Source organism: the organism of the source record quoted next, unplaced genomic scaffold (genome assembly GCF_019419815.1).
Source record: "Pyrus x bretschneideri cultivar Hongxiangsu unplaced genomic scaffold, Pyrus_bretschneideri_v1 Contig9, whole genome shotgun sequence".
Classification (NCBI taxonomy): Eukaryota; Viridiplantae; Streptophyta; class Magnoliopsida; order Rosales; family Rosaceae; genus Pyrus; species Pyrus x bretschneideri.
The window spans coordinates 7,136,430-7,208,518 of NW_025999831.1; the positions used below are offsets into that span (position 1 = coordinate 7,136,430).

The window sequence follows — 72,089 nt, forward strand, 5'->3', positions numbered from 1 at the left end:
CAAGACTTTACCTTGCCTTGGCATTCCAACTCCCGACTCTCTCAAAATAGTCGAGACCGATGCTTCTGAAATCGGTTATGGAGGTATCCTCAAACAAAAAACTTCTTCCGAATCTCCTGAACAAATTGTTCGTTTCCATTCAGGAATTTGGAATCCGGCTCAAAGTAACTATAGTACTATTAAAAAAGAGATTTTATCAATTGTATTATGCATTAGCAAATTCCAAGATGATTTATTAAATCAAAAATTTTTAGTTCGTGTTGATTGCAAATCTGCAAAACATGTTTTACAAAAGGATGTTCAAAATATTGCATCAAAACAAATTTTTGCACGCTGGCAAGCCATATTAAGTATTTTTGATTTTGAAATTGAATACATTAAAGGCAGCCAGAATTGCATACCAGATTTTCTAACCAGAGAATTTTTGCAGGGGAAGAATGGGTTCCAATCCTAATCAAAGAAGGCTTCCAGCCACTCTCATCCAAACCCCAGCACCAGTAAAACAAGAGTCTATTCCCAACTCTTTATCGGCCTTCGCCATTACAAACAGATTTACTCCCTTAGGATCAACACTAGGAAATATCCGACCAAATTACCAAACAGCTTTAGCTACTCCTTTTGATCCTTACTCTTCAGTACGTTCTCCAACACCTTCACAACCCAAAACACCTAGCTATGCTAAAACCTCTCCATATATCCAAAACCCCACTACTGAAAAGCTTTTTTGCATACCTCTTGACATTGATAAAAATCAACCTCCAGAACGCATTGCTAAATTGCTTCTGCCCCCAAATTCTCATTATCTCCCAGCAGCACCATACAAAAGCCTCAAATACTACCAGGCCATTCTCTTTGAGACCGAAAGCATTGCTATTAAGCCAATCTATAGCACCACTAACCAAAATAAAATTTTATACCATTCACTTCATATTGGAAAATTTCTCATTGAGCAAGATTGGGGTCTCCCACTTTATCATACCAAACCCCTTCACACCCAGCATGTTCTCATACCAAACAACAATTATAATTATTATGATTACATTCAAGCTTGGACTAATATTTTTCTTCATCAGACGGAAGATTTTAGTCACTCATGGTTCGTGACTTTTGATAAAAGTTTCAGAATGAGATTCCTAGCATGGTTTCCAGACTGGTGGGCTACTCATGGCCCAAATATTTCCCTTGTTCCTGATGATCTTCGTTAAGCACTAAACAATAGTTTCAAGACTGGTTTTGACCGTAGCCGTTTTGACAGCAGGGTTTCCCTATTTTCTCTATTCATGGCCAAATACAGAGTTCCATGGATCTTAAAATGGAATTTCCAGTTAGACAATGGAGGAATCTTCAGGGCCCGGTGGGTAAAATGGTGGGACAAATTCAATCACCAGAAGATTCTTGATCTAGTTCGTGCAGATTTTCCCCAAAGTTCAACCCCAGCAATTGCTGCATCTCCCTCGCAGGCTTTGCCAGACACTCAGCAATTTCCTGAGCTCCCGAGAACTCAAGAACCAGTTCAGTCTCTATCAGACATTAGTCCATCCTCCTCCCTCAAAGGAAAGTCTAAGTCAGCCAAATCCTCTAGCTCAAAGAAAGAAAAATCTGCAAAGACTACCCAGCTTCTGGATATGGCCCATCAGCTCATGGCTGAAGCAGCAATGCTCCAGAAAAAGAAAGGTTCCGATTCGGACTCTGACGCTTCTGATGCAGGATCTCAACCTCCCGCCAATTGGGCTGATCAAGTGGACCTTCAAGACGCACAAGATCCGTTTGATTATTGAACTGCATTTTTTGCCCATGTGATTGTGTCAGCCCAACAACATCATCAGCAGTAGCTGTTATCATCCCTTTCACAAAAGACAAGGCATTATTCTTCAATAGTGAAAAACAAAAAGGTCACTATTCACAATAGTGAAAAACAAAAAGGTCACTATTCATTTAACTTTTGTAAAAGAATCAAAGCATCTTCACTATTCATTCAGCTTTTGTAAAAGTAACAACGTGACTCCACAGTAGAGGTTCTTCAGTCAGCCAGCAGGATTCCCGGATCAAAATGGCATCCCACAATCATTCTCCTCCTTCTATAAAAGAGGAACTCATCTTCAGAAGATAGATATAGTTTTTTAAACACTCTCAACGCATTCAAAAGAACAGAGAATATTTCCAAACACTTGTAATACATATTATTCAGGATGCCTGCGAGCTCCACCTTGTTTACTTGTTTCATCTGCCATTAGGCAATACCTGTTTGTAATCTGCATTGCAGTAAGTTTTCAATAAAACTTATTTTCAAAAATATATTTGCATCATTACATTTAATTCATTATTTTCTTTATATGCTTTACTTCCGCACTCTGAATTATATGGAAGGCTATGCCTCCTGCTGCTATTTTATATTTTACTTCCGCACTTTACATTCTATGGAAGGCTTTGCCTCCTACCAGTAGTTCCGCTCCATTTATATATATATATATATATATATATATATGCGCTACAGTAAGCAGTTTTGTAGGGATAAGCACCTGGTAGCTCAACTGTTATCCTCCACTCACCCTGATAAATATTTGTCGCAATCCATGATATGGACGAAATGGGGGGATTACAAGATGAAAACAAATTACGGCCAATTCAAGTAGTTATTTTGAAAACCAAAATCATCAAAGTGAATTAGAGCAACGACCAAACAACAAATTCCATTAAAAAAAACTAATGATTGGATATGGAGAGACATAATTACTGTTTCCAATGAATCGCAATGAGTGTAAATATAATCGTTTCACATATGATAAGGTAGGCAAAAGACGACAGTCATTAATACAAAATTGTAACTGCTAGTGGTTAAGTTTGAGACAGAGAGATAAAACATATTGATACTAAATTTGGTTTTAAAGGTTGGTAACAATCACGAAACGATGCTGGATATGATTGTAGCCCATGGTGAAGTTACTTTTGTAATTATTTATTGACTAACATTGGATACATGGTGTAGTTCAAGGTTTTATATGTTTTAACTACCAATTGAGTTTGGCTCCAATGTGCAGAAAACGAAAATAATATGTTGGGGTTAACACAAAAGACTTTAAGATCAAACCCGTTAAAATAGTTTAAAACGAAAGATATCGCTTGAGAATATATCGGGTCATCAAATTTATCCAATGAAAGATTACAAACTAAGAACAATGGGTTGATCAAAAGCGAAAGAGAAGTGGATAAAAAGGGGGAAAAATGGGAAAAAAAGGGAGGCAGCAACGAAAGTAACAGAAAATTAACAAGGCAAAATATTTAATACATTGAAAACAAAATGGCTGAACGGATTATATACCTTGAATAAATAGTGGTGGCTCTTGAAAGTGAAGAAGAACAAAACCAAACAACAATATGAAGCATCTGATTACGAAGACAAAATTTGCCGCATTGCAAAATGAGAATTTAAACGTAAAATTTATCTGTAAATTAAAAATTGAAAAAAGAACAATAAATGAAAAAAGAGACACATCAAGAAAAGAGGCCTTACCACAGACTGGTTGAACGCCACTTCAAAATGATTGCAGCTGGGAAACTATACCTAACACCATGTTGAGAAGATGTAGAAAGGGCGTGATTTAATACTAACAACATCGAAAATAGAGAGCTCACAAAAGGGTTATAAACAAAATGTTTAAGTTGTAGAATGTAGATACAAAAGGCTAAAAGTTGTTTATTTACATACAGACAAAAAATATTACAGACATGTGTTGGATTTTAGCACTTGAAAGTACCCTTCAAGTGCATCCATCATTCGGATACAAAAAATTGGTAAGTGCTGGTCGATGTATAGGCAAAAAATATTACAAAGTTCAAATTAGAGAGATATTTACATGGCAAACAAATAGGATAAATATTGTTAATATCAGATTTTTTTGGGGGGGGGAGGGGGGAGATTAGAATTAGAGATTGATAGAAAAGCAAGGATATGAGCTCATGTGAGTAGGAAACAAAAAATATCTATTCTAGTTCTATTATCAGCTATGGGTTCAAATCTAAGAGAAATTCTAGAGAATGTTTGTTACCCTAAAATTTTCTTGTCTTTCCTGAATGATAAGGAGAAAAAAAAAATTGGCTCAAAAGAAAATGCCATTTTGGAGTTTTACCAACAATTTGCTTGTGTAGGCGGAGATCCGGTAGTTTCTGAATCCTTATGTAAGGAATTACAAAAGAAATTCTTTCAACAAAGATGTGAATTAGGAAGGATTGGTCGACGAAATATGAACCGAAGGTTGAATCTTGATATACCTCAGAACAATACATTTTTGTTACCGCGAGATATATTGGCAGCTGCGGATCATTTGATTGGAATGAAATTTGGAATGGGTACCCTTGACGATATGAATCATTTGAAAAATAAAAGTATTTGTTCTATAGCGGATCTCTTACAAGATCAATTCGGATTGGCTCTGGTTCATTTAGAAAATATGGTTAGAGGGACTATATGCGGAGCAATTAAGCATAAATTGATACCGACTCCTCAGAATTTGGTAACTTCAACTCCATTAACAACCACTTATGAATCTTTTTTCGGATTACACCCATTATCTCAAGTTTTGGATCGAACTAATCCATTGACACAAATAGTTCATGGAAGAAAATTGAGTTATCTGGGCCCTGGAGGATTGACAGGGCGAACTGCTAGCTTTCGTATACGAGATATCCACCCTAGTCACTATGGACGCATTTGCCCCATTGACACGTCTGAAGGAATCAACGTTGCACTTATTGGATCCTTAGCAATTCATGCGAAGATTGGTTATTGGGGGTCTCTAGAAAGTCCGTTTCATGAAATTTCTTATAGTGACCTAGGTTCTTTTTGGAGAAGTGGCATCCAACTTTCCAGTTGGGGATGACTTCTTCTTAAGCAATTTGATCGGTACTTCATCCAATTCTCTTGGATCTGTGTCTGAAATTTCCTCGACTCCACTATTTTAAATAGGTATTCAACGTTAAATGGTATGAATATATGGAAATTTGAAATTGATAGTTGTGAAAACAATTACGGCATAAACCTTTGTTCACCGACGGTGAAAAGAGCTCTCCTAATCGATTCCCTCTTCCGTTTATATGATTGCTCGGTGGTTTTAGTTGTTGAAGTAGAAGATGAAACAACGGTGGAGGACACTGTGATTTCTCTTAACAAAGGTTGCGAAGTCATTGGTTGCATAGTCATATCCTTAGTCACATTGTGAATGAGCACATCGTTTGAATTAAAAGTATTCCTCATGTTGCCAAATCACAGGTGAAAAATCTTCTTTTGTCAAATAAGCCTGAGAAACTCGTTTGGTAGTTGTCATTGCTCCACCAACTGCTGATTCATTACCAGGTATTTGCAGGACATGCCAAAAAGTTTCTTGTCACATTTACTGAATTATTAAAGCATTCATTTCATTTGTTTCATCTTCGAGAATGAGATTGATTCAATAGGTAAAAAAGTAGAATGAAAATAAATTACACACATGTAGTAATATAACAATCATATGTAACCAAATAGGCTAAATAGCCAAAATGGTTCCTAAGATTTGCATAACACATTACTTTGGTCCCTAAGATTTCAAATCAATAGAAGTGGTCATTGAGATTGTCCACCATCCATCATTTTGGTTCTTCCGTTAAGTGTCCCGGAGCTCTTGACCGGAAGTTTGGGCAATTTTCAAAGCTTTGTAACTCAATCGTTTCTTAACCAAATTCGACCTATAATATATCAAAATGAAGATAGGAAAGTGTAGAACAAGATTATCCCATTTGGAAGCTCAATGGTTGTTGGAGATGGCCAGAAAATAGCATGAAATGTGACTGGTTCGTGAGAAAATTGGAAAACTCGCTGGAAAGTGGGTAAATTTTAAACGTTTATAACTTCTTCAATATTCAACGAAATCAAGTGATTCAAAAATAAAAATCATACTTCTCAACGAGAAGAAGAGAATGGTATCTTTTTTGACACTAAATTGCCATGGTTTGGCTGGAAAACGGCTCGAAAGTGGCCATCTTGTTCTCGAGTTAGCCACTTTCGATCCGTTTTCCGGCCAAACCAGGGTGAATTAGCAGTAAAAAAAAAATGTGACATTCTCCTTGTCTCGTCGAGAAGTATGATTTTCATTTTTGAATCACTTAATTTCGTTGAGTATTGAAGAAGTTCTGAACGTTTAAAGTTTGCCTAGTTTCCGACGAGTTTTCCAGTTTTCCTCAGACCAGTCAAATTTGAGGCTATTTTTCGGCCATCTTCAGCAACCAATGGGCTTCCAAATAGGTATAATCTTATTCTACACTTTCCTATCTTCATTTTGATATATTATGGGTTGAATTTGGTTAAGAAACGATTGAGTTACGAAACTTTGAAAATTATCCAAACTTCCGGCCAAGAGCTCCGGGACACTTAACGGAGTTTTTAATGGAAGGACCAAAACGATGGATGGTGGACAATCTCAGGGATCACTTTTATTGATTTGAAATCTCAAGGACCAAAGTGATGTGTTATGCAAATCTCAGGGACCATTTTGGCTATTTAGCCAACCAAATATAAGAAAAAAGAGAAAGAAAAAGGAAACAAATAGGGAAAAAAAAGGCTTTGCCATGGTATAAAAAAAAAACTATAAGATTTAAGTTTATATGACTTAAGTGGGATTAGAAAAAAAAAAAAAAAAAAAGAGAGAAGAGAATGATAACAAAAATAATTTTTCAAACAACATGTTTATGAACCATTACGTACACCCATTGTTCAAATGGTTGGCAATCCAGAATTATAAATTTTGTAAAGTGTGATTATGTAAAGCATCAAACTAAATTTGTATATTCCGTACTGGATGTCAATAATCTTCTCTGTATTTATTTGTTCCAATTGGTTAACGACAACAAACTACATAACAGTAAGAAAAAGCAAATTTTTTGTTAGCCTCAGTTTAAATATTTAGTGTAACATTACCAAAGTGTTGGAATCTGGTTGGAATGCTTTTGGCAAATGAGTTGGCCAGTGGTTAAATCATTGTGCATATGTTTTACATAGTTTGGGCAAGCACTGTACCACCAATCAAAGCGCATGTCGAAACGCTTAATAGATGCTTTGCACAAAAATGCGTCATCCTGTAATATGTTTTTTTTTTAACACATTTGTAACAGTCAGAACAACAACATAATTAGTTCTGCTGAAAATGTTAAACTTGAATCGTTAAATTTTGATACCTTGTGCAACTCCGGATCCAAAAACGCCAATTCATCAATCGTAACCCTTCTAGCAGTTTGCAAAATTGCAGCTTCATTTGCTTCTTTTGAAAGGGGGAGCACTTTCAAAGGTTCTTTGCAATCAAAAAGCTTGTAGGCATCAAAACATTTAATGAGTTTAACAATTTAAAAAAAAAAAAAAGCCACTCTTTACAAAAATAACCAACATAGCGCTTTTTTGTTTTAACAATGAGAAATACACTCACATTGACTTACACGCATTCACTTCGGGGATGTTTGGATCAATAAAAAAAGGGACGAACCAGTACTGTTCAAAACGATCTTATCTGCACATTGGAATGATAGTGTAGAAAACAAAGAGAAAATATTAATAAAGGTCGCTGATTACATTTTGTGACAAAAACTATACAATAGAGATAATCGATAATACACAAATACTCAATTGTTTAAAAAGTTTTCACAAAATGGTGGCACAATGAACTTTAAGATGTGGTGCATTTCAAACCAACTAACTCATTCCTAACACAATATTCATTGTTTTCTAATCGTTAATGAAAAACCAATCCTGATATCTACTTAACAGACATGGTTGAATAAAAAAGAAAAGAAAGTAAGAAAGCGATTAGCACCAATCAGTAATGACTGATATGTTAAGATACTTGTAAATTAATTGACAAAGAAGAAGGAAAACATATAATGACAAATCAGAGCAAAGACAGATAATAAAATTGCAGAACGATATCACATTCAAAGAATTTAAACGAAACAACATTTGCACAGATGAAAATAAACAATGAAAAATAAGTTTTAAGAAAACAAAATACCCAAGTAGAGCTTCATTTTCAGACTTGTGAAAACAACAATTGGCAAAGAAAACGCGTTTGTTGACAAAGAAGAAAACTCTTCTCCAATGTCTGCCCACAACGTGACCATCAGTTGTTCTTTCCTGGTTGACAAGGGGAACAACAAATAAATTCATCACTTTTTTTATAGCAGCAAATTAACAAATATTGAAAACAACTGCAGACAACATCCATTCAAAACAAAAAATAACCTTATATTTTCAATACGGACATCACACTTGTATGCAATCCTCTGATTAATCTGTTTGGGTTCGAGAGATTGTATAGCGCTTATACGACCAATGACATCTAATTATTTAAAACATAAATAGAGGCAGATCGTTAAAAGACCATTTTGGAAAACAAATATAAACCCTTGTTCATCGGTGGTGAATAGAGCTCTCCTAATCGATTCCCTCTTCTGTTTATATGATTGCTCAGTGGTTTTAGCTGTTGAAGTAGAAGATGAAACAACGGTGGAGGACACTGTGATTTCTCTTGACAAAGGCTGTGGAGTCATTGGTTGCATAGCCATATCCTCAGTCACATTGTGAATGAGCACATCGTTTGAATTAAACGTATTCCTCATGTTGCCAAATCGCAGGTGAAAAATCTTCTTTTGTCCAATAAGCCTGAGAAACTCGTTTGGTAGTTGTCATTGCTCACCAGTATTCATTACCAGGTATTTGCAGGGCTTGCCAAAAAGTTTCTTGCCACATTTACCGAATTATTAAAGCATTCATTTGTTTCATCTTTGAGAATGAGATTGACTCAATACGTAAAAGAGTAGAATGAAAATAAATTACACACATGTAGTAATATAACAATCGTAAGTAACCAAATAGGCCAAATAGCCAAAATAGTCCCTAAGATTTGCATAACACATCACTTTGGTCTTTGAGATTTCAAATCAATAGAAGTGGTCCCTGAGATTGTTCACCATCATCGTTTTGGTCATTCCATTAAAAACTCCGTTAAGTGTCCAGGAGCTCTTGGTTGGAAGTGTGGGCAATTTCAAAGCTTTCGTAACTCAATCGTTTCTTAACCAAATTCAATCCATAATACATCAAAATGGAGATAGCAAAGTGTATAATAAGATTATACCTATTTGGAAGCTCAATGGTTGCCAAAGATGGCCGAAAAATAGTATGAAATGTGACTAGTCCGTGGGAAAACTGGAAAACTCGCCGAGAACTGGGTAAACTTTAAACGTTCATAACTTCTTCAATACTTAACGAAATCAAGTGATTCAAAACAAAAATCATACTTCTCAACGAGACAAAGAGATTGGTACCTTTTTAGACGGCCAAACCACGATGAATTAGCAATAAAAAAAGGTACCATTCTTTTCATCTGGTTGGGATGCTTTTGGCAAATAAGTTGGCTAGTGGTTAAATAATTGTGCATCTGTTTTACATAGTTTGGGCAAGCACTGTACCACCAATCAAAGTGCATGTCAAAACGTTTAATAGATGCTTTGCATAGAAATGTATCTCCTGTAATATGTTTTTTTAATACATTTGTAACAGTCAGAATAACAACATAATTAGTTTTGTTGAAAATGGTAAACTTGAATCGTGAGATTTTGATACCTTGTGCAACTATGGATCCAAAATCGCCAATTCATCAATCGTAACCCTTCTAGCAGTTTGCAAAATTGCAGCTTCATTTGCTTCTTTTGAAAGGGGGGAGCACTTTCAAAGGTTCTTTGCAATCAAAAAACCTGTAGGCATCAAAACATTTAATGAGTTTAACAATTAAAAAAAAAAATACCATTCTTTACAAAAATAACCAACAGCGTTTTTTTGTTTTAACAATGAGAAATAAACTCACATTGACTTCTACGCATTCACTTCGGGGATGTCTGGATCAATAAAAAAAAGGGACGACTAGTACTGTTCAAAACAATCTTATCTGCACATTGGAATGATAGTGTAGAAAACAAAGAGAAATTATTAATAAAGGTGGCTGATTACATTTTGTGACAAAAAATACACAATAGAGATAATCGATAATATGCAAATACTCAATTGTTTAAAAAGTTTTCACAAAATGGTGGCACAATGAACTTTATGATGTGGTACATTTCAGACCAACTAACTCATTCCTAACACAATATTCATTGTTTTCTAACTGTTAATGAAAAACCAATCCTGATATCTACTTAACAGACATGGTTGAATAAAATAGAAAAAAAAGTAAGAAAGTGATTAGCACAAGTCAGTAATGACTGATATATTAAGATACTTGTAAATTAATTAACAAAGAAGAAGGAAAATATATAATGACAAATCAGATCAAAGACAGATAATAAAATTGCAGAATGATATTACATTCAAAGAATTTAAACAAAACAACATTTGCACATATGAAAATAAACAGTGAAAAATAAGTTTTTAAGAAAACAAAATACCCAAGTAGAGCTTCATTTTCAGACTTCTGAAAACAACAACAACTAGCAAAGAAAACGCATCTGTTGACAAAGAAGAAAACTCTTCTTCAACGTCTGCCCACAATGTGACCATCAGTTGTTCTTTCATGTTGACAAAGGGAACGACAAATAAATTCATCACTTTTTGCAGCAAATTGACCGATATTGAAAACAACTGCACACAACATCCATACGAAACAGAAAATAACCTTATATTTTCAATACGGACATCACACTTGTGTGCAATCCTCTGATTAATCTGTTTGGGTTCGAGAGGTTGTATAACGCTTATAGGACCAATGACATCTTATTATTTAAAACATAAATTGAGGCAGATCGTTAAAAGACCATTTTGGAAAACAAATATAAACACACTTTAACCCATGCATACATACATATTAACAGTACCTGTGAAAATGTCAGCCCTGTTCAAGCGAGGATACAATGTGTTATACTCTTGAAGAAAAAATCGTTGGTGAAGGATATGCGGGAATACAGTCACTAATTTTTGAAATACTATTTTCGAGCTGAACAAAACCTGGGTTTCATGTAGCACTACCCTGTATTGTCCCCTAATTCTTATAGTCCGAAAATCAATTATTTCATAGCATCCACCTGCTTCAATTTTGGAAGCCACAAATGTATATCCCTCCACTGCATGTTGCTTCACATTGTATCAATTAAATTGTTACCACAACGAAACCAAACAGTTAAATTATTTCAAGCAAGATGGAAAGAAAAATCCAAGGCTGTACAAAAATTTGAGAGAAAAAACACCACTTGTTAAACATAGTGAAGAAGTCGAAAAACTGAGAAAAAAAAACAAAGAGAGAAAACAGACGGTCAATGCACACATTTCGCTAACCATAAGACAACTAATTTAATCATGAGACATGTAAAAAACTATCCCAACACGAACATTATTTGCTAAGTTAATTGTCATTGTTTGTACTTTTTATTAAACTAATCAAACAATTATTTCTCACTGCTTCATCAACCAATATACAATGCGGGGCAGTGTACTTCTAAACAGTTCTTAGAATCGTCGATTTCCAAATTCTGTATATCCGAACTTTGATTTTGTCTGCCTTTGTGTATGGTCTTAATTAATCAATAGGAGTTGGACGGATGTTCTCCATTTATCCTATGAATAAAAAATTGTAACGACACACTAGAAATTCCCATAAAACCACAGAAAAAAAAAACAATAAAAGTTATAAACGACTCCAGAAGCTACAAATAGAAAATAACAACCCAAACACATAACCAAAACAGCTAACATGATGGCCAAAAAAGGGAAAAATTTAAAGCAAACGATGTAAAAAAGTGGAAAAAAATTCAAACAAAAGATGCAGATGACACCTATTCAATAGCTACATAAGAATTGAATAAATTGAACACCTTCAAATGTAATATACAACACAAAACACATAGGTGGATTGCAGATCCCTCCAATCACACCGACAAATAACAAACAATTTTCATGAAAACAATGGGATACCTTGGTTTTAACATCAACATCAATACTTACATGCAAAAGATTACGAAATGTTGGGCTATTTACATGCAAAATATGTTAATAAATATTGTCATTTACATTGATAAAATATGACAAAAATTGTTCAACGGAACAAAAAAAGTTCCCCACAGTACTCTTGATTGTCAAGAAAGTAGTTTAAACCAATCGAAAGACCTAAATTCTTTCAAAGTTCCATGTGTATGTAGTTTCTCTAAATCAACTAGCTTCTCCATTCCAAACTATCCAACAAATATTTGACAACAATACAACCAATCACCAACAAACATTTTAAACCCATCCAAGAACAAAACCCCTTCAGATTTCCATGTGTATTAATGATTTTTAGCTAAATTATTTGGATATGGGAGAGACACATAGCATAGGAACCAAAGAAGACCTGCAAAAGCAAGTTAAGAGATCATTGTATCACAAAAGCAAATTACATAATAAAATTAAGAGAGCATAACAGAATAACCAAAGTCTCTCTGTCTCTCTCTCTCTAACTTTCTGAAAACCTCTAGCAAGCAGCCATGGAAAATGTTGCCGATTTTGAGTAAAAGACATGGTCATTAAGAAATACGACCTAAAACCCCTAAAAGCCTCTTTGATTTCTCAATTTAGACAATCAAACACAAAAACACAAAAATCGTTTCTCTCTTCCCAGTTTAGTCTCTCATCTTCCTGTGACCCCTAACAAAATAACCAAACTCTCTATCTTGCTCCAACTTTATGAAAACCTCTAGCAAGCAGCCATGGATGATGTTGTTGATTATGAGTACAAGACATGGTCATTAAGAAATACAACCTGAAACCCCTGAAAGCCTTTTTGATTTCTCAATTTTTGACAAACCCCTATCTAAATTTTCCATTTTCTCCCCTAGTTCAAAAACTGAAACTTGAGACCTCTTTCCCCACAGGCAGCGACTCCTCCTAGAGCTTAAAACGCAAAAATTACCCAAACAAACATCAAAAAATTTAAACCACGAACCAAAAAACCAACAAAGTCTAGATCTCTCTAAACACAACAGAAAAAAAAACTCGTTTTGCAAACTAACACAAAAATCTACAAACGAAGATAAAAATGCAAAGAAAATCACATACCATAGAGTTGTCTGACGAAGGAAATAGCTGTGAAGCAAGAAAAGCATAGTTGAGAAGACAAAAACACAAAAGTGCGGCAAAGGGAAGTAGACAATAGAGAACAAAAGGAAAAACAAACGGAGAGCGACAGAGAAGTGGGAACGGGAATAAGAAAGCAAGCAAAATGAAAAGGAACCAAAATAAAGCCCAAAAAGAACACAACACGATGACCAACACGTGGCACTGTCAGTTCTCACCTTCTCCCTGCAACACATGACACAATCATAAACCATAAAAAAGGCGAAGGGCATTTCAGCCAGCTGAAAACAACCTACCTAGCGGGGGTAAAAATGACATTCAACTGTAGAAAACCAAGTCAGCAGCGCCAAAACCCCAAACAAATCAAGGACATTTTTGCCTTTTCACTATTGCTAAACTGTGCCCGGCTCAATCGCTTTTAATATGTATAATATTGCAGCTAGGTGTAATAAAGTGAGAATTTTTTTATACAATATATTTACGTTAAGTATTGGCGAAATAAATTTAAAAATATAATAAGAAGCTTAAAAGTAAACAAAATATGAAAAAGGATAACTCATGGAGATTTGTGTTTTTTTTACATCAAACTAATATATGCCCACACAAAGTGTGAAATTTTTTGTTTTTGTTTTTAAAATTGAAGAAGAGAGGAAGAGAATAAGAGAGAACGTGAGAGTGGGGAGAAAGAGAAGTTTATTTATTTATTTATTTTTTAAATAAAGATATTAAAATCACTTATAAGTGATGCTTAAACAAAAAACTAGCAAAATTTTGTTTTATGAAATTACATTACTGTCCTTAATTTTTGCTGTTGTGATAGAATATTAAATAATCTTTTTACCTTCTCTTGATTGACAAAGAGGATTATATTAATATATAGTTTAGATTAATCTGAACTATCCAGAAAGGAACTCAAAACTGGATACAAATGAGAGAGCACAATACCACATAACAAAGGACACTTTATACTTAAGCCTAATTTAGTTTAACAAAACTTTTTCTATATTGAAATAAAACAATGTATTTACATTAACGGGTAAATAATTTAGATCGTAATATTAAATGACTGACTAAAACAAAGTTATAAGCATTTCAGGGTTATCAAAACACTTGTTAGATGCACTTGAATTTTTAATAGGACTTCAACGTGATTATAATGAAAATACTTTTACAAGTTTTACTAGAAGCACTTTTGAAATAACTGAAAACATTTTTCATAGAAATATTTTTGGAATCAATACTTAGTAAAAAAGCAAGTAAAACCTAAAAACGCTTTCACAAAAAGTAATTTCAATCATTTTAAAAATACTTCCAAACAACTATTTTTTTTTTCCTGTAGACAAGCATTCTCAAATGAAAAACAAAAAACAAAAAACAAAAAACAAAAGAAATTACCTCTACTTTTGCTTTGTGTTTTTATTATGTTACCAAAAAAAGTTACCTCTAATTTTGTTTTGTGTTTTTATTATTTTTAGATCAAAATTTGAAATACAGCTTCTTGGTACGCTTCGTCTTCATCTCCACCCAGATCCCTGTGTTGTCTCCTATTCTCCCAGAAATCAGCAACCATACTCACAACGATGATGGGAAGGAGATGTAGGGTTTGGTGGCCAAAGCAACTCTCATTGAGGAAACCATCGTCATCATCCTCCAATTTCTTGCTTGGTTGGTTCGTTTCTTCCTCTCCGTCTTCTCTCGACGTCGTCGTCGCTTTCGCCTGCAATGGGCTTGCGCTTTCTGGTATCCAATCAACCCTCCAGGTACATAAACGTCATCAAATAATCAATGCGAATCAGATTTCGATAATTTATATCTGCAATTTATGTGGTTTGGTTTCAATCTGCTTCTTTGTTGATTGAATTTTGGGATGCAATGAATTTTTGCTTATTTTGTAGGGTTTGGGAAATTGGTACATTGAAATCATATATTGTTTTCAGGGAATTCTTCGCGACACGAATGGAAGGATGCCTGTGTTGCTTCAGGATAAGTCTATGATGTGTGTATTGGGTCAAATTTTTGAGGACCAAATAGAAGAAGATCAATCTCTTTCTTCTTGTAGGTGCCACAAGCTCAGTGGATCAGTAGGACAATGTAGGGAAAATTTCAAGGGAAATGGTTATTGGATTCGGATGTTATGTGATCCTCAAGAACATATTGGAAAGGACATTACTTGGATTCCTAAACTGCATCACGTTCACTGGAATGGGAAGTTCGTGTCTCGATGTGATGTCCACGTATGTAAGTCGTGAATGCTTCAATGGCATGTGTCGGACTTAATTTAACTGCTATCTTTTATAGTTGATCATCATGTTTATTTTTTGGTGATTAATATCCTGTTTTTGATTTGATCAAATTTAGCTAATATTATATGAGACTCCTACCTATGGTGCCCACCATTTCTCATTACATCCTTGGAATTCATTTGAGCAAGTGAGTGCGCCTATGAGAAAACCCAAATGGGTTGATGAACTTCACCAAAAGCAACCACTCCTTGATTTGGTAAGAGTATTGTAAGAATTCTTTTGTAGATTAGGACTTTTCTTTGTTAATACACTGATATGCTATTTATATTCTTTAAATGCAGGATACAGTCATTCTGGCAATTAATAGCTCCGCTACCGCTGAAATTGTTTTTGAAAAATGCATAGGTCCCAAGACGTCTTTTGTGTGCTTTTCTACTGTTTACATGTATCTATTCACACATTCAGCCTCTCAACTACTTTTCCTTTTTATGCCCGGCATTATCTGCAGTATTTAAATGCCCATTATGTGGCTTTTCAGGTTTCTGGGCTTCGCATGGCAACTATTCGCCATGTCTGTGGCTTCAATATCCACTTTATTCTATGTTGTTCTTCAGTTTCTCTATAGCCTTCTGAATTATGCATCAGACTCATGGATAAACCTTATATTAGTAAAGGTATTCAGCAGCTCAAGGATAAATATCAAAATCCGTGGTTCTCAGATCTTGTATTGGCCAATCTTTCTTCAATATAATGGAATGAGGTAAGACGAAAATTTTAACTGCAAATATGGAATATGTTTTGAATCCTGTGGAGTTGTCTGACTGATAAGTTGGGCATTAAATTCCCTTTCATTTGCATTCTAATTTTGGATAAAATTTATAAATCCAAACATGTTATTAGATTTCGCTTCAGTTTGGTTTATAAGAAATTTTTCCTATTTATAAATTTTCTACCCTGCAAGTGTTCAGGGTTTTTTATCTGTACTTTGTTGACTGAAATTTAGGTTTGTTTAAGACCATGATTGACCCGTTTACCTGATCTCTTCCATCAACTACTTTACTGCATTGACAATAACCCTTTCAACTTCTCTTGTGTTACATGTAACCTTTTATATCCAATAGACATTTACTGAAGAGTTTGTTTCGTATTTTTCATCACCATTCTTGTGTTCCGTCGCCGTTTCTTTCTTTCTTTCTGGTAGTTCCATCGCCATGACTTAAGAAAAGACATGGAGCTAGAGGATGACTTGGTGCAAAACTGAGCGCGGTGGTGTTCTAGGATTCATATAGCTAACTTCACTTAGTAGGATAAGACTTTGTTGTTGTTGTGGTAGTAGGCTCCTCTTATTTCTTTCCTGAATAAACTGCAATTATTTCATCACCTTATTCTGGATTTGCAAGGTCACTATCAAGTGTGGAATACGCGGAGAAAGCTGCATTGCATAAGCATTCCATGTGGTCAAGTTTAGCTGTTGATGTACTTCTGGGAAACTTGTTTGGTTTGGTACTGTTGTATCATGCAGAATCTGCTTGCATATGGATATTAAAATTTTCCAGTGACATTACAAATGAGTTATTGCGCTCAGGCTGTGTGTGGTTGATGGGGGTACCTGCAGGTTTTAAGTTAAACAATGAATTGGCAGAAGTTCTTGGGATGATTTCTTTAACTGCTATCCAGATTTGGTCTACCATTTGGATCTTTTTGGTGTCCCACTTTCTTTATTTCATTAGAGGACTTGCCATATCAGGAATCATTTTGGGGTCACTATACCTGCTGCTTTGATAATCGACTTGATTGCACTAGCAACGTTGCATGTGTCTACTCTTCATTGGTTGATATCGCTTTTATATTCAACTCAGATACAGGCATTAGCAGCTCTGTGGCGCCTTTTCAGGTATTATTTTGTGATGTCTTGTTCTTCCTTTTTCAGTTTTTAAAACTTCACATGACACCAGCTGCAGTAACAAAATACAGGCCGTTTTTACTTTTTTTGGTTATTGTATACATGCGATAGGGTCATTTTTCTAACCAACCTATTTTCTATCCCTTAAGACATGTCATATGCTTATTCAGGACCTGCTGGTTGGACTTGTAGGTCTTTAATACATAGTTCTTCAGTCAAATTACACTTGTAGTTCCTGCAGTTTTGCTCATTTTGCAATTCCCTGTACTTGAAATATGTTTTAATTGAACACTGGTATTTTGATTACATTTGCAATCCAGGACTAAATGTAGATCAGTCTGGCAACGTGAAAATTATATGATACGTATGTTTAGAGACATCTACCTCCTTGCCACATCACCACTCCGTTAATTTATTAGATGCAGTTGTTTTGTCCTCAATTTGCAAATGTAGCAAAGGGATAGGCATGAAATTGAAAAGATTTAGAAGCACAGGGATTTATGTGGAAAGCAGGCTAAACTACAAGGAAAGTGTGACTTGACCTGGTTCTGCTATTAGCCAACCTTCTAATAAAGAGGCACCTCTGTTCCTGATTACTGTCGTTATGGAACTTTACTCGTTGGTTTAACCTTGACCTTTTTATTTGTCTAGCTAGTTGCTACTGTGCTTTTATATGCGGATTTGATTGTACGGTAGTATTAGATTTTCCATATATGCAGCTGCCATCTGCAATAAGAATGCCCATAATACTAAAAAATGAAATTGGAAACCCCGTAACAATTGTGCTTTGAAGCATAATATATGTTTTTATGTATGCAGTCAAATTTTACCACAGTACTATCTCTTGCATCAGTCCGACAGCATGTTACTTTCAAGTGCATTGCATTTAGGCGCTTTACTCTGTTCGCACTTTATTACAACATATCGACCTAGTTACTTTCAAGTGCATTGCATTTAGGCGCTTTACTCTGTTCGCACTTTATTACAACATATCGACCTAACAACTAGCGTGCACTCAAAACTGCAGTCACTTTATTAATATCACCTCTTGGTTCCCGTAACTAAGATGTTAAATATTTGGATCCGCTAACTTTGTGTACGTTTCCCTTTATAATAAAAGTATGCGTAACATCCTGTTTCTAGAAGAGATTGCTGTGCTTTTTATATCTATTTATCTGTTGATATACTCATATATGTATGTAATAACGTCTGTATGTGTTCTGAGAAAAGCTCCCTTTTTATCGCGCACCTGGCCAAAATTCAATTATAAATTTAGAATTTCAATTGTATATAGCTGAAGGTAAGTAAAATATGTCCTTTATCAGTAATTGTTTTGCTGTTTTACTGCATCTAGGTGCTCATGTACTTACTGGATGTTTTTCAGGGGCCGAAAGTGGAATCCTCTTCGTCAGAGATTAGATAGCTATGACTACACTGTCAAGCAACACATCGTTGGATCTCTTCTGTTCACACCACTCCTACTTCTATTACCGACAACTTCTGTTTTTTACATCTTTTTTACCATTATGAACACAACTATCAGCCTTATGTGTATACTGATTGAAGTCACTATATCTTTCATTCATGCCACACCATATATCAAAATTTTCCTTTGGTTGGTGAGGCCGAGAAGATTTCCATCAGGTATATGGTTTGAAATTGTATCTGTTTGGAGTGGTGGAATTGATTCTCCTAGGGATATTAATTCACTGTCAGAGAAACTGCAGCCCGGAAGGGCCTCACCGGAGAAAAATCATCTGTGGTGGTTTCATTTCTTCATAGTAACTTCTTGACTGTAGGTGAGAGCTTGATCTTTGTTTAGTGCATTAGTGATATTTCTGTAGTTTGCTGTATATTAAGTCTGAAAGTTTCACATGTTAATTACTCGGGCTTGGCTTTTCTCGTAACTATATTGATGGAATATATATACCAGGACAAATAGTCATGCCTCACTACAAGAAGGTTCTTTCTGGGAAACCTCGGACATTGGTTGCCACTGCAGCTTATGGAGTACTCACTGGCAGACGGTGAGTTGAAAATTGAATTCAAATTTGATCGTTTTCATGGCTGTTTTAATTTTAAATTTTTAATAAATTGATTCCAGGATTCCATCTTCAATTGGAACTGATCTTCCAAAATTTCCGTGGATGCTGATCTCCTACAAAGAGTATTGGCGTCTCTGCCGCGATTCAGTTCTTCTATGCTATAGAGCGTGACATGTAGCCAGTCTTGCTGCTGCCAGTTAACACCTAACTGAACCTAACCTGAAATTTTGTTCTCCCATGTAAACCAATTTTTCTGTTCATTGATTTGTTTAGGACCGTACAGGCAACATATCCGATTCAATTTTGAAGGATTGTAGGATGAAGGTTTTTTTTGGTAAATGAAAACCAAGTTATTTTTTAAATTTGTTATAGTTAATTCATCTGTTTCATCTAAACTGTCTGCTCTGTTGCGTAATTGACGTGATTCAAGTCTCAGGCGATCGGAAGTGTGCTCTTGGTGATAGATCCCAGTTGATTCTGACCTAAGATAATTGATAACAGGTGTGGAGGGTTCAACTGGGATGAATCGAGCTATAACACTGCTTGTCTCCTTTCAGTGGGATCGTCACCTGCAACTGCAAGTCACGGGCTGACGCCCATATGCCCGTACAAAGATAATTGATAACAGGTGTGAACGGTTCGGTCGAGAAAAAAATGTGCGGGGGAGAATTTCCATTGCACTAACATCGAGTGACAGAGCTATTGTTGGGCTTGGTTAGGCCACAATTCAGCCGGCAGAGAGCTAACTGAAAAGCAGACAGTAACGTTACCAAATGGTATTAAACTTGGAAGCTTCATGTTCTGCCTAAGTTGCAGATCTCAAGTGTAGACCAGTACTTTTGTAAGGAAGCAAAACCCACACATTTCAAAGCTATGATTGCTGCATAAAACTGAGCTGATGCCGACCTACATTTATTCTTGTTTTGTTTCCATGTGCGAAAAGCTTACTATGCTCTAAATCAAAAGATAGCTGGACGCGTGGTTAAATCTCCAATTTTTGTGTATTTTAGTTTTTGAAATTGTGAAATGACAAAAATGCCTCTTAAGGTAATTATTGACTTTTTGTCGACTTTCGTGCTTGTGATACATATGAGTGTTCTAAAAATCAGCCTAGGCGGCCGCCTAGGTGTTAGACAGCGGTTAGCCGCTCCGATTAAGGCTAAAATTTCAGAAAAATTGGAAAACTCAATTGGCAGATAGGCTGCAGTAGCCTAGGCTGGCAGGACAGTGCTTGGCGGGCTGCCGCCTTGCTGAGTTTTTATGAAAAATTGGAACGATATCTTCTGAGCTCCTAGGCAACTACAATGAAAAACAAATATGGCAGCACCCGAGAAGAGAAGAAGACGATGAATAGCCTTCTTACAAAAGAACCTAAGCCAAACAACGACGTTCCATTTGTTTTTCCGTATACAAGAACCTATGCTAAATGACGACCTCACTTATGTTTAGCCATCTCAAAAGGATATGTCAAATTCTAAATGGAATGTCACACAATCAAATTTAAAGGTAGAAAGAAGCTTCAACCGATATGTTAACCTTCATGGATTGATATATGAGTCGTTTGCTGTCAAATTTAACATATGAAAAAGTGCTGTCAATTAATTATTTAACTATTTTATTGTGGATCCCATTAATGCTACAGTTATAATTCTTGAAAAGTTATTTTAATTGATTTCTTTTTAAAAATAGGTCATACAAATATTATTTATAACAAAAAACATATGGGTTAGGCTAGCCCATTATGAGGCTAAGTTCACCCCTTCCTCTTAGTGTAGATAATATCGTTTGTGAAAAAAAAAACATATAGGTTAGAGTACAGAAAATTTGACATTGCCACATCAATTATCAGATTAACATTTGACATTTATATTTTGGAATCTCCATTAGATTTGCTCTTTTATGCTTTTAAGTCAAAAGTTATTGGACTTGTCCACCCAATATGAAAAGTCCAAAATGAACTTAATGAATCTATATGGACCTTTGGCCATTTCTAAGGTGCAGACCTTAGAAACGGACCTTGCGTGCGGACGAGAATCAGACGATCTTGATTTGCTAATCTCACGGTAGAACTGGATTGGTGTGATCTGTTGGAATTAAATTATTTTTAATTTTTTTCTTCACTATGTATCTTTTATTTGGAGAGAAGGGGGGGGGGGCTGAGAGTTCGCATGTTTAAGAAGGAAAGAGACGCAAAGTGTGAGCTGGGGCGAGGATTATATTGAAGGTGGATTGAAGCTGTGTTGTAACTGTGACCCAATCATGTTATACCTTTAATTTTTTTTTCTTCATTGGGCATCTTGTTGCCAGAGAGAAAGGGGTAGGCTGATAGTTAAGGTAATATTGGCGGGCCGAAGAGGGAAAAAGAGGCTGAGAGGGAGTTGAGCTGAAGAACCGATTTTAGTTGGATTGAAATTGCATTGTGGCAGTGACCAGGTAATCTTATACCTTTAATTTTTTTGGTTTACTAGGTCTGTTTTTTTGTCATTGAGAGAGGGAGAGATTAGGGTTGTCTTCGTCAGGAAAGAGAGGCAGAGAGAGGGAGGTGGTGAAGAATGTCAAGGTTCGATTTCATGTGAAGCTGTGCTTGTGTTGAAGTTGACAATGGTGGTTCATCCAGAAGCTGTGAAAAAACCAAGATTGTGAAGGTGACTTTTTGAAGAATTTCAGAACCTCTGGTATAACCAATTTCCATTCCATTTCGGTTTGTATAATTCTAGGATTTTACTTGGTTGAAATTGTGAAATTGGATTTTAGATACATATGTGCACCACTTGTGCTGGGTTGTGATAAGTTGTGTAGATTGGTAGCAGGTAGACATAGAAGTGTAATTCGATGGGGATGAGTTAGAAATAGACAAAATTGTGATGGAAAGAGAAGATGTACATGTGGGGGATCAATGTGGTGCAGGGAGGGTTGAATTAGTTTTCCAAAACGGTAGACGACGAGTTGAAATCGAAATTAGAAATGGAGTTTTAGTCATTGGATGAAGGGTATGCTTTTTACAACAATTATGCACTTGTAGCGGGGTTTGAGATTCATGAGCATAGTAGTAAAAAGTCCAGGTATGGTGAAAGTTGGTTAAGAAATTGTTTGTTACAAACAAGGCAAGAAGAGGGTGGATACTAATCCCATATCTAGTATGAAAGGTAGGCGGGGAGATGCTAGAACTGAGTGCAAAGGCAAAACTTGCGTTGAATAAGGGAATTGATTGTGAAACATTTGGTGTAACAGTTTTCAATGATTGACACAATCACCGTATGTCAAGTGCATCACACTTATTTAGATCACTTCGCTGAGTTTCAAAGGCAATGAAGGTGATGATTGAACAATGTGCATAAGACAATATTCCCATAAGTAAACAAGTGGGTTTGTTGGAGGTGCAAAATGGAGGAATTAGAAATATTGGTTGCACCCCAAGAATCTGTATAACGTTGAATAGCAATTACAAACTCATCTAATCGGGCATGATGCGAAAATGTTGAAGGAGCATTTTGAGGGTGAGAAAGAGAAAAATGATTTATTTTATTTCAAGATAGAGATTGATGAAGGCGGGACACTTAAGTATTCCTTTTGGGTGGATGCTAAGTCATGACGAGTTTATTGCCATTTTGGTGATGTGATTGTGTTTGACACCACTTGCAATACCAATGTGTATGTGATGATGTTTGCTAATTTGTTAGGAGTTAATAATGACGGTCAAACCATGGTATTGGGTTGTGCATTCTTGAAAAATGAAAAAACCACAATCTTTAAGTGGTTGTTTGAAGAAATGCTTAAAGCTCAACCGAGTGAGTTGCCAAAAGTCATAACTATAGATCAAGATGGAGTCATAGCAAAGGCTATTGTCAGCAAACTACCAACCACAGTTCATCAGTACTGCATATGATATTATTAATAAGTTCAATGACAAGGGTTGGGTTGAGGACATTTTCAAGGATTTGCATGCTTGCATATAAGATATTGAAAACAAAGAAGAATTTGAGGGAAGGTGGAAGATGTTGGTAAAAGAACATAAGCAGGTTAATAAAACATGGCTTAAGAACATTTATAAGTTGTGTGGAAGGTTCCAGCATTTTGTAAGCACGCTTTTTGGTCGGAATGTCAAGCAGTCAATGTGCCGAGAGTTGTCATTCTTTTTTCAAGCAATATGTGCATATGAAGCACTCTTTGATTGAATTCATCATTCTGATAAATCGAGCTCTTAGACGGCAATGTCAGAAAGAGGTGGTTGGTGACCCTAATGATGAAAACCGTGCCCCTCCATTGCAACTTTGCACCTCAATGGAAACTCAACTGGCCCAATTGTACACACGATTTATGTTCGAAATTTTTTAAGTGAGGAATTGAAGAGTTTGACTTGTTTCTTGAGGGAACAGTGGTGGGATGGCAATAAGGCATTGTACAAAGTACTTGAAAGTGTTGCGGGGTGACAAAGATGAAGAGGTTGGTGGTTGATACGATCTCGGGATATGCCAAATGCAGCTGCAAAGAGATGAAGTTTTGGGGACTTCCTTGTCGACACATATTGGTCGATTTGAGAATGGAACAAATAGAGTTGTTACCGGAATGTTACATACTGAAAAGGTGGCTTCAAACCGCCAAATCCAACACTGTGTTTGACACGGAAGGGAAAGAAGTTGGCAAACACGCCAACAATTCTACCTTGTCCAAAAGAGCTCAGTTTTCAATAGAAGCTTCAGATTTAATTGGCAAGGCTGTGGTGTCGAAGGAAGATACCCAACTTCTGTCTCGGGCTTCGAAATCCTAGGATATAAAGCTCAACTTTTTAGGTGGTGGTAATAGGGGTAGGCAAACAGGCCTTGTACTCGTGGGTTGGGGTGGGTCCATGCAGTTCGGGGCGGGTATAGGGCGGGTCCAAATATTGTAAACTCGAAACGGGGTGGGGTGGGGCGGATCCTAATATATGAGAAAATGGGCCGCCGGGCAGGACCAATTCAATTGTCCATTATATGAGATTAAATCTCCACCATGTATTTCTTAAACATTAGATTACTCTCTCTCCACCATTTTCATTCTCTCTGAGTCTCTCCGCCTCTCTCGATTCCTCGAAGACTCAAATCGAAGTATCGAACTTGTTTCTTGACTCGAATTCGCAATGGCATTGGCTGCGTAGTACTTCGTTCGTTCGTCCGTCCCTCATCTCTTTGTCTCTCCTCTGTCAACTCTATCCTCCAATTTATCGAACTTGAGGTACGACCTCGAGGTCTTTCTCTCTCCCTACTCCGACCATCACCATCATATCTTCTTAACCTCGACCACCACTCTGCTATTCTGTTCGAAGTTTTCTAAGGTATTGATTGTTAGAGATTTAGGATTTAGGGTTTTCTAGATATAGGAATTTGGAGGGTGTGGACCTAATAATTTCTAGTTATCTGATGATGGAATCGACTGATTAGTTTTCTAATTTTGAAGCTTTGCATTTTGTTTTTTTGTTTTTGTTTTTAAATGAAATTGGAATTATGAGAATTTTTAGATTTAGGGCATTGGGGATTGGTAGGCAAATATTGGGGTGGCTTAATACTGACATGTTTATCAGTATGTGTGTTCACTGTTGCAGTGTTGAGGAAGAACACTTTTTGTGATTGAAAAATTTGGAAATTTTATTTGTTTTTAACTGATTGATGAAATTGTGTATCCACAATATTGTGTTTTTGTGATTTTGATAATTGGAGAATCTGATAATTGTTGAATCTGACTGTTTGACGAAGCTGTTGATTGAATCCAACTATCTTGGAAAAAAAAATGGATTGGATCCGTCCCGATTCGGCCTGTTTTAAAAGGGTCGAGTTAGGTCTAGTTCCAAAACTCAAATTTCCTATAACTGGCCTGGCCTATCCCATTGCATTTTAAAACAATCTAGTCCAATTCCGTCAAATTTGGGCCCGGCCTGGCCTGTGCCCACTCCTAGGTGGTAACCGTGGTCGGAAAAGAAAACAAACTGAAGAGGGAGGTAGGAGTTCTCAAACCAAGGTGCTTAAAGATCCTATTCAAGTTAAAAGAAAAAGGGCGTAAAAAAACAAGTACGAAAGACAAAGTCAAAATCGGAGACGCAACGGTAGAATTGTTGGTATTATAAAATTGTTTCGTAGTTGCTCCACCCAGTAGTCTAATCCAGCAGATCTTGACGTCAATTTTGGTATTTTTTGTTATATTCGGGTATCAGAGAAATATTTCGGCATGTACATACATTTTCATATATATTATAAATAAATAATTTTTTTTTGTTTTTAATTATTGTTTATTTTAATTAAAATAATTACAAAAAAAAAATAATTAAAATATGTAATTTAATAAAATCATAAATAAAGGAAAACAAATTAAAAAAAAAAACCTTGGCGCAACAAAATACCTTCGTTGCAAATGATTAAAAGGAAGCTTTTTGTCGTGCAACACCTTGAACAACAAAAATTTCATAATTCTTGAAACCCAAATTTTATGGGACAAATTTTGTAGCATCCATGTTTACTCAATGAAAAAATTTGTCACACTGAGTCTTACCTAACGACTAGTTGTTGCTGTAAACTCAACGGGGCAACAAGCTGTCGTACCCTTTAGTTTGGTGCTACGGTACGCTTTGTTCCTCTATCTTTGAGGTGACGAACACATTATTTGTCATGGAAAGAACCTTGCGGGACGACGTCTGTGTGACAAAGTTTTCGTCGAGCCAATGTTTATGCGACTGAAATTGACTTTATGTGATGAACTTTTGTTTGTAGCAAAAACTGTTTATTGTAGTAGTGTTATGATGTGGTTAATAGTTTTGTAATTATTACCTGCCATTTTTCTACATTTGTGAAAAGACTCATCTTCACATGAAATTCTGACTTCGTCACTAAATGCACATCATATAGTGTAACACTTGGCAACATTTTTTTGGTTTTCTTCTGGATTTTTTCCTTGGATGCTGTCTAAACAACGACAACAATTCATAACTATCATACATGAATGGTTCACGAGATCAATCTAACGTAAATGATTTCAACACCATATAGTGTAACGCCTGGCAACATTTTTTTGGTTTTCTTGTGGATTTTTTCCTTGGATGCTGTCCAAGCAACGACAACAATTCATAACTATCATACGTGTATGGTTCACGAGATCAAACCAACATAACTGATTTCAACACCTAAACTCTAGTTCCCATACTGTTCATGTAGGCTCTCTCTCTCGCTCACACACACACACACACACACACACGCATACACATTTCCAACAATTAATTAAAAAACAGGAGGAAGAAGATATAGGGAGGGAGCAAACAAAATTGGTCACGGGCATTGAGTTAAGTTAGACCAATCGAAAGGGCTCTACGGTACTGGCAATGCCTTCCTGTGAGGACAAACAGAGAAGTGGGTATGAGAGGTGAGTGCATGCATGGTTGTTATATATAATAGTTTTATGTTCTTGCATGTTTCACTCTCTAACGATTCTGTTGATTTCATCAGTTGTATATATGTTGGCCATTAGAAACCGGCCTAACAGTAGCAGGGACATGTGAGGGCACATGTGTGAGGTGGCATCCTATATTCCCTATCGCTTTCACAATACCATTATCACATGCATGAGAAGAATCACTAAAACTTGAGGAAAGCAACATATACCGATCAATGATATATATCCAAGATCCTATCAGAATAAATGTAGTTTTTTTTTTCTTTCAAATATTTGATATCTTGAAACGTTTTTCACTAATATTAATAGTTGTCATGCAGTTCTAATTAATTAAGTAAACTTTTGGTCTAGTTTTTTAGGTAACTTATATGGAAAAGAAAACTTGCAACCTTACAGAATAATGTGGTTCTCAACTTTCATCACATGTGACTTGAGATCTCGTGGATTCAAAGACAATTTTTTATTTATTTTTTGTCTCTTCTCATTTCTCGGACTCATCATATAGTGTTTGCTAGTTCTCACAATAATTCTCAACTTCAAAACTTGAACATGCAATTACTTCGTGACCTCGTCTTTGTTCGGGTAATAACTAAAGCGTTTTTCTTATTTACCAAAAGAAGGCCTTTTTATATGTAAAGTAATTATTAAACTGTAAGTGGTAAGTTGGTCGTTTCTGTCAGTACGCGGTCTAGACTTTCTGCGTCTTACATGTTGAAAACAACTAAGTTGTATAACAATAATGTTGATCCCTAGAACTTACTTGCATGCATTGTGACATCCCGTTCCGAGAATATCGAATACGTGCGTGTGAAATGACTATATTGCCCCTAGTTCGTTTCGCTTACGTTTATTGGTTGTTTGATGGTGTGTTGGCATGTGTTGGGCCACATACACACACTTTCACCCTCACTGCCTCTCTCTCTCTCCCGAGTCCTCTTTCCTTCCTCTTCCTTCTGAAAACGTACGGACACACACAAATGCACTCCAACCTTAGCAGATCGAGGGAACCAAGACTACCTTCGTGCTCGTGAGGCTGAGAGGAGTCCAGTGGTACCATTTTCAGGTAAGGTTATTGCCGTTTTCACGTCGATTCGACGAGGTCCGTTTTAGTTACTATTCATGCAAAAGTAATCTAGCACGTTTTTGGGATTTTGAAGCTCGTAGGTGACTTGGTGAGGTCCCAAGGAGCCTCGGAGTGCTTCGTTCGCAGAGTTTTGACGTTGGAAATGCCTGGTTCGAAGTTGGCCGGTTTTGGTTTGTGTGGACAGGTAAGATCTCGTGATTTTTAGGCCTTAAAAATGTTATAACGTTGTTCTACTAGTTCTAGGCTTTAATTTGGTGCAAGAATCGTGGAAAATGGTTGAGAAACAAGAGAGAAAACGAAGTTAGAAGTGCCGGCGCGTGTGGCCGTGCCTTGGCTGGCACGTGCGGCGGTGAAAATTTTTTCTAAAAATATGGTTGTGATCCTGAGGTTGTGTAGGGCACGTTGGTATATTCAATTGTCCATTTTGAGCAATGTATGAGAAGTTATTACGAAAGGAAGGTTATGTGCTTTAAAATTAACGTTTTTATAGTATTTTCGCATATAGGTGAGACGTACCCCGAGGACGAGCGTGGTTTCTCGAGGCAGGGGGGTTACGACCCTTACACATACCAGTGAGTGGGCTTTTGGTTTCCGTATATACCTATATACTTATATTTTCCCAGAAATTGTTAAAAAGGTTGAATTGTTTTATGCCATGCACCACATTATTTTTTGCTAATGCATCACTACGTGCATTATTAGTTGCATACATGTACATATGCATATTTGGGTGCTATGGATGCACAGGTAAGTGCCAGGTAAGCATTATTTCATATTTGCATTCAGTAGTGGTTTGAGGTGCTTAGAGAGCTCATAACCTGCACCCCCGGTGTTAATGCTCCCGCCCAGAGTAGGGCACAGTCCTTCACGTGATGTTCACCTCCCGCACCACACGCTCAGCTTGGATCCAAGTTAGGTGCACAGTTCTGTCGTACAGACCACATTAGGTGGTTCCGACTCGTGGGCAGGTTCAGTTATTGAGTTTGAGATTTGAGCTCTATATTTATATATGCAGCCGTACAGGTCACGTTAGGTGACTTCGGCTGCCAGGTTACGTGTTATTGATGTGATTTATACCTGAGCACTTGCATTTCATTCTGAGGTTTCGACATGGCATATTCTTGAGCTTGATTGGCATATCTATATATATACGAGCATATGTTTATTTTCTGGGATGTATAAAGGTTTTACGGCGAGGGGTTAGAATATTGTTTTTGAAATGGTTTCTGAAAAACTTTGTTTTTGCCCACTCACGCTTTTGTTTTGCGCCCCTCCAGGTTCTAGTTGCTTAGCAGGTTCGGTGGTTTCCCCAGAGGGCTTCCCGGCATTTCTGACAGACACTCACCAATGTAGGGTCACCTTCGGGTGCACTGTTGTCGCATCATTTTACTTTGGACTGCTGTAGACTTATTGCTTTGAACTTAGCGTCTCACTTACGCTAGCACTTGTTTTTACTACTTTGTATGCTAGTTTTTAATTATTCGTGCTTTTATATTACTTTTTACTAGCTTCCGCACGTGCACATGGCTACGTCACTTCCACGTGACGGCCAGCACGCCCTGATCTCGGTCGGGGTGTGTCAGTTTGGTATCAGAGCTTAGGTTTGGCAGTCCTGTATCTTTTGTGAGTATTCTAATGGTTTTGGTGCCTTCTGTCAGAACTATGCCGCCTCGTCGGGAACCACGTCGCTCTGATGAGCCTAGTTTCCCCGATATTGCTCAGCTGTGGGAAGCTATTGCTACAGCCATTCAGTCGGCGATCCGCCCTCCCCAGAGGACTTCTCTGGAAACTATGTACAATTTAAAGTTGGATAAGTTTGAGGGTAATGAAGGTCATGAGGGTGCAGAGCGATGGTTAGAGCACATTGAGAAGACTTTTCGTGTTTTAAATAATCAGGGGAATCTTCCAGTCGAGAAGTGGGTTGAGACGACCTCGTGGTTTCTGGGTTCGGAGTCTGCAGCTTGGTGGGAGCAGGAACTTCGTCGTTTGACTCCAGCTCAGAAGACGGATTGGAATGTTTTCATTAACTTATTCAAGAGAAGGTTTGTGCCCCCTGAGTACATCGATCGTAAGAAGCAGGAATTTACTGAGTTGAAACAGCGGAAGATGACAGCGAATGAGTATTATTGGAAGTTCACTAATTTGTCTCGCTACCATCTGGAGATCGCTGGTAATCCGGCGGAGATGCTTCGTCGTTTTCGCTTAGGTACTAGGAAGAAATGGCGTTCTATGGCGACCACTACTCATTATGAAACTTACCAGGATTTCTATGAGGTTCTTCTGAGAGTTGAGGACTCTGAAAACATGACGAGTGAGAGTGATGAAGAAGAGAAGAACGGTAATCAGAAGAAAGATGTTAAGGGTAAAGGTCAAGCGTTGCTCGGGCCTCGTCAGACTCAGAATTTCAAGAGGGGTGGTACTAGTTCTAGCTCTTCTAGCGGTGGTTTCAGCGCCATTGGTCAGGGACGTGGAGGTAGGTTTGCTGGTGGTGCTCGTGGCCAGAGACAGGGTGATGGTGGCCGAGGTAGGGCCCCACTTTGCCGTAGGTGTAATAGTCGGCACTTTGGTGAGTGCAGGCGTGGCAGCAGTGGTTGTTTTACTTGTGGGCAGATGGGAAATTGAGCTGCGAATTGTCCCCAGAGTCAGCAGCAGAAGCCGCAGCAGACTTTCTTGCCACCACCTGCACCTATCCAGCAGATTCAGGGTCCGAGTAGTTATGGGCAGGCAGGTCGAGGTGGTCCCTATCACTATCAGGGTGATGCTGTTCCTTATGCCCCAGGACAGTATCAGTATCCCCAGGACCCGTATTCTCAGGGTGGTTATCCTCAGTACTCTAGCGGCTATATGCCGTATCCTCCAGCTCCAGTAGGCGGTTCTCAGTGGTTTCAGGGAGGACAGTTTCAGCAGGGAGAGATTGCCTCGAGTAGTACAAGGTCTTCGAGGCAGTTTGGTCAGCCCAGTCAGGGGCGTGGTACTCAGAGTTGCGGTGGTCAGACGAGCAGAGGTCGCGATGGACGACAGCAGACCCAGGGGCGTATTCATAATATTTCGCTGCAGGACGCTCAGAACAATCCGGATTTGATTATGGGTACATTAAATATACTTGGTTATTTTGCTAGAGTATTAGTTGATTATGGTGCTACACATTCTGTGATTTCTTATACATTTGTTCAAGTGACGCAACGTCGCCCCACACCTCTAGGGTACGATTTAGAGTTCGCTATGCCTAGAGGAGAGAGATGTATTGTAGATCGGGTGTACCCAGGGTGTCCAGTGATAGTTAAGGGTGTTGTTATGCCAGCTGATCTTATCCCGTTAGATATTGTTGATTTTGATGTGATTCTGGGCATGGATTGGTTGCATTTCTATCGTGCCAATATTGATTGTTACGGGAAAATAGTTACGTTTCATCATCCTGGACTACCTGTGGTTACTTTTGTGGGTGAGCAGAGTGGGGTGAGACATGGCGTTATCTCTGCTGTGAGAACGAAAAGGTTATTGTCTAAAGGCTGCCAGGGGTACTTAGCTCATGTGGTGTTGGATGAGGCCGTTCCTAGTAGAGTTGAGGATGTGAGAGTAGTCAGACACTTTCCCGATGTTTTCCCCGAGGATTTACCTGGTTTACCACCAGATCGAGACATGGAGTTTACTATTGAGTTGCTTCCAGGTACTAATCCTATTTCCTTGACTCCATATCGCATGGCATCTGCTAAGTTAAGGGAATTGAAAGTTCAATTGCAGGAATTAGTAGACAAGGGGTTTATTCAGCCTAGTACTTCACCGTGGGGAGCTCCAGTATTGTTTGTAAGGAAGAAAGATGGAACATTGAGGCTACGCATTGATTATCGGCAATTGAATCGGGTAATGATTAAAAACCGTTATCCATTGCCACGTATCGATAATTTGTTTGATCAGCTTCGAGGTGCTTGTGTATTCTCCATGATTGACTTGAGGTCTGGATATTATCAGCTGAAGATCAGTAGGGAGGATGTTCCTAAGACAGTGTTCAAGACTCGTTATGGTCATTACGAGTTTCTGGTTATGCCATTTGGGTTGACAAATGCACCAACTGCTTTCATGGATTTAATGAACCGAGTATTCCAGCCATATTTGGATAGGTTTGTTATTGTTTTCATCGATGACATTCTGGTGTACTCGAAGTCGAAGGCGAAGCACGTTCGACATCTTACCTTGGTGTTGAAGAGGCTGAGGGAACACCAATTGTATGCTAAGTTTAGCAAGTGCCAGTTTTGGTTAGACCAAGTTGCGTTTTTGGGGCACGTCATTTCTGCTCAGGGTATTTTGGTGGACCCTCAGAAGGTAGCAGCTGTGGAGAATTGGGAGCAACCGCGAACCGTCACTGAGGTGAGGAGTTTCCTTGGTTTGGCGGGGTATTATCGGAGATTTGTTAAGGATTTCTCCGTGATTGCTTTACCACTGACGAGATTGACAAGGAAGGATGTTAAGTTTGAGTGGGATGATAAGTGTGAGCAGAGTTTCCAGCAGTTGAAGCATTGTCTCACTCATGCACCTGTTTTTGCACTCCTGGACGATAGTGGTGATTTCGAGGTTTATAGCGATGCTTCCTTGAATGGTCTGGGATGCGTGTTAATGCAGCAAGGTAGGGTGATCGCTTATGCTTCACGTCAGTTGAAACCTCATGAGTTGAATTACCCTACACATGATTTGGAGTTGGCTGCCATTATCTTTGCGTTGAAGTTGTGGAGACACTACCTTTATGGAGAGAAATGTAGGATCTTTACAGATCACAAGAGTCTCCAGTATCTTTTTACTCAGAAGGAACTTAATCTTCGTCAACGGAGGTGGATGGAGTTGCTCAGCGATTATGATTGTACGATTGATTATCACCCTGGTCGTGCAAATGTAGTTGCTGATGCACTTAGCAGGAAATCTCAGGGTCGCATTAATGCGTTGTACGCTAGTCGTATTCCTCTTTTGGTGGACTTGCGTGCTACGGGAGTGAGGTTAGAAGTAGAAGATCGAGAAGTGGCGTTACTTGCTAATTTTCAAGTCATGCCAATCTTAGTTGATCGGGTGCTTGCAGCTCAGGTAGCTGATGAGCAGACTCAAGAACTAATCCAAGCTCGAGAACAAGGAAGGAGGAGAGACCTCAGAGTTCGTGAATCGGATGGCATGTTGATGCAAGAGGGAAGAATGTTCGTGCCAAATAATTTGGATTTAAAGAATGAGATTCTTGATGAAGCACATATCTCGGCTTACGCCATGCATCCAGGAGCTACAAAAATATATCATACCATTCGACCATTTTATTATTGGCCGGGTATGAAGAGGGAGATAGCTGAGTATGTGAGTAGGTGCGCTGTTTGTCAGCAAGTTAAAGCAGAAAGGAAGAAGCCGTTTGGGTTGTTGTAGCCGCTTCCCGTTCCAGAGTGGAAATGGGAAAATATTACCATGGATTTTGTGTACAAGCTTCCGCGTACACATAATGGTTTTGATGGCATTTGGGTAATCGTTGATCGGCTCACTAAGTCGGCACATTTCATTCCAGTAAGGGAGAAGTATTCCTTGAGCCGATTAGCAGAGTTGTTCATCTCGAAAGTTGGGAAATATCATGGTGTTCCTGTAAGTATTGTCTCGGATCGTGATCCACGATTTACTTCTAAGTTCTGGGTGGCTTTTCAACAAGCTTTGGGTACGAGACTACTCTATAGCACGGCGTATCATCCTCAGACAGACGGACAGTCAGAGAGAACCATTCAGACTTTAGAGGATATGTTACGAACTTCGGTGTTGCAGTTTGGGGATGCTTGGCACCAGCGGTTGGATTTGATGGAATTCGTCTACAATAACAGCTTTCATTCGAGAATTGGCATGGCGCCATTTGAGGCATTATATGGTAGAGCTTGTCGCACACCGTTGTGTTGGTCAGAGGTTGGAGAAAGAGTCTTAGTGGGTCCGGAGATTGTTGAGGAGACTACTCAGAACGTCCAGGTGATTAAGTCAACCTGAAGGCAGCCCAAGACAGGCAGAAAAGCTTAGCAGATCGGCATGCTACGGACAGAGCGTATGAGGTCGGAGATTGGGTATTTCTGAAGCTTTCACCGTGGATAGGTGTGGTGAGATTTGGGAAGAAAGACGAGTTGAGTCCCAGGTACATCGGACCATACATGGTCACAGAGCGAGTTGGTGAGGTAGCTTACATGTTGGAGTTGCCTCCGGAGCTAGCCAGAGTGCATAATGTGTTTCACGTGTCCTTGCTTCGACATTACGTTGCTGATCCATCTCATGTGATACCTCCGCAACCTTTGGAAATTAACCCAGATTTGACTTATGACGAGGAGCCAGTGACGATACTAGACTGGAAGGAAAAGGTTTTGAGGAACAAGACGGTGAACTTAGTGAAAGTTTTGTGGAGGAATCATTTGGTTGAGGAAGCTACGTGGGAGACGGAGGATAGGATGAGGGATTTGTATCCTAGATTGTTCTTTGGTAACTAGGGGTTATATTTGGTTGTTTTGAATTTCGGGACGAAATTCTATTAAGGTGGGTAGGTTGTGACATCCCGTCCCGAGAATATCGAACACGTGCGTGTGAAATGACTATATTGCCCCTAGTTCGTTTCGTTTACGTTTATTGGTTGTTTGATGGTGTGTTGGCATGTGTTGGGCCACACACACACACTTTCACCCTCACTACCTCTCTGTCCCTTTCCCTGTCTCTCTCTCTCTCCTGAGTCCTCTTTCCTTCCTCTTCCTTTTGAAAACGTACGGACACACACAAACGCACTCAAACCTTAGCAGATCGAGGGAACCAAGACTACCTTCGTGCTCGTGAGGCTGAGAGGAGTCCAGTGGTACCATTTTCAGGTAAGGTTATCGCCATTTTCACGTCGATTCGACGAGGTCCGTTTTAGTTACTATTCATGCAAAAGTAATCTAGCACGTTTTTGGGATTTTGAAGCTCGTAGGTGACTTGGTGAGGTCCCAAGGAGCCTTAGAGTGCTTCGTTCGCAGAGTTTTGACGTTGGAATCGCCTGGTTCGAAGTTGGCCGATTTTGGTTTGTGTGGACAGGTAAGATCTCGTGATTTTTAGGCCTTAAAAATGTTATAACGTTGTTCTACTAGTTCTAGGCTTTAATTTGGTGCAAGAATCGTGGAAAATGGTTGAGAAACGAGAGAGAAAACGAAGTTAGAAGTTTTTCCAGTTTCCGGCGCTGGCTCCGGTGACGTCGCCGGAGTCTTGCCGGAGAAGGAGACGGAATATTCTGTCAATTCTGACGAAATATTCCTGACGCTGTTAATGGAATCTGTCAAAACTGACAGAATGACGCCGTCAGCGTGCCAGGCACGTGCCTGCGCGTGCCCGGTGCGTGGGGGAACGTGCAGCGGTGAAATTTTTTTCTAAAAATATGGTTGTGATCCTGAGGTTGTGTAGGGCATGTTGGTATATTCAATTGTCCATTTTGAGCAATGTATGAGAAGTTATTACGAAAGGAAGGTTATGTGCTTTAAAATTAACGTTTTTATAGTATTTTCGCATATAGGTGAGACGTACCCCGAGGACGAGCGTGGTCACTCGAGGCAGGGGGGTTACGACCCTTCCACATACCAGTGAGTGGGCTTTTGGTTTCCGTATATACCTATATACTTATATTTTCCCAGAAATTGTTAAAAAGGTTGAATTGTTTTATGCCATGCACCACATTATTTTTTGTTAATGCATCACTACGCGCATTATTAGTTGCATACATGTACATATGCATATTTGGGTGCTGTGGATGCATAGGCAAGTGCCAGGTAAGCATTATTTCATATTTGCATTCAGTAGTGGTTTGAGGTGCTTAGAGAGCTCATAACCTGCACCCCCGGTGTTAGTGCTCCCGTCCAGAGTAGGGCACAGTCCTTCACGTGATGTTCACCTCCCGCACCACACGCTCAGCTTGGATCCAAGTTAGGTGCACAATCCTGTCGTACAGACCACATTAGGTGGTTCCGACTCGTAGGTGACCCGCGATTATTCACACAGGCTTCACGTGATCGTAGCACTAGAGCGTATATATATGTTACACCCAGGCCTGTCGTATAAACCAATTTAGGTGGTTCCGACTCGTGGGCAGGTTCATTTATTGAGTTTGAGATTTGAGCTCTATATTTATATATGCAGCCGTACAAGTCACGTTAGGTGACTCCGGCTGCCAGGTTACGTGTTATTGATGTGATTTATACCTGAGCACTTGCATTTCATTCTGAGGTTCCGACATGGCATATTCTTGAGCTTGATTGGCATATCTATATATATACGAGCATATGTTTATTTTCTGGGAAGTATATAGGTTTTACGGCGAGGGGTTAGAATATTGTTTTTGAAATGGTTTCTGAAAAGCTTTGTTTTTGCCCACTCACGCTTTTGTTTTGCGCCCCTCCAGGTTCTAGTTGCTTAGCAGGTTCGGTGGTTTCCCCAGAGGGCTTCCTGGCATTTCTGACAGACACTCACCAATGTAAGGTCACCTTCGGGTGCACTGTTGTTGCATCATTTTAATTTGGACTGCTGTAGACTTATTTCTTTGAACTTAGCGTCTCACTTACGCTAGCACTTGTTTTTACTACTTTGTATGCTAGTTTTTAATTATTCGTGCATTTATATTACTTTTTACTAGCTTCCGCACGTGCACATGGCTACGTCACTTCCACGTGACGGCCAGCATGCCCTGATCTCGGTCGGGGTGTGTCATGCATGGCAATATATATGACACACACATCCTATTAATAACATTGCAAAAGATGAAGAATTGGTATAGAGAAAGAGAATGAATTGGTAGAGAGAAACAAGAGAGATTGTATTGATTGATTAGACAAAATGTATGCAACTGAACTTAAGAAAATGATAGCTATACAATCCCTTATGTAGCCATATATCATAATTACAATAAAACCCTTCTAACTATACTAATAAACTCCACTACTGAAATAGTACCATGTGGTATTTCTGTTATTACTAAACATTTCTGTTATTACTCCCCCCTCAAGCTGAACTTGGTGTAGCCAAGTGAAGTTTGAACTAGCTAGAGCTCTGAAACTAATCAGGAACTGCAAGACGTTTTGAACGTATGACAAAGGTTGTGGTGAAGAGTAGTATCCAATGAATCTGCTTCAGAAATGGGTTCTTCAGCTGAAAAAGACCATTTGCGAGGTTATGGTGGGATGAGACAATGCCCACTGTGCTTACTTTCCCAAATTGTCACAACCAAGTAGTATTACATCTGGAGCAGGATCGAATTCTCACTGTACTTGAATCTGTAAGATTGCAAGGCTTTCATGATTATTAATAAGCTTAGCAATACAATCAAATCTGATATTGGTTTGAACGTACTCAACAAGTTTTCGACTGTGAACTGAGAAGCCATAGTAACACACTCATTGTATATGCAAATTATCCCTTCTAAATTTTGACAGAGACTGGCACCAAATCTAAGGAGAATGACACTCCAAGAAACCAAATCTCCCAAGAAGAATGACACTCCAAGAAACCAAATCAACCAAAGAGAATAACACTCCAAGAACCCAAATCAACCAAGGAGAATGACACTTCTTTTCACTTCGCTGACATGAAACTTAACGAAAAATTATACTGATTTCTACCAAGAAAGACTGACACTTTCTTTGACAGTAAAACAAATCTGATATAACAAGAGATTGATACTCCTGTGCACTTTGCAGAATTTACACTTACTTAACCAAGAAGGAATGACACTTTCTTGGGATGAATATACATCATATCACTAGACTACACTTCAGCATATGAAAATTTCAAGATTACGACTATCACAAAAACCCCTGATTTTGCAGAAATCGAAAGCATCACAAAAATTGGCACTACCCAGAGCACAGTAAATCATCTCAACAATATTATAGACATATGCATGAATTCGAAGAACCGAATCACCTGACATGCACCAGAATTTGAACCAAAACCCAAACTTTAAGCCTCCACAATCAACAATTCTTCAAGAAACCGACGAGCAAACTAGTTGACGATGACAATCGGCCTTGGAATTCATCAAACAGAAAGAAATTCTCACTGACGCAAATCAACAAACAGGTAGAATGCATAGAACTTTACTTTACTGAAACCCCATAATTCTAGCACTAAGAAACTTCACCAAGAACAGCAAATCATCCACAAGAACCAAGCAACTACAAATCATGCGGTAGAAGAGCGAAAACAAAATCCCCAAGCAACTACAAATCATGCGGTGGAAGAACGAAAGGTCACCAAGGATCAGACCAACCCTCTTTCGCAATTGGGATTTTTAGGGTTTCTTTCGAGGAAAAATTCGAGCTGTTCGAGGGAGGATCTGAGAACCTAATCAAATGGCATCGCAGTGGCAGGGAGCGATGGACGCTGCCATGCTCGACGACATAATCAAGCGGCTCATGGAGGTCCGACTGGCCCAGCCAGGGAAGCAGGTTTAGCTCTCGGAGTTGGAGATCAAGTAGCTCTGTGTCACAGTCAAAATTTGCTCAAGCTCAAAGCCCCATGCAAAATTTGAGGTGAAACCCAGATGAAAAATTGAGGTTCTTGATTCTTGTTCTCCATGGAAATGCTTGGATCTTTTCACAGTAGAAAAATCCCAAAACTAAACACAAAACCCTGGGAAGAAAAATCCAGAGACCAAAAAAATAAGAACTACGAATACGAAAATACGCGAAAACGAAAGAAAGTAATGAAGAAAGGTAGAAGAGGAATCGACTACCGAGATCCATGGTGTGAGCCTTGGTGGCTCTAATACCATATTAACTACATTGCAAAAGATGAAGAATTGGTACAGAGAAAGAGAATGAATTGGCAAAGAGAAACAAGAGAGCTTGTATTGATTGATTAGACAAAATGTATGCAACTGAACTTAAGAAAATAATAGCTATATAATCCCTTATATAGCCATATATCCTAATTACAATAATACCCTTCTAACTATACTAACAAACTCCACTACTGAAATAGTACCATGTGGCATTTCTGTTATTACTAAACATTTCTGTTATTAGATCCCCTTCTATACAAAAGGCATACACAGAATTCTCCCTTGTATATAAATAGCCCTATATATATGACTACCTCCACGCACAGGGCCACAGTTGAGGAAAACATATAATTCTCACTCTTCTCTATCTCTGCAGCTAGTTGCTTCTTGAGTTCAAGAATTTTATTTTTCTGGTACAGCCGGCAATGGCAAAGGCTTTAAATTTTGTGATGTTCTTCCTTGTTATGCTGTTCTTTGCTCTAACAGTAGAGAACCATGTAAGCCATCTTTCATCTCTCTCCCTCTAGAGATAAATATGCATCATTGTATATACACACACATATGTATACACCTCGTCATGCAAGTGTGGGGTTGTTGTCAGCCCACTGCATTTCAAATTTGAACTCACTTAATATAGTTTAGAGTAGGAATATCGCTTGTATTAAATTTTTTTATAAATTTGTATAACATGCCTGCTTTCTACTAGCAAGATCTGTAAGTTGTACTCAGATGAAAATTCTTTGCATGTTGACCATCTTAACCTGCCGTTAGTTCCTTGGCTTGAATTCTAACAGTATACTTGAAACAGAGATAATTTCATTGCAGTAGGATTGTAAAAACAAAGCAGAATGTTTTATTCAGAAAACAAGAAAGTATATATTTTGTTCAGTAGTACTGCTATTGAGTGCATGCATGTACATTATTCTATCCCGAGACACTCGCAAAGAAATTGGGTGTTAAATTTAAATTGAAAAAAAAAAAAACTAAACTAAAATTATTGAGTACATGCATGTAGATTATTCCTTTGCTTGAATTCTAACAGTGTACTTGAAAATGTTCAGGCTACTACCACTGGCACTGAAGCTCCAGCACCGCAGCCCCAAAGCAGTAACAACCATACCATGGTGAAATTTATATATTTTTCAGACTGCAACTTTTTTAAATTATCTGATTTTTCTGCCTCAGTTTTAGATACATTTTTTACAATATTAGATTGTTAATTAAATGAAATCTCAAGTTTATAATTATCTCTTGCTCTTATGAAATTCAGAATGGAATCACTGAAGGCAGTCTTCAACCTCAAGGTAAGGATGCTAATTAAGCATGTATACATTACAATCGTATTAGTATTTAAAATATTAAGGAAACTTTACCTAGAGAGACAAAAACACGAAATACATTTCATACAATTTTACTAGTTTTGAATCAGTTTAAGGAGAGACAAAAGCCCAAACCCCAACAAATCTACCTAAAAAACAAGCAAACCAAAATTTTAAAATCCCTGCTATGCCCCTAATATACTTGTCCAAAACTACACCATTAATAAAAACTTCAAATTGATTTTAGATCTTTAAAAACTAATTTATGCAAGATTAGTTTCACAATTCATGTACTTTTGCAAGATTGGTTTCAAAATTTTTGCATTTCTGCAAGATTAATTTCAAAATTTTTTCACTTCTACAAGATTAATTTCAAAATTCCTGCACTTTTGCAAGATCAGTTTCGATATTCTTGCACTTTTGCAATATCAGTTTCAAAATTCTACAATTCTGCAAGATTAGTTTCAAACTTTCAGCATTTTTGTAAGACCAATTTCCAAATCATCAAAATCTCAAAATCAAATACTTTCAGAAAATACTACAATAAAAAAACAAAATTAAAAATCCCAATAGTTTTCATATAAGGAAAAAAACACCCATATATCTAGGGAACGATTCGAAGAAGAGGAGCAGAGAGAAGTATGAAGAAGAAGTAGAAGAGAGAAGACGAAGGAGGAGAGAAGAAGAGAGAGGAGTGGAGAAGAAAAAAAGAGGAGAGAGAGAATAAGAAAATAAAAACTCATCTTGAAACATAGAGGAGTAAAATTTTCAATGTAAAGACAATTTACAATTAAAATAAAAAAGGTATATGATATAACTTGCCACGTGGATAGATTTTGCCCCTCTATGCAATAAATAAAAAACTTCATCTCTCTCTAAACTATAGTTTTATAATGTAACTTTACGTGTAATTTTCTAAAAATTAAATGCTTTTTAACCAAAAAAAGGGAAAAATGAAAAAAAAAAAAAAAGGTAGATTAAATATTTTTTTTGTATTGAAGCTGATTAAGTGATAAACATTGTAGAGTGCGGTCCTCGTTGCACCACAAGATGCTCAAACACACAGTACAAGAAGCCATGTTTGTTTTTCTGCCAAAAGTGCTGTGCCAAGTGCTTGTGCGTCCCTCCAGGCACATATGGGAACAAGCAATTCTGCCCTTGCTACAACAACTGGAAGACCAAGAGAGGAGGCCCCAAATGTCCTTGAACCAGCCATTCCACACAAAAAATTTCATTATGTAAACCTTAGTGAAATAAATAAAAAAGGACGAAGTTCATGTTGATTTTTTTAGTGTTAATGACAATTATCTTTCAAATTATAATTGCTTATGTCAGCGTTTTAAATTGTATACTTAAATTTGATTAGACTTAAAATTCTGCATGTTACATCAAATATGTTGTTTACAGATGTTTATGGAAAATATTCAACTGCTTATTAAATTAAGGTAGTAAAAAGTCCCCCTTTTCTTTCCCTTTTCTTTCCCTTTTCTTGGATGGTAATTTTCCTCCGAATATGGAGAATTGGAGATTCAAAGTTCCATTGCTTATAGCTTCCTTGTTTGTAAATAAACTGAATTCGAAATTGTCCTTCATTCCAAGGAGTAGCTTGTAATTGTGCACAAACTAAAGAATATTACAAAGAGAATCCTTTGTAGATTCCTCAACCATACAAATAGTAATGTATCTTAGTTATGATGTTAACAGGAAATTGCTAAACCGAATACAAGACTGATTGAAGATGTCCGATATTAGCAAATCCTTCTGCAATCATATTAGCTTCTCAATTTATGTAACATATATATGGTACCATTAGGAAATTAGATCATTAAGTACCATATATCATTAATGAGTGAGGAAAGTCGCCAATTTAGAGCTTGCTTTTAACGCCATAGCCTCTACCTGCAAAACAGTAGAATAACCTATTGGACTACAAATATAAATTGGTTTTGAAAAGCCAGAAGCTGCTTCTCTATTGCTTAACAAAACTATCAAAATTGGTTTCGACATTTATATAGAACTATAAATTATAGAGTTATGATGACACAAAGATATATATAGGATGAACAATCTTATTACAACCATAAATTCACCATATGCTTCTATCACATACGGCTTTCATGGACAGCTGCACTGGGGTTTAAGGAAGCAAATGAAAGAAGCATCTCATCCCTTTGAAATATAGCCATCTCTTGTTCTGCCAGTGTCACCCACGCTTCAATATTTTCACCAAGTTTACTATCAATCAAAACTATGAAGTTTTTAAAGCCCATAGAAGTAGCAACCCAAGTGGGTTTCCCCCACCCAAAATCCATATCATATATTGGAAATTTGCACAAACTTGTACAACGAAAAATATTAACTCCTCTTGAGCTGAATTCAACCTCCTTTTTATGATATTCGGAAACCACGGCGAAACCATCTTCGCCTTTAAACCTATTAGCCTTGTCGTTGCAAAAGTCCGTTAAGCCTTTCCTCAACTTGACAACAACCTCATGTAATTTTATATCACTTTCTTCAATCAGCACTGGAAACGCCCAAACGAGATTACCTACAGTATTGGCCGGCAGTGGAGAGACCATTCTTTTGCGCAAGTTCACGGCGTGGAACAACACTGATGGACTTGATGACGATGTTGATATGGACTGTGCAGCAGCAATAGCACATTTGACCACAACTGCAGATACTAGTTCCACATTTGTAGGGTTGTTAGTTGTAATAGCTGCTTTTGCCTTGAGACTGGCCATCTTTGAGGTGCTGAACACAAAACGCCTAGTGGTGAAATTTTGAAGTGGGTCTGGGATGTCCACGGCGCGTGTGATCAACATCTCTGAAGGCGGCAGCAACGTCGATCCAATGAACAAAGGAAGCACTTGACCTAATCTCTGGCCATGACCAATGAATTCTGATTGATCAAGAGCAGTACTGGCTGCCGTCCAACTTTGGACAAAAGTGCACAAGGATGAAGCGTCCGCGATCTTGTGTAAAAGAGAGACTGCAATAGCAATTCCTCCACAGTTAAAGAGAGTGAGTTGAACAAGCAGAACAATAACATCTTCGTTTTCAGCACTGGAGGTGGGAATAAAGTGCTGGAATAAGGTGGAATCAGGTTGGGAGAGAAAATTCAAGAGGTGGCAATCCATTCGGGCTTCTACAAAATAAACCCCTTGGTCATTCCACTCAATGGTAGCAGCGTCTTTGAGCCGCCCGGCAAGTGGATAAAAATGAACCAAGGTTTTGGACAACGACTTCTGAAGGTGGCTAGACATTTTCAATGCATGGGGATTGAAGTCACCATAAGTATGATCATAGTTGCTGGTAGACGAGTAGAAGAAGATCATATTGCCATACAAATTAGGACTATATCTTTGGTCCAAAAGAGAGAGCTTGAAGTTTTTGTGATGATGAGAAGTTGGGAAGGATGGCCTAATTGTTTTTCTTGAAATGATCTTGACCTTCATTTCTTTCACCATCGCTCGATCATTTGCTGCTTTTTCCAGTTCATCGGTTTATATATATTGGCGATTGGATGACATGAAATGTAGAGTAATTGGCTCCATCTTAATTTTTTTTTTATTATTTATGAAATGAGACTAAACCTATTCTTTCCTTTTGCACTTGACTTTGATTAGAATAGTGTGCTCATTTTATTTCTATTTTTCTGATGAGAACATCGATGAATAAAAACTATCAATTTTCTGACTATAAAATATATTAACCTAATTATGAATTCAATATGAAGCATCCCACACAAACAATTGTTATTTTATTTTTATGGTCAAGCATAATTTATATATAGGGCCACTATGGAATAAATTTATACATGCAAGTAGTCTAGTTGTTACAATTTGTTTAAGAAATGAGATATAATCTCATAATTTCAGCATCCAATGTAGCATTAAGTACTAATGATGCAGGGTGCAGCAGCTAGAAAAAAAAAAAAAAAAGGAAAACTAATAGCTAGGGTCCACTATCTCTTAGTGTAAGGAGACAACGTAGACACTAGAAAGGACTAAGCAGCAACCTCTTACAAAGAGAAAGACACAAATATGAGATAGAAATCTCTCTGAATATTTCATTCATCAACTAAAACGTTCAACATCCCCACCTTCCAGAAAGAAGTGGGTTTTATCACTAATTTGTAACTTACATTTAGTATTTGAAAGGGCCTCAAACTTAATAACACTGAAAATTGAAAATTACATAAAGAAAGGCTATTATCAGCCATAAAAAACGTCTTAGCTATTATGAGTAGCCAAAAAAAGGCCCCTAAGCTATTATTGAGTTTATTTAGTCCTACTTAATAATGTTAATAATTCAATTTATCCCAACGATCCATAAATGAATTAGCCATCATGTTTGCATCAACTAACTAGTTAATAAAGAAATGATATCTAATTAAGACTTGAGTTCACATTGTTGATGTCTATACACGGAAATAGCCTACTTGTTACATTTTTTTAAGGGAAAAGATGGATGATGTAGTTCATATGAGCCCTTAGATTAATTTTATGATATATTAAGTTATCAACTTGAATCCAATTACATTGAAACACAATAATTGTGACGTAGTTGAATTTAAAAAAAAAATTACCGCATGAAACTTTCCGTGTTCTTCTCTTATCTTCTCTCTCCACCACATCCCTTTCTTTTATCCATCTCTCTCTTAATTGTTCACTCTCCTTCTCTCCTCTTGAGCTTTTTGTTTTTTTACCTTTTCATGCATGAAAAAGGGAGATGTATATGTTTCAAAATTTTCACCGTCTTCAGAAAATTTCATATGAAAAAGGGTTCACGCGTTCAAGAAAAAGATATCCCAATTTTCGAAACCACACAATCTCAATTTTGGGTACTTTGTAACTAAATGGGTTTGAATATTATTGATAAAAGAATGGATGAAATTGGATGTAAAGTTATTAAATTGGAGGGTTTAGATATTTGATGAGGTGAATAGGTTTTGTAGATGGAAAAGATTCGATATATGATGTGAAACATTATTTTTTCTTCTTATTTTTATAGTTTTTATCAATTAATATTTTATTTGTGTGTAACAAAAAATATTTAAGTTGATAGCTTAATATGCCATGAGATTAATCTAAGAATTCATATAAAAAGGGAAATTTATGCAAATTGGCCATTTTGTTGTTCTTGGAACCAAAATAGGACAAACCTACCATGTACACTCCATGCTCACCATGCATAACAGTGAAATGACGAAAATACGCACATGTAAATTGTAAAAACTCACAGATGATGGAGTCATTTGTTTGATTTCGAAGAAAGAGATGTTGAGAGAAAATTGTGAACTCTGAGTTTTTGGGTTGAGCAGATTATTGAGCTCTAATTTTGAAGAGAGGGAAGTCGAGAGAGAGCACAAAAGAGTGAGCTCGTGGGTTTTAGGTTTAGCTCGAAACTCTGAGCCCTGATTTCGAACACATGGATGTCGAGAGTGAGGTGAGAACAGTGAGGTTGGGGTTGGTTAAGCTCAGATTTGTGAGCTATGTGTGTTATTCTTCCATAACCAAACATAACAAAGTCTTCCATCCTTAAAGATAACACGTTTGTACTATTTTTCCGTTTTGACTGCTATTTTTTTCGACGATTGAAGCTTCGATAGACATATTTCGGCACCCCAAGCATCTGCTCGATTTTGGAGGCTAGTAAGGTAGGGTGTTCAATTCCAAGTCCTATATCAATGATTTATGGGATATGTGGGTTGTTTGTAAGATGAACTAATACTTATAAGGTCAATTAGGGTTTGTGTTTCATGTTGGGGCTAGGTTGTGGAAAAAAGCTTTATTTTTGACATGCTAGAATGCTGGGTATGTTCCAATTTCTGTTAAGTATTCAATTATACAAATTTGGGAATTTTGGGGAAAATTTCCCGTTATGTTCATATGGTGTGCATGGCTGTATGTTATATGTAATTTCAAGTGGGAATGTTCACTAGTTTTGATGCATATATGTTATATGTAATTTCAAGTTTGTGCAACATAACACAGGGGAAATACCTGTAATGGTTTGTTACAGTGGGAGGTGGGTTACATGCGATAATGAAAAGGAGTACATAGGCGGTGAAGAGAAAGGAGTTGCTGGAAGCTTGGTCATAATGAGAGAACTTGTAGGGAACTTGTTACAATCCTTGAGACCACATGATTCTTCCGATGTTCCACTAATATTTATTTTGTTATGTGACTGTTGTAGATTATGTTATAAGTGTGTATGTGATTGTTGTGGATTATGTATGCCATTATTGTGGATTACATTCTAATTTTATATGTGACCATATGATTCTTCTGATGTCATGGTAATTCTTCACATATATTTGACCATCACTCTAACCTTATATATGTGATCGTTGTGGATTATGTTGTAATTGTATCCAGTATATGAATAACATGCCGTATCTTATAAATGTCAGAAACAACTCCCTGCCCAATCTCCAGTTTTGTGTAGATCATGAATATAGTGTACATATGAGTGCATGTGGTGTGCATATCGTGTGCATAAGTAACAGCGGAAGCTAGAGCAGAAGTTGCTAGCTTTGATGCCATTTTCTTAGATCACATACTACTTGCGTTTTGTAGTGATGCTTTTCATATTTGATACTTGCTTTTGGTAGTGATGTTTTCGGAACAATGAAGGTCTATAATATATAACTAACAATTGGCTATTATTCTAGAATTACTGACCTTATAATTCATGTATTTGTACATGGATTTGTAATCAATAGCATATAACTAACAATTGGGCAGTATTTCTAGAATTAGTGACTATATAATTCATGTATTTGGACTATGGATTTGTAATTAATAGCATAAACCCATCTTTAAAACTTATTTGTTATTAATTCATGCATTGGGTTTACATGGACTTGTAATCAATAACAGAAACCCATCTGTAAATGTATTTGTTAATATCCATGAATTTGTATTTACTATTTACTTCATTTGAAGGCAATGTTAACACCTTATTGGGTCCATACAAATCTTCTGCTTCTTGTCGAAGTATAAACCATCTATTTAAGTTTTCTCGTAAAAATTGTGTTTTAATCCAAAACCAGAACATAAAGAAAGCCAGAACCACCTCATCGTTTGTATAATCTCTTTCGGACAAGCTTCTTGTCCAAATACTCATGAAGGTTGCTTCACGTTATTTTAGTGACCTATTTTCAGCAAAGATAAGTTGCAAAAAGTTCAACCAAATCGCCCAAGACGATTGCATAATCGAACACTCGACATTAGCAAATTTGAAAGTTTCAATCTGCTTAATTCATGGAGCAGCTATGAAAATGTGTCCATGTTCTTGAAAAGATGCAGGGATTTTGGCAATTCCGAGGTCTTGTATAGGCTAGCGATGCGATACTACTTCCAAGACAATATAATAGAATCCGAAATTGAGTCTCTAAAGATGGCGATCTCAAAGGGTCATGAAGTAGCAATGTACGTGTATGGTGTGATCTTGGTGTGCTACGGTGGGGATTCGAAGTAAAAAGGCCTCAAGCTTTTGTATTCTCTCAACCATCACAGATTGGGATGGTTGAGCGTAATGGAAATGCTACCCTGAAAGCATGCAACGAATGTGGAAGTCCACATGGTCCTTTCACGTTCTGATCACATCGGGATTTCTTTGACTATGACAAATTCAGTAGCTGTAATTCATGCAAATGGCATCATGAAGTAAGTATGTTTTGTGATATATTATGTGGTGAAGATAGGTAGAGTAAATTTGTTTCTTTTCCTTTACTTTTCTTGTAATAATACTGTTTAAATTCCAACATAAACTTTTGAAATTGACAAAGTTTTGCATATTGCTCTTTGATTGTCATTTTTTCGGTAAGGTTGATTCCTGATTTCGGTAAGGTTGTTTACAATTTAAGCGAATCCTCAATCTTCGTGGACAATCTAAGGTCTCATCATTACCAGCAGTGAATGGTAGTAATAGACGGTACCCAAGGTCTTATCATTACCATGTAAGAGAGTGCAAATCAAATTATTAAGAGCTCATCCCAAAATATTATGGGAACCCAAACAACAAAGGAAAATGATATGGTAAATTTTACAAAACCTTATATCTACTTTGTCTTATCACTAAGATTATGAAGCCAACCAATTCATTTAGCAACAAACCATGGAAGCCAAAAATTGCTAAGCAAGTAGTAGTTTTTAGTTTGGGATTTACGCTAAGATGTGGTTGGTGCTTTTTCCAAGATAAAAAAACATTCTAAATTGGGTAAGTCTTGTCCCTTTTGGCAACAAGTGCTTAAAAGAATTCCTAGGCCCACAACACATAATTCCACTTGTCCTTTTTGCCGCAATTTTCCCCTTCCTTGTATAAGCCAAGAGAACAAGTTTTGGCACTACTTTATGGCCCACTTTGCTAGGCATTCATGCATTAGTTCACCACCTTTCAGTTATGCTTAAAATAACATAGCAAAATATCAAAAGTTTACTAGAATAATAAAGTCAAGAACACTTTAAGGCTAGGATTATGAAGTGGAAGTTTCGTCTTTTCTAGAATAATAAAGTCAAGAACACGTTTTATGTGAATCATTGTGGTAAGAAGTGGTTTGATGTTGGACTCACAAATGGAGATGATCTTAATTTTGTGATGCAAAATCAGTCATGGTACATTCGTGGGCAAATTTTTCATCTTAAACACTAGACCATTGAGTTTAGTGACATGTGTTGATGCACAGTATAAGTATGAACGCATAATGAAGCTTTGTAGTGACATCTTGAAGCTTTGTAGGTGAAGTTTTTGTGTTAAAGCTTTGTAGGTGAAGCTTTTGTGTTGAAGCTTTTGTATTGAAGCTTTGTAGGTGAAGCTTTGGTGTTGAAGCTTTTGTGTTGAAGCTTTGTAGGTGAAGTTTTTGTGTTGAAGCTTTGTAGGTGAAGCTTTTGTGTTGAAGCTTTTGTATAGAAGTTTTGTAGGTGAAGCTCTTGTTTTGAAGCTTTTGTAGGTGAAGTTTTTGTGTTGAAGCTTTGTTGGGCACCATAAATTGATTTTGCTTCACACTATCTTGATCAAGAGTGTGTGAAGCTTTTGAGAATTGTAGTTGCTTTCCATTGATGAAGCTTTGTTTGATGTTGAAGCTTTGTAGGTGAAGCTTTTGTGTTAGTCACCATAAATTGGTTTTGCTTCGCACTATCTTGATCAAGAGTGTGTGAGGCTTTTGGCATTTGTTGTTGCCTTTCATTTGTTGAAGCTTTTGTTGGCACTATAAATTGAGTGTGTGAGGTTTTTGACATTTGTTGTTACCTTTCACTTATTGAAGCTTTTGTTGGCAACATAAATTGATTTTGCTTCACATTATCTTGATCAAGAGTGTGTGAAGCTTTTGAGAATTGTTGTTGTCTTCCATTGATGAAGTTGTTGCGTTCCCCCTTTTCTATTTTTTTATTTTTTTGGAATAGGGGGAACTGAAAATTTGAAGTTTGAAATTCCCTAGCTTGTGGAAGTTTCAAGACTTTCCATGTGGGGCTTTCTCAGGGTTTGAATTTGAATTTTAAATTTCTTTGGTCCTATTGAACTTATATAAGAAGGATAAGTCTTCATTCTTTAACTTGCCTTCATTTTCTTATTTTGTAGTAATTTTGGAAGACAGAGTGTTCTCTAGTTGAGAGGGATTCCGGCATTGCTTTGCATCATCTTCAGGTTGCTAGTTTTCTCCACTAGATTGCATGCTTTTATTCTGGTTGAATTGTTTGAGTGTTCATGTATTTGGTTAAGAACATGATGAACTGGTTAAGCTTTTTCTTCATGCCCTAGGAACTTCCTTATGTTTCGATCTTTCATGTAGTGATAGAGTTTGTTTCTGTTTGTTGTAGATGTCAAAGTTTGGAAGTCCTAGTGATAAGGGCTCCCCTAGCTCTAGCTCTAGGTTTGAGCTTGCAATGTTGGAGTCTTCAGGGCCTTTGTTGGAGTCTTGTACCAAAGAAACGTTGGATGATTTTCGCAATTGTCAAACTTTAGCCAATATTGGTTCTTCCTTCTTCATGTCAGTGGGTGAGGGGGTTGTTTTTGATGCCATACCTATATTTCGCTCTGAGTTCACAACAGACCTTTTAGAGAAAAACTTGTTAGATAACGAAAGGCAGCTTGAAGCCCTAAGGCAGTTATGTAGTATCCCCCGCAGTGTAGGAATGCATTTGGTATATCATGAAGAGTTGCCCTCTGAATCGCCCAAGGGTCATGTCATGTTCTATACCCAAATATTGTTGACCTTAGGGGTGAAATTGCATTTGCACCCTTGGTTGCAACGGATGCTATCTTTCATTGGATATGCGCCTGGGTAGCTCAATCCTGGTTTTTGGGATACCTTGATCGGGTTTTATATTATCTAGATGGAATGTGGGTTAGGTGAGCCTTCCTTCCATCAGTGGCGTTACTGCTATAAGATGCGCCCAGTGAAAGCATGCCCAGGGTATGCCGAGTGTGCATGTTGGAGTGAGAGAGAGCGTATTGTCTTTGGTAAGAAAAAGGCGTACTGCACTTGGAAAAATCATTGGTGCTTTCTTTATAATGATTGGGAGCATGTTAGGGGTGTCACACCTGAGCGACGTGTTCTTACTCACTTCCAGACTGTAGGTTGTAATGTATCCATTGTTCACATTGTTTGCTATTTGTTGTAGTTTCTTCTTGTGTCTAACATTTTCCTTCATGTAGTAACTCGAGGCAACATCAAATTGTTCGGACGGGAATTGGCTGATGTAGAGAAGGTGTTAAAGGTGCCTAAGGAGGATAAACATTTGGGCAAGCTACAACCTTTGTTTCAAAAGTACAGTTTCCAACCCCTAGTGTCGGAGTGCCAGAGACGAGCAAGTAAGTTGTATCCTTTATTTAGCCCCCTCTTTCTTTTACAAAGTTGCATTCTTTACTTTGATTTTTCTTGTTCAGTGGAGAAAGTGAGCAAGAAAGGGGGGGGACTAGCACCAAGAAAGGGAAAGCACCTATGTTAGTTCCCGTAGATGACATTTGGTTTCACAAGGGAGCTCGTAAACACCGGGTGAGGCCAGCCCCTAGACCTAAGTCGCAAGAGGAGGTCTTCAAGATCACTGCCCAAAGAGAGCTGAAGCTGAGGCTATCGAGTGTGCTGTTGCCATAGTTGCAGGGGAGGAGAGACGACTGTTGCCTCCTCTTCCTACCATCGATCCCATGTTTCCTCTAACCATGAAGTCCACTGACCTAAGAAGGTGACCCTAGCTCCAGCAGTAAGAGGAAGTATAAGGAAGAGGTTGACAGCATCCATTGGAAGGATTTGAAGGTTGCCATGCAGCCAAGTAGTTTTAGGTATGTCAATAATTGCTTGGCAGGACGTTGATCCACTGTTGACGAGCTTGGCGTGCCGTTAGATGAGAATGAATCAGATCGTGACCGGATCATCTTGTCATGTAAGTCATGACTGAGTACGACGACAGATTACGAGAGGTCGAGCGGTACAAAGCAAAGTTTAAAGAGAATAATCAGCTTGTGAATGATGCCAGAAAAATAAGCAAAGCTTTGGCTGAGGCCATTCACCTCAAAGATCAGCACTTTAAGAGTTTGAAGAGGCAAAATGGTGAGAACATGAGGCTCAAAAAACAACTGGAGGGGACTGGGAAACAGTTGGAGACAACTATCCTCGAAGTTTCCAAGGTTAAAGGGGAGTTGGATAGTGCCTTGGTTGAAGTTTCTGAGCTAAAGAGGAGTATCCCAACTGAGAGGGACACTGTCGTGCAGGAGTTCTTAGGTTCCCAGGCCTTTTAAGATGCTTTTAACCTCACTGCATTTGGGCGGCTAATTTTGAGAAAAGGAAATGGATGGCCGTTCTTGAGCATTATGATAATGGAAGCATTATCCAAAAGTACTGTGATGAGATGAATGAGTACCGACAAAGAGGTGAAGCCTTCGTCCTCACAGAGTGTTGGTGAGCAGTCTCAAGAGAGTGAGGATTGTTCTGGAGATACCGAGGATGGTGGCGATGGCGATGCGGTTGAAACGCAGAGTGATATTGTTAAGGGTTTGGCCTCAGATGAGGATGACTCATAGTGCCTTTTTTTTCTGCATGTATTTTGAATGTACTAGTTTGTTGTTTGTGTGGCATATGCCATGTACTCTAGATGTACTAGTTTGTTGTTTGTTTGGCATATGCCATGTTATAAGGCTGAGGGTTTTTTGTTTGTGTATGTTTGCAACCTTGTACTGTGTGCTTTGATGTTATTTGCCAAGTATTTGTACTATCATTGATGAATGTTTGGTTATGTTTGAATAGATCCCTTATTTGGATATAAGTCATGTTGACATATATATATAGACTTTATTTTATGTTGTAAGCATTCATGTTGAAGCTTCAAACCTGAGCGTTTCAGTGATAGGTATGTAAGGGAGTTAAGACCAAGTTATCTAAATCACATTTTCATTGAATTGATGCCAAATGGCCTTCATTACATAGGATGCCGAATGACCGTACCTCAACACTTATACAGTGTGAGTTTACTTGTAATAGTACTTCAAGTGATCAGCGTTCCATAGATGGCCTAGGGTCTTGCCATCGGAGCTCCTGAGCTTGTAGGAACCAGAGCGACTGATGCCAATAACTTCAAACGGTCCATCCCAATTTGGGCTAAGCAGTGCCTTAACTCGGGACTCTGTCGCAGAGTAGTATTTTCTTCAATACCTAGTCCCCCACTTTGAAAGAGCAAGGTTTGACTCTTGAGTCATAGTAGTTGGAGATACGCTGCTTGTAGGCGACATTCCTTAAGTGAGCCTGGTTTCTGTGTTCCTCGACTAGATCCAAGTTGAGGGTGAGTTGTTTGTCATTTTCACTTTGCATGTAGTTCTGGACTCGGAACGTTGCTTGCTTAAGCTTAACTGGGACAACAGCCTCTGTACCAAAGGCAAGTGAGAATGGAGTTTCTCTTGTTGAAGTCCGATATGAAGTGCAGTATGACCAAAGAACTTGGGGTACAAATTCTGGTCAATAACCTTTAGCCTTGTCAAGCTGGTTTTCAAAGTACGCTTGATTATTTTGTTGATGGCCTCAACTTGTTTGTTAGACTGGGGATGAGTTAGGGAGGCAAAACATAAGTTGATGTTGAACTTAGAACATAACATCCTGAACTTCTTGTTGTCGAACTGTCGCCTATTGTCCTGTGACTATCGCATTAGGAATGCCAAATCTACAAAGGATGTTCTTCCATACGAAGTCTTCTATTTTTGCCTCAGTAATGGTTGCCAAGGGTTCTACTTCGGCCCACTTTGTGAAGTAGTCAACTGCAACGATTACATAGCGGACCTTGCCCTTTCTTGCAGGCATTGGGCCAATCAGATCAAGTCCTTATTAGGCGAAGGGCCAAAGGTTAATCATAGGAGTAAGATGCTTGGGAGAGGAGTGATGAATAGTTACGTAGCGTTGACACTTATCACATGAGAGAGATATTCTGATGGCATCTTGGTGGAGTGTTGGCCAGTAATATCCTTGGCGAAAAGCCTTGTGTGCTAGGGATCGAGATCCTAGCATGATCTCCATAGACTCCTTCATGTATTTCTTGAAGGACAATTTCTGCTTCCGCAGGTGTAAGGCACCGTAAGTATGGTAGGTTAAAACCTCGCTTGTAGAGTTGGTCATTAATGATCAGGTAGCGGGTAGACTTGTATCAAATCTGCTTAGCTTAGACTTTATCATTTGGGAGGTGCCATGAACAAGGTATTTATAAATTGGGGTGATCCAGCTATTCCCCTGTTGCAAGTTGCACACTTCTGCGACCATGATGCTTGGTGTTACCAACAGTTCGACATGAATTTTTCTCCCAATCTTGTTTTCCACTGCTGAGGTGAGGTGAGCCAAAGCGTCTGCATGACTGTTTGCCGTTCGAGGGACTTGGGTGATCTGGTAGTGGAAATGCTTGAGCAAAAGATGTGTTTGTGCAAGGTACGCTGCCATGGAGTTATCCTTAGCGTCAAAGTTGTTCGTGACCTGGTTAACCACCAATTGGGAGTCACTGAAGATATTAATTTGTTTAACTCCAAGGTGTTTGGCCAAACGTAAGCCTGCTAAAAGGGTCTCATATTCGGCCTCATTGTTTGACACCTTGAATTTGAAGCGAAGAGCATACTCCATTGCCACTTTGTCGGGGGTAGTCAGGACTAGTCCTGCTCCACAGCCCTGTTGGTTGGATGAGCCATCAACATATAAAGTCCATACTGGGAGTGTTAGTTCTACCTTTCGGGTTTCCAGGGGTGATGAAGCCGCTGCCTCAGGTGTAGGAGAAATGTTAACGGGATAAGTGAATTCGGCGATGAAATCTACAACTGCTTGGCCCTTTTTAGCTGGCTTTGGGTGGTAGAAGATGTCAAACTTTCCCAGTGCTATGGCCCATTTGATCATTCGCCCCGAAGTGTCAGGACTCTGAAGTATTTGTCGAAGGGGATGATTGGTAAACACGATGATGGAGTGTGCTTGGAAGTAAGGGCAAAGTTTCCGAGCAGACATGACTAATGCTAGAGCTAATTTCTCAATGTTGGAGTATCGTGTCTCCGCATCTTGTAGAGCCTTGCTAGAGTAGTAGACAGGTCGTTTGATATTACCATCCCTACGAATGAGGACGGAACTAACTACTGAAGTTGAGACAGATAGATAGACAATTAGGATGTTGCCAACTTCAGGTTTGGAAAGCAGATGGGCTTTACTCATGTACTCCTTGAGGTACTTAAATGCTTCACATTCATTGGTCCACGTAATGTACTTCTTACTTCCCTTAAGTGCTTTGAAAAAAGGAGCACATTTGTCTGTGGCCTTAGAGATGAACCTGGTCAAGGTTGCCACCTTGCCAGTAAGGCTCTGGATGTCTTTTGAGGTTACTGGTTCTTTCATGTCCATAATTGCTTTGATCTTTTCGGGTTAGCTTCAATGCCTAATTGGCTAATCATGAAGCCCAAGAATTTTCTAGAGCCCACATCGAAAGCGTATTTGTTGGGGTTTAACCACATTCGATACTTTTTCAGGATGGAGAAGGTTTCAGACAAGTTTGCAATGTGTTGGTCGGACATGTTTGCTTTTGACTAACATATCATCAACATAAACTTCCATGCTTTTCCTAATCTGTTCAGCGAACATTGAATTGACTAATCTTTTATAAGTCGCCCCTGCATTCTTTAGGCTGAATGGCATGACTTTATAACAATATAGTCCTCTATCAGTGGTGAAGGCTATGTGTTCTTGGTCTGAAGGTTCATGAGGATTTGATTGTACCTTGAGTAAGCATCCATGAAGCTCAAGAGTTCACACCCTGCTGTAGAGTCTATAAGTTTATCAATGAGAGGAAGGGGAAAGCTATCATTCGGGCATCCTTTGTTTAAGTCGGTGTAGTCGATACACATTCTCCACAAGATTTTTTGAAGCAAAAGACTTTCCTTGGTCGGATTTTTTTAATAAGGACCACATTTGCTACCCATGTTAGATAATTGACTTCACGAATAAAGCTTATGCTTTTGAGTTTTTCAACTTCTGCCTTCATTGCTTTATATCGTTCAGCATCATAAGATCTTCGTTTCTGTCTCACACGACTTGGTCTTGGGATCAATACTCAAGTGATGACAGATGATATTGAGAGAGATACCTAGCATGTCCTCGTATGACCAGGTGAAGACTTCAGTGTTCTCTTGCAAAAAAGAAATCAATGCCAACCGAATGGGTGGTGACAAAGTGGTGCCAATCTTCATTATGCGATCTGGATAATCTTTTGAGATAGAGACCTTTTCCAACTCTTCAATAGGTTGTGCTTGCTGGGTGAAAGAGTTATCTCGAGGATCGTTGGGTTGATTGTTACCACGTGAATATTCAAGTTGGCTTTGTCTGAGTTGGTCTTGATAACTTGGTCATGTATAAAAAGTGTTTCTTTGGGTGCATGCAAGTGTTGTTGCTTGACTGAAGTGTTGTAACATGATTGTGCACTAAGTTGATCTCCTCTGATGTAACCGTTGCCATAGGGGGTTGGAAATTTCATCAACAGCATATGTGTGGATACCATGGCCTTGAGATCATTGATGCCTGTGCGTCCAAAGATGACATTGTATGCCGTTGGGCAGTTAACCACCAAGAAGTTAGTGGTGATGGTAGCTGTGTACGGGCCTGTACTGATGGTTAAGGGTAAATGTACGCTCCCTAAAGGTTGCACGACATCACCAGAGAAGCTTATTAGAGGAGAAACCGAGTGATCGAGCAAGTGTTCATCTACATTAAGTGTTTTGAAAGCTTCAGCAAACATGATATTGACCGACTGCCCCCGTGTCTACCAGGATTCATCGTACATCAAAGTTAGATATGTGAGCTTCCACAATTAGTGGGTCGTTGTGAGGATAGATGATACCTTTTGCTTCCTCAGGGTAGAAACATATTGGATCCCAGTTAGGCTTTTGGTACTTGCCTCACCTGATGTCTTCCATGTGAAACACTTGGTGGCCAGGCTTCAACATTCGTTCGTTGTTTTTCATGGCCCTGTTGGAAGATTTAGATATGGGTATGCCACCGCTTATGGAATATATCACTTTCACTTGGCGTTGGTTGCGGTTATCTCTTAAAGGGTGAAGGAGGAACTGGTCAATTTTTCCTTCACGTGCCAAAGCTTCAATATGATCACGGAGGGTGATACATTTCTTGCCGTCAAGGCCATTATACTCGTGGTAACCACAAAACATGCATGTGTTCTTCGTGGACTTGAAATCTGGCTCCCTCGGCCTTGGCTTTGGTATCAAGTGAGTTATACTGGGGTAAATAGCCGTGCATGTGGCATTCAAAGGTGTGTATGTCTTATACCTCGGGGTAGGACCATTCTTGACACATGTTTGGCCCACTGCATTGACTGCCTGGGGGCGGGTATTATCGTAGCGATACCTTTGGTTATCGCGATAGTGCCCCTTACTTTTTTTATTAAAATGAGACTGGTGAGGATGAAAGTCTTTCCTCTTGCCCTGAGAATGATACGCCTGTTAACTTGGTGAGGTATTAGGTAGGGCAGGGGGAAGCATCGCTGCTGTTTGGAAGGTTAAGGTCTTCTCATTCGGTTGGATTTGGCTTTCACTCCCCATTTGCTGATAAGGGATGGCTGTAGGGAGTGTCCCTTGATATGTCCTTGCCTCGGCGGAGGCATGGTTATAAGCCTGTGCTATTACCTCATAGTAAGTCTTCCAAGTGTTAGCATTGATCATGTATTTGAAGAAATAGTCGCGTAGGCCTACCGTGAAGGCTTTAAGGGCGGTCTTGTTATCTGCCTCAGCATAGCGAGAATACTCATGGCTAAAGCGGCCGTCATACTTTCGTAGTGACTCATCTGGCTTCTGGCGAATAGTGTACAAGTCATCTAAGGAATGCAAACGATCTGTCTGGAAGATGTGTTGAGAGACAAATAGTTTCCTCAATTCCTCAAGTGAGTCTATCGTCTCTTGTGGAAAACAGCAATACCTATTCAGAGCTCCATCAGAGAGGGTAGAGGGGAAGTGAAGACATCGTTCTTCGTCAGTGTGCATTCGGTATGCCATGGTGGACTCAAAGATGTTAAGGTGTTCAATCGGGTTCTCTCTTCCAGTGTACAGTTGTAAGCCAAGCTTCTGCTTTGTCTTTGCTTGGAGGGGGTGTCGAGGATCCTCCTTGTAAGAAGGCCAGGCCTAGGTTGGTTCCAGTCAGGTATTTCGGCTTGACATTCGGCCTTCAACTTGTTTACTTTTTTAAGAAGTTGTAGGACAAGGGGGTCCTGAGTGGAGTTAGGTACTGCTGGATCCTTCTTCCGTAAGTCTCCATTTGCTTTTGGAAGTGGGAAAGCTTGGTTAAGGGCATGGGATTTTTCTTTGGACTCACCGTACTGACTTCCAGGGTGAGCCTGTCGAAACGCCCCCGAGATTGGCAATTGGCTTGGGGGTCCTGTACCTTCATATTCCTCTAGGACATGTCGCTCATTCCCTAGATTGGCAATTGGCTTGGGGCATGAGAGAGGACCGAACCTCTCAGAAACCCTTGGATCATTGACCTTCGAGCTTATGTGGATAGGGTTCTCTCGACGTTGCCTCAGGAAGTCCCGACAATTGCGATAAGCGACTTTTGATCCTTCTACTCCTTCTGCAAGAAGGTGCCTTTCTCCACTTCTCCTACTTCAGGTCGAAGCAGCTGGGTCGAGAGAGGTCTCATGTTGATCAGCACCTTGATAAGTAACTCGCTCCCCATTAAGGATATCCATGTTGAAAGCAGGTAATCCCCTGTGTTGGGGGGTACCCAGGTGGTGGTTGACTTCCCCGGGGCGATGAGTTCGTGTGTTTGAGTATGCCTAGCTTCATGGAGCACTCCAAAGAGCTTCTTATATTGTTCCTGGAAGATCTCATTCTTTATCACTATCTTGTTGTTCTGAGCCTCTAGCTCATCGACTTTAGCCTAAAGAGCAAACCTCTTTCGTTCCTTCTTTCATTTCTTTGCACTAAGTGCGAGGGGGGTGTCGTTCTGCGTGCTGTGGCTCCCTTCATTCCCCATGTTGGAGAGGCGTGCCTGGTCGAAAGAAAGTGTGCGAATGGTGGAAACCAGCTTGACAAAGCTGGAGAGAGTAGGAATAAGTGTGTTTCCCACAGACGGCACCAAATGTTGATGCACAAAATCGGCAAGGACTTTGGTACAACACAAGTTTGTGACCTTCGTTAGATTGCTCTGGTCATTAGTGTGGATAAGTATGTAAATGAATAGAGATAGGGAAGTAAACAACACAAGATGTACGTGGTTTACCCAGATTGGCTACATCCACGGAGTAGAGGAGTTCTCATTAGTTGTGAAGGGTTTACACAAATACATAGGTTCAAGCTCTTTTTTAGTGAGTTTTAGTGAATAGTTTAGTACAAATGACATTCGGGGTTATTGTAGAAGAATGATCCCCTTTTATAGAAGAGAGTTTCTAGCTTTGTTCTGACATTGACACGTGTCATGTTATGATTGGCCTCTGATATCGACACGTGTTGCGCTGTGATTGGCCTCTGATACCGACATGTGTCACGTTGTGATTGGCCTCCTGGTTAGAGGAAAAGTCTTGTGGGTCCTTGACGGTATACTATTAATCGGTGCTTAGTAGTTTCGGGATTGGTTAAGTATGGTACAAACAACATGAATACCAACAACAACCTAGTTGTTTGAGCTAGGCTTATGCGTGACCCGGTGCAATACAAGGAGGCTAATATTATTAAGGTCATCACTTAGCCTATAGGCAATATCATTCGAGTGAATGATGTCATTCTGCATTTGAATGGGCTCTTAGTCAAGGTTTTTGTTGAGGTTGACTTGAGTTTCCCACTTAAGAGGGTCAGAGAGAATGATCACCCTATTCTTATAAGCTACGAGAAAATTTTTGAGGTTTGTTATTATTGTGGGAGGCATACGTTGGATAATCATGCTTGCCTTGAGTTGGAAAAGGATGATGGTTATTTCTTAATTGATAGGGTCTGTTGGAACCAAATTTGCGCATTGTCGTGACTACAAGCAACCTGCAAAACAGTAAACAACCGTGAGCAAGCCTAAGACCAAGGGAATGGTGTGCTGGCCAAAAGCTCTCCCATGGTCAATTTAGTGAATGATTTTAGAATTAAGCGGTGGGCAAGAAAATTCAAGTGTTTAGATTACTTTTTCATAGATGAACCCTAGATGGGTGTATTTATATAGTGGTGGAGAAAGACCTTTTAGGATAGAATCCTCGTTCTAAGCTGGGAGAATCCTAAAGGATATATAGAAGTAGATATTGCGTCATCTTAGGAGTTATGATTACTTGCGGCACATACCAATTGCTAGATTGTAGGAACTTCAAGACTTATAGGATTTGATTGTGTCCATATATATATATAAGATTGCGTGTCTTACGGAATAAGCATAGTCATCTAGCAGAGTCGCTAGGACTCCACCTAGTACCCTGGAGTAAAGTGATGGTGACACCATTACTTCGTCTGATACAGCTTTGCCTGGAGTTGGTGATTCCATGACCGAACTTCTGAGGTAACTGCATTCGATCAACCTTATTTCGGTCCTGGAAAATCATGGTCCCAAAATTTCCCCTAACTATTTGTTTAAGAGGCAACTCGTTCCCCTTGAGGATGGATCGTTATCCAAAGACCATGCCTTTCGGAGTAAGCTAGAATACATACTGCTTGGTTTTCAAATTCTTATGAAGGATGTAACCCTTGGTATCGAGGTGGAAGCGTTTCAGATCTAGTCGTGCAGTCTTGGGCATCATGCCAGAAAGTTCGCAATGATGAGATCCTACACTTTGGGGCGTGTTTACAAAAAAGGAGAAATTTTCTCCGATATGCTTCATTTATTTCAACTACCATATTGAAAGATCCACAAGAGAGTCGGTTTGAATTCAACGGCTAGATGACTCTGTCTTTTGATGCCTATATATCCTCGGATATCTTCCTTTTTACTCTACCAAAATCCTTCAAGTCACCCGTTGTAAGAAAAGGCTCCAATTTTCTTGTCATACTGATTTCAAAATCCTGTCTTTCCTTGAAGCGCTTCACATGGCGTCCTCAAGCAAGAAATCCAAGCTGGCTAAGGTTTCTCCTTATAACCTTCCTTTGACGAGAGTTTGTAGCTAAGAAGAGGGTGAAGCTTTCGTTGAAGACCATCACGACATTTTGAACGATTGTAATGTTTGGTGGAAAGCTGGTCATAACATCTATGCTGACGTACCAATGCTGTCTGATCCTAGCGTCTGTGCACCAGAATTTACCCATGGTTTCTAGACTTGGGTCTTCGTTTTCCTCTTTTTGTCTTTATGAAAGGCATTTTGTTATGTTACGACATAGCAGTCTGCTATCTCTCTCCTACTGCCTTTAGGCTTATCACTTGTTTTGAGTTGCTAAATCAGTGGTATGGGGCTGAATTGGATATCCCTGAGTTTAGAATGTTGCACAACATCCACATGGGTTTCGACAACCATTACTACTTTACGGTCAAATCCAGCCTTGCCTGGGGGCGTATATCCAGGACATTTCGTGTCATGACAGGGATTGTTACAATTCCTCAGAGGGAAATCAATTAGAAAAAGGTATGGTTCCATCGAATTGTCCAGTTTTTAGAAAGGAGAAAAAAAACTTTTCATAAAAAAGGTTATTTTCATTTAATAATAACTTAATTGATATACGATCATTTTCTCCCTTCATACTTTCATACAAAAAAGAATAAAATGAGATTTGATAGTTGTTTGGTTGCCGAGAAAATGGGTGAACATAATGAACAATGGCAGAAACAATTCTATTTTTATAGTTTGTTACACAGCGAGACTAAATATGTACTACATTACATCATGCATGATGACAAGGAAGCAAACTAACTATATAGAAGGGGGGGGGGGGGTAAAAAAAGCACCCCGTAAATAACACAATCCTCAAATTCATGATCTTGATATGCACAAGCTTCACAAACCGTAAGGGTGTCAGCATTCACTTTTTAAAATTTATTATCATTCATTTAGAAAGGGAGAGTTGAGTTTCGAACTCACGATGTAGAAGTAAAAACTCAATACCTAAGGAGGGAGAATTTCGAACTCAAAACGCATGAGTGAGATGTAATACAGGTTTGGTTCAGTTATCACTAACGCTAAAAGATCTAAATTGAAGCCAAACGGATAAAGATTCATTTTTAAAAGAACAAAGCAATTATTCTTTAGTAAGAACATGAAAACAATCGAATCGAAATCGCATGGTTCATTGCACAAAAATAAATAAATAATTAAATAAAATGAAAAAAAAAAAAAAATCATATGGCTCGGTTTTTCCAGTTGGCTGGTATTTCAGTAAAAATGCAGTTATTCTTCATTTTTCTGTTGCTGGAAGTTTACTTACCGAAAGAAGGTTTTTCTGATTTGATTACTTAATGGAGATACGTACAGTTCATCAATAATATATGCATATAACTGATAAACAAAAATATGCATATAAGGAAGCACAGCTACCTGCATTCTGTCAAATTTGGTGTGCCGGAATAACTTGTGATGAGTTGACCTTAAAAATAGAATCTCCCGATGAGATTCGTATATCAAATTCCAAGTTATTAGTTATACGATATACAGAGTCTATTTTGGCACTATTAATAATACAAACATGTATACTTCAAGACATGCATGCATGATGACGACGACTTGATATAAAATAATTAAACAAACATATATTTTAAGGCATGCAGGATGACTTAAGAGCAAAGTTTTCAGCATGCTAGGAGTCCCGTTCTCCTAAATTTTAGCGTTCAAGTAAATCGTGAGTACTAACCCTTCAATCTTAATTCAACAATAGTGGAGAAAATACAACAACAAAAATTACATGACCACCATTATTATATTAGGATCAAACAATAGATGAACTTCACTTTTATTTACCTCTGATGTTTGGGAGAACATGATTGGGTATATGCTAGTAGAACTAAAAACTAAGGATGATACTTGCGTTCCCTCTTTAAGGTATGAGCTCATTCCTCATTTGGAATAATGTATCTTGACTGTACAAATTTCTTAATTGGAACCGTTTAATTTGTTAATCTTCAATCAAAGATCACCCACGCAAAAAATCATTTTAATCGGAGATCACTTAGTCATTCAAATGTATAGAACAAAGTGACAATGTACGTGTCAAGTAGCATATTGATGATTTATTTGATATGCTTGGATGATTAAATGATCTTCAATTTGAATTATTTTTTTGTATGAGTGATCTTAATAAATTAAATGGTTCCGACCTTTGATTTTAATCGGTTAAAATACGTTATTCATGAATAGGGATATGTACGTTCCCACGCGTGGATGCAAGTATTATCCAAAAAAGAATACATTGGATGCGGTCCCTAATCACTAGTGTACATTGATTGAAACCCTATTAGTTTTTAGATTTTGATCAAAGTCCCTTGACTTTGTACACATCAGCATATTAGCATTAATCAATTTCCATGTCAACTATTTATATTTAAATTAAGCATTATATTAAATAATGTAATATAGACATCCTTTAAAGCAATTTTTTTTTTGTCCAAAAATTTAAAGCAATTAAATAAAATAGATTACCACATTTATTGGATATAAACTCCCATAAGATTTGAATTTAACGTTTATGGGATTAAACAACAAACTCCACCCATAGAAAACCTTAAACCAATTAAAAATTGGTGATTAAAATGTGGAAAATGTTGCAATCATATTTAGAATCGGAATGTGATTGTGTAAATCCTAGTGTATCTAGGGATTTCTTTGAATATTCCCTTTAGTAATTAATATCCTATTAGAGTTGTAATCCTAAAAGGGTAAGGATTTAACCTATCCTACTACTATAAATAAAAGCACAATGGGGTAATACAACACACACCTCACAATTAAATCTCTCTATTCTTTCTCTTATTGCCCCCCCCCCCACCTCACCCTCTCTATTCCCTTAGAATAGTTCAGTCAAATAGGCTTACAACACGTTATCAGCACGCTCTTACTAGATGCTAAGGAACTAAAGGACCGTAAGAGGATGTTCTCTTCTACAAAATTCAAAGGCTTTTATTTGTTTTCTGTCAATCAGGTACGCTTGAAATAAAGTAAGATATTTGAAATGTTCACGAAGCATGAAAACATTCCCCATGATGCATAAACCCCATATATTTATATTTTCCTTTCGAAATATATATTGTATATGTTTCATATATTTGTCAATATATATATATGTTTCATCCATTACGCAATTGTATATATTTCAAACCCTAAAGATGTCGGAAAAAAAATGGGAATTATGCGGCACGACCTCTACACCACCGTGGCACCATCGCTGACCACTGCAGCCCAACCGTGTGGAGCAAATTATGGAACAACATTATTTAATGCCTTGGACCACACGACAGCAGCCCTTTTGGGCTTTGTTGCGTCTACTTGGACACACCAGGCCTTTGGCCTAATAGGGTTACATGGGCTTCAAGCCCCCAGCCTAAACCGAGAAGGCTTGCTATTCTTCTTGGCCCTATCCCGCGCGTCCTTGGCTCAATTCTTGTAGCCCAAAGCTGCTAAGCCTTTATTAACCCATACCCAGGCTTGCTTGCTGGGCTTCATTCTAGCCCTCGGCCCATTCACCTCCAGTTTTTATTGTTGGGCTTGACATGCCGTGACCCAAAAACTTGAAACCCAGCTTTGGCTGGGCTTCCCTCCACCAACTTGTAAGCCATCTTTGGGCTAAGCTTGCCTCGTCCCTTATTTTTGGCCCAAAACCAGCAATTTTTTCTATTGGGCTCACCCAGATCACACGGCCTGAGGCCTACAGTGCTCCCCATGGCCCTATGGCCTACAACTGTGTTACAAGGCTTGTCCCCATATCGTAGCCAGCCCACTTTTGGCTGGCCGCGTTATTTTTTCGACCAAATGCCAATTTTTGGCATCCCCGCGTTATAAATCATACCCAAATAATTTTTTAGTGTACTTTGGCTTACGCTAATTAATTCTAAATTAATTATCACTCGGTTTATCACCAACCGAAGCTTATATGACCTGTATGTCATTATTTTGCTTCCACGATCAACCCCGTTTAGTCCCGATCTATTGAATTAATTAAAAGTGACCTCAGTCCATTAATTTGATAATTAATCCAAAATTATTGACCTGAAGATCACTTTTGGACATTAACTATTCAATAATTTATTTTTATACTTTGAACCGTTGACATCCTTTCGTAGTCCTGAAGCTCTCACAATTGAGTTCCCGAAGCAACTCAAATCCACTACACTTAAATGAGCATATTGTATTCTCATGCTGTGTTCTTGCAGGAACCTCTCATTTATGAACTAATCGTTCATAAAACTAAATTGAACCTATAGTTTCATATTTAGTGCCTTTTAAACCCGAAGTTTTCATTCAAAACTTACCACATGAAACCTGTAGCTTTCATACTTAAATTAAACCAATACATGTCTATAGAACCCGAATGTTCTAGTCGAACTTGAACAAGCTTGATTTCACGGCTCTGGAAGTATGTGGAAGAAACTACCACGCACCCTCTAGCTTGCTCTGGCCAACCGTTTTGATCACTAGGAAGACATTTACTTGCTTGAAGCAAGACACGAATAACAGCATCTACGCTTCCAAGACTTTAAGTCCATGAATGAATACAACTCTGAATTTTGTAGAATTCGATCACTGCTTAAGTTTTGTAAAATGGACTTAATAGAATCAGATCTTTTGGAGAAGACCTATTCAACATTCCATGCCACCAATATTGTCCTCAAGCAACAATATAGGGCGCAGAAGTTCATCAAATTTTTGGATTTGATCTCGGTTTTACTTCTCGTTGAAAAGTAGAACCAGCTTTCAATGAAAAATCATCAAGCTCGACCCACTAGCTCGAACACCTCGCTTGAAGCGCATGCGACCAATTCTAGCAGCCACAAATTACGAAAAATCGTCATGGTTGTGGCAATGAACGACAAGCCCAACCACGAGGCCAAGGTTAATAGAACCAAAGCCTACCCAAGCAAGGAAATTTGACCCAGAAGCGCCAACCCTTTGCCCCTAAGGCCCCAAACTTCAAGAACAAAGGAAAAGCTACCATTCAATCGGCTTCCACTAAAATGGATATGTGCTACCGTTGTGGATCAAAGGATCATTGGTTACGTGTATGCAGAGCTACCCTCGAGGCCATTGCCAAGTATCATTCCCATCGTGAGTCTAACTTTGCCCATGTGGAACATCCCGAAGATGCTACTACATCCATGGAGACATCAGATTTTCAGGAGGCATCAACTCCTATGGACTTCTAGACATGTTTCTAGGGTGTTTTACCCTCTCTTAATTTTTAGGTTTATGGTTTATTTTTTGGACAATTTTTCTAAGTATTTGGAATAATTTGTTTGGCTTTGGTTTGTTTTGAATTATGGATAATTATTTTATGGATATTATTTCTCGAATTGATTAATTGAATGAATGAAATTATACTTATGCATGTGACCAATTCAATGAATTTATTTTTAAGTATGTCTAGTGGGGAAGTTAGTTGTCTGGCTGATAGTGCTACCACGCACACCATATTGCGTGAGCGACACTATTTTACTAACTTCGTACCTAAGAAAGCACCTCTGACAACTCTCTCAGGCTTATCCAACCTGATTGAAGGATACGGAAAGGCCCATATCATGTTGTCCAATGGTATTGTCTTAACCATTAAAAATACCCTCTTTTTTCCACGTTCCAGAAGAACGTTGATAAGTTTTAGAGATATTCGAGGTAATCAATATCATATTAAAACCGCTGAAAAGAATGGATCTGAATTTCTTTGTATCACTTCTTATGAGTATGGCCAGAAGCGCATTCACAAGAAGTTGGAATGTCTCCCGAATGGGTTGTACACCACAACCATTTGCGGCATAGAAGCCCACCATTTGGCCGGCCTTATGCCTGAGTTTCAGAGCACTTTGCTAGCTTGGCATGATCATATGGGACATCCTGAACGTGACATAACGCGCCATTTCCTCAAATCATCACATAGACATCATTTACCTCCCTACATTGGATTCTAGCCATGCAAAGTGTGTTATTTGGGGAAGTTGAATACTCAACCCTTAATTACGAAGATTATTCACAACCTTCCTAAGTTTCTTTAGGGGATTCAAAGGGATATTTGTGGACCTATCCAGCCAACATGTGGACCATTTAGATACTTTATGGTGTTGGTTGATGCATCGACACGATGGTCATATGTTTGCTTATTGTCCACACGCAATACTGCATTGCAAAACTCCTAGCACAAATTATTAAGCTTAGGGCTCACCATCCTGATTATCCGATCAAATATATTCGATTGGATAATGCTGAAGAATTCACATCTAAAACTTTTGATGACTATTGCATGTCAGTTGGTGTTGAACTTGAACATCCAGTACCCCATGTTCACACTCAGAACATCTGGCAGAGGCATTGATTAAGCACTTCCAAATGATTGCTCGATTGTTGGTCATACGTACTAAGCTCCCGATTGCTGCTTAGAGCCACACAATATTGCACATAACCATGTTGATCCACCTGAGGTGTGCTGCAACCTAACCATATAACACTCTTCAGTTGGTTACTAGATGCGAGCTTGACGTCTCGCACTTATGTGTGTTTGGGTGCGCAGTCTATATGCCAATAACGTCGCCTCTACGTACCAAAATGGGTCCTCAGAGAAAAATAGGAATCTATGTCGGTTATGATTCGCCATCAATTATTCGCTATTTAGAGCCCTTGACATGAGATCTCTTTACCGCACATTTTGCGGATTGTAACTTTGATGAGACAATCTTCCCATTGTCAAGGGGAGATAAGCATGCTACGTTCCTGGAGAATGCCACGAATTGTTGTGGTATGCTCCCAATATGTGTCATTTAGATCCTCGCACCGCCTAGTCTGAAACTAAGGTGCGACGAATTATAGATCATTAGAGCATTGCTCAAAGTATGCTGGATACTTTTACTAATCTAGCGAAGGTGACAAGATTACATATACCTGTTGTAAACGCATCTGCAAGAATAAACATACCTCAAGTACGTTACAGTACGGCCTGGGAAGGCTGAACCATCCCCGAAGGTGGGGAGGTAGCACATTCCATGTGGCTTGGTACATTGGCAGTTAGTTAATCATCTACTTCAACCCTGAAGCATGGCAGACCCATTGGTTCAAAGGATTCACAACCTTGAAAAAAGAAAACGACACAAACTAGTAACCTTAGTTTGAATCTGACCATCGCTCACTCATTTGTTCCAACGCACAAGGTTATTCTAGATTATGGTGATGTCTTAGATGAGGCAACCCGACCTTCCGAGAATCGTGAGATTTCGGTCCACTACGCATTATTGGATGAGGTTTAGAATCAGAATGAGATGATCATTGACGATGCAATTGCGTACACAGTAGCTACTAACATCATGCTTAGCGATGACATTGAAATCATGTTCCATTGATGAATGCCAACATAGAACGGATTGGTCAAACTGGAAATAAGCAATCCAGGTCGAACTCGATTTGCTTGCGAAACGTAAGGTGTTTGGACGTATAGCTCATACTCCACCACATGTGAAGCTCGTACAAGTAGGTTTTCGTGAGGAAGCATAATGAGAAGAATAAAATAGTGTGATACAAAGCACGCCTCGTAGCGCAAGGCTTCTCTCAGTGCCATGTGATTAATTACAAGGAGACGTATTCCCCCGTAATAGACGTCATAATATTCCACTACCTTATTAGTTTGGTAGTTACTGAAAAATTGAATGTGCAACTTATGTACGTGGTAACCGCGTACCTCTATAGAGATCTACATGAAAGTCCTAGAAAGACTTCCACTAACTGGTTCAAATAGTTCTAGACCACGGAACACTCTCTCAATTACATTGAAGAGATCACTCTACAGATTGAAACAAGTTAATGTTATGTGAACAACGAATTATGCCCATGTATGTTCATAAAGAAGTCACATTCTAAATTTGCGATCATTGTAGTTTATGTCGACGACATAAACCTCATCGGAATTCTTGCAGAGCTTGAGAAAATTGCCATTCACTTGAAATCGGAATTTGAGATGAAAGATCTTGGGAAAACTTGATATTGTCTTGGCTTGGAGATCATGCATTGTTCAGATAGAATCTTAGTACATCAATTGAACTACACCCTAAAGGTGTTGCGACGTTTTAATGAGAATAAAGCAAAGCTTTTGAGTATTCCTGTGGTCGTTTGGACTTTAGATGCTAAACAAGATCCCTTCTGTCCAAAGGATGAGGATGAAGAGATGTTGGAGCTGGAAATTCCATACCTAAGTGTAATTGGGGCTTTATTGTACTTGGTTCAATGCATTAGACCTAATATCTCCTTCGATGTTAATATTTTGGCTAGATACATCAATGTGCCAACACGTAGACACTAGATTGGTGTTAAGGACATATTTTACTACCTTAAGAGTACTACGGATCTGGACTTATTCTATCCTTACGGATCCTTAAGTGATGTCGTACCCCCTTATCTCGAGTCGATTCTCGCCTTGTTAGTTATGCCTATGCTGGATACTTATCTGATCCGCACAAGGCACGATCTCAAACGAGTTATGTCTTTACCATTAGAAGCACCACAATCTCTTGAAGGCTAAACATACCTTAGTTGCCACTTCGTCTAACTGAAATTCTTGCCTTACATGAAGAAACTTTGGAATGCTTTTGGTTGAGAGCTGTTGTGGGCCATATTCGAAGCTTTTGTGATCTTTACCCCATTGTTGATGTCCCGACGAAGATCTATGAAGATAATGCAACATGCATCGAACAACTAAAAAATGGTTACATCAAGGGAAACAACACTAAACACATAGAGTTAAAGTTCTTTTATTCTCACCAGCAACAACAACATCAGAACATTGAAGTCAAGCAAATCTGTTCCCAAGACAACCTGGCCGCTCTCTTTACCAAGTCATTGCCCAAGTTTACTTTTCGATTGCTTGTCCAAGGAATTGGACTGTGTAAATTATTTGAGTTGAGTTGCTTGTAGTTCTCTTATTTGGAAGTTATGTCTAACTCAGGGGGAATATCCTGAAGCATACTTACTTGATCTTAATGTACTCTTTTTCTACGATTAGGAGCATTTTTCCCACTGGGTTTTTGCTACCTAACGAGGTTTTGATGAGGCACCCGTCCAGGGATGATCATACTTTGTTGAGTTCACTACTTTCATCCTGTTTGATGTTTGTTATAGACATTATGCATACTTCGTACTTTTCTCCTTAGTTAATGGGTTTTCACTTGCCTTAGGTTTTACCATAGTGACGTTTTTTGAGTTTTACTACCAATGCATACTTTCTTTAAATTTGAGACGTGCATTCGCCCGTTATGCCACTGACATTATCAACTATTCTACCTTATCTGCTGAAGATCTGATGTGATGTTTTGTTTGAGTATTTACACACTCAAGGTGGAGTGTTGTAGTCATATTTAGAATAGGATTGTGATTGTTTAAATCCTAGAGTATTTAGGGATATCTTTGAATATTCCCTTTAGTAGTTAATATCTTATTAAAGTTGTAATCCTAAGAGGGTAATGATTTAACCTATCCTACTACTATAAATAAAGGCACAATGGGGTGATACAACAGACACCTCACAATTAATATCGTTTCAAATTCACACCTAAGTGACTTACAATTAAATACCACGTTAATGTAAACAAGTTTGATACTTTGGCATAAAGTACCATAAACATATATTGGCAACCACAAAATTATGCAAACGCAAATTATCTAGTCCGAAAGGAGTACCAAAAGTCGGAATGGCATGAAAACTAGTGAAGCATTTGCAAAAGAAACAATCTTTCGGACTAGATAGTTCAAAAATTTACAGAGCCTAGCCAGTAACCATAAGAACTACAAACACAAGTTGCTAGCCCAATATATCATAGTAAATGACTATTACTAAATGACAACATAATTCCTAATTAAAACACCAATTAAGAGAAATAATTTTAATAGGAATATTAAATCAAGCAGATTTCCTATTCTTCCTACTAGGATGAAAACTGAACCTAAAAATACCTCTATTATATGACAACACAAGATCTAACACTATCGAATGAAAGAGAATAAGAAAAACTGACAAATGTGCATGCAAATATTGCATTATTGCAATCTGCATTCCATGCAATATAAGAAACCAACAGAGATTTACAAAAATATACAAAAAACTGTCATGGCATACATACATTCAATTATACACAAAAGTTTAGTCATATACAAATATACATATAGATATACATACATACATATATATATATATATATATATGTAGAGAGAGAGAGAGAGAGAGAGAGAGAGAAGTTAAAGGTGCTGACCTTCTGAGAGGGGCGACACCCGTGAGGTAGAAGCAGTGAGCATCAAAGGTAATTATTTTATGTATCTTTCTAATATCTATGTTATTGTTTGGAATTTTGAAATGAGGGCTTCCTGAAGTTAGGGTTTTATGGCTCGAATTGAGGATTAAATTTTTTTTTTTTTTTTCTAAATTGGAGTTTTAAACTTCACTTTGTGTTTGCATGTGCGTTATAGATGTGAATTTTAAAATCCATTCTTCTTGGTCAGATTAGAACCTTAGTTCTATAACCCTAATTCAAAGTAAATATCAAATCAAAGCAATTATTCAAACAATAGAACCCTAATTGTAGAACCCTAATTCCTATTTTGACTAGAGTTAAGTAAATTGAAATTTACCTTAGAGGGAGAGCACTGTTGGAGGAGGAAGAGAGGGTTGTCGAAGGAGGAAGAAAGAGGGGGTGCCGAAGGAGGAACAGATAGGGGGCGCCGAAGGAGGAAGAGAGAGGGTTGTTGGAGGAAGAAGAGAGAGTGCGAGGGAGAGTTGAGGGAGATGGATGTCGGATGGAGAGTTTATAGAGAGGAGAGGTGAGGGGAAAGTGGGAAAGTGTTTGCGATTTCAGTTTAATCTCGAGGTTATTGGGTGACGAACAGAAGATATTCGTCATGCAATAAAATCAAATTTTCACAAAATTATCTTTGTGCGCACCCAATTTCCAGCTCATTGCACGACGAAGAGTAATTAATTGTTGTGCAAATGACATTCGCGCGACGAATAATATTTTGTTCGTCACGCAATGAGCCAACATTGTCCACGCTTGTGGCGTTTGAAGATGAAGCATTGTCTAATTGTTCCCCATGATGGTTCCAAGTATTATATGTCTCAATCATTCCATTCTTTACTAAATAAAATCGAACATTTTCAATTGTCTCCCTTAACGCGTTGTTACACCTCCTACAAGGACACCAAATTCTAGTTGCACCCATGTTATGTGTACGTACAAAGTCAATATAATCCTCGATTCCATCCAACTATTCTTCCGCGTATCTATTCGGGTTTTGTATCCATATCATGTCCATAATTCTTGGAACCACAATAACAATACAACAATTACAACAACTTCATACAAAATGATAATGTCACTTTATGCCTTCGGTAAGAGCCCTATCCTATTCGGGAATGCATAGTCATCACGTAATTTACAACTATATCAGATTTGATTTCGATGTGGATGAATTTCTACAGCATCTCGATATAGTTCTTCAGGAGTACGGCGTAGATATAAAATACCTATGTGCCACCCCAAGAACATACATAGATGACACCGAAATCTCCACAACCGAAACCTAATTCTTCAACCATCAACTATGCG

The 72,089-nt window shown here is 38.4% G+C and overlaps 4 protein-coding genes and 2 long non-coding RNA genes across 6 annotated transcripts; 2 read left to right on the forward strand and 4 right to left on the reverse strand.

The window, feature by feature from the left end:
- Positions 1 to 9,525: 9,525 nt before the first annotated feature.
- LOC125473610 lies at positions 9,526 to 13,419 on the reverse strand. Its single transcript, XR_007255443.1, has 3 exons — positions 13,097 to 13,419; positions 9,879 to 9,959; positions 9,526 to 9,768 (listed from the first exon to the last, which is right to left on the reverse strand). It is a non-coding gene; the product is annotated as an uncharacterized LOC125473610 (long non-coding RNA).
- A 1,655-nt stretch (positions 13,420 to 15,074) lies between these two features.
- LOC103939282 (N-acetylglucosaminyl-phosphatidylinositol biosynthetic protein gpi1) lies at positions 15,075 to 19,667 on the forward strand. Its single transcript, XM_048576539.1, is given in 10 exon segments — positions 15,075 to 15,352; positions 15,473 to 15,613; positions 15,699 to 15,802; positions 15,896 to 16,117; positions 16,758 to 17,107; positions 17,110 to 17,251; positions 18,645 to 19,014; positions 19,017 to 19,059; positions 19,194 to 19,287; positions 19,365 to 19,667. Coding segments are annotated over 10 exon segments (1,704 nt in total). The 5' UTR covers positions 15,075 to 15,226; the 3' UTR covers positions 19,477 to 19,667.
- LOC125473555 lies at positions 18,071 to 18,638 on the reverse strand. Its single transcript, XR_007255405.1, has 2 exons — positions 18,258 to 18,638; positions 18,071 to 18,189 (listed from the first exon to the last, which is right to left on the reverse strand). It is a non-coding gene; the product is annotated as an uncharacterized LOC125473555 (long non-coding RNA).
- Positions 19,668 to 38,868: 19,201 nt separating the features above from the next.
- LOC103939283 (protein GAST1) lies at positions 38,869 to 41,233 on the forward strand. Its single transcript, XM_009349352.3, has 4 exons — positions 38,869 to 39,082; positions 39,647 to 39,709; positions 39,856 to 39,889; positions 40,930 to 41,233. Exons 1-4 carry the CDS (start codon positions 39,011 to 39,013, stop codon positions 41,109 to 41,111), a joined length of 351 nt encoding a protein of 116 aa, XP_009347627.2. The 5' UTR covers positions 38,869 to 39,010; the 3' UTR covers positions 41,112 to 41,233.
- Positions 41,234 to 42,006: 773 nt separating this feature from the next.
- LOC103939287 (acyltransferase Pun1-like) lies at positions 42,007 to 43,374 on the reverse strand. The gene has a single exon (XM_009349355.2). The coding sequence runs from the start codon at positions 43,372 to 43,374 to the stop codon at positions 42,007 to 42,009; it is 1,368 nt and encodes a 455-aa protein (XP_009347630.2).
- A 10,142-nt stretch (positions 43,375 to 53,516) lies between these two features.
- Positions 53,517 to 54,761, reverse strand: LOC125473522. Its single transcript, XM_048576432.1, has one exon. It carries the CDS (start codon positions 54,759 to 54,761, stop codon positions 53,517 to 53,519), a length of 1,245 nt encoding a protein of 414 aa, XP_048432389.1.
- Positions 54,762 to 72,089: the final 17,328 nt, after the last annotated feature.

Excerpts from the sequence above, each read along its gene's own strand:
- LOC103939283 (XM_009349352.3), top strand. The coding sequence starts at position 39,011 with ATGGCAAAGGCTTTAAATTTTGTGATGTTCTTCCTTGTTATGCTGTTC. Across the intron at positions 39,083-39,646 it reads CTCTAACAGTAGAGAACCAT|GCTACTACCACTGGCACTGA; the intron begins GTAAGCCATCTT and ends GAAAATGTTCAG. Across the intron at positions 39,710-39,855 it reads GCAGTAACAACCATACCATG|AATGGAATCACTGAAGGCAG; the intron begins GTGAAATTTATA and ends TATGAAATTCAG.
- LOC103939287 (XM_009349355.2), bottom strand. The coding sequence starts at position 43,374 with ATGGTGAAAGAAATGAAGGTCAAGATCATTTCAAGAAAAACAATTAGG.
- LOC125473522 (XM_048576432.1), bottom strand. The coding sequence starts at position 54,761 with ATGGACATGAAAGAACCAGTAACCTCAAAAGACATCCAGAGCCTTACT.